Raw genomic sequence first — 72,089 nt, 5'->3', positions numbered from 1 at the left:
CAAGAAAGGATTATTTCACTATAGCCCGTCTGGAAAACACACAGCCTAGCCTACTATTACATAAAAAGATGTTTTACTCACAAGTTTGTTGCACCATTCCTGTCAGATCCTGTGATCCGATGAGTCGGTGGGCGGGGCTACTGAATTACACGTGCTTATTATTCTGTAGAGGTGTGTTTCGTTGCGTGATAACGTAAGGATGAAGCACATGGTCGTTTTCTGGGCCTGGTGCAGAGGTGGACAGTAGTTAAAATACATTTACTTGAGTACTGTACTTAAGTACACTTTTTGAGTATCTGTACTTTACTGGAGTATAATTTTTTCAGGATACTTTTACTTTTACTTCACTACATTTGAAAGACAAATATCGTACTTTTTACTCCACATTTCTATCAAGGTCAAAAGTCCTTTCTGCAGCAGCTCTGAAAGTCGGAGGATGATTTTTTCCTTCTTTAAAAGGTTTTTTGTTGTTGTTGTTTCAGACAGTCTATCAGGAATCACTCTTATAGGGTCATATACATTTCCCCAACTTTTTTTGAACACTGATCTGTTCATAGCAAAATGGAAGAAGATGGTTCTTAGGCACAAGTCTGTGCACCCATAGCCATACTTTGAAAGTATGTTTCAGTTTAAAAAAAATCAAGATTAGTTTAGTTGGCATACACTTGGTGCATGTCTTATAAAATATTAAAAATATAAACATCTGGGAGAAAGAGAAGAGTAAAGTTGCGAGAATATCAGATGTGTATCAGTGTATTGGATCTGTGCATTCGGCCTTAAAGTGACAGCAGCTCTGTAACTTATACAAGTATTTAAATGAGTTTAAGTTAGTCGTATGGTAGTATGACAGATGGAGCATCACTGAATGGCTTAAACCATGATGACAGCGTGCATTTATACAACAATAATAAAATAATGCATTGGCATAAAAAAGGATATTTACTTTTATACTTAAGTACTTTTGAAAACAAATACTTCTGTACTTTTACTTGAGTAAAAATCAGTTTTTACAACTTTCACTTGTAACGGAGTAATATTTGACCAGCAGTACTTTTACTTTTACTCAAGTAATAGAGTTGTGTACTTTGTCCGCCTCTGGCCTGGTGTCTATAAAGCTTTTCTTTGACTAACAAGGACGATTTTAGCTCGGAATCTTACAGGATAATCTTATATTACTATGACCTTTATAGCCCATCAAAAGCTCAAGGGAAAGTTGATTTCTCAATTCATCACCCCTTTAAAATTAATTGACCCCAATAAAAAATACTATAAAAGTCAATGGAGCCCATCAACTTTTTAATAACTGATATTCTTCAAAATATCTTTGTTTTTGTTCAGCAGGAGAAAATATTCATATAGGTTTAGAACTTAAAGGTGAGTAACGGGTGAGAATAATTTTAGGTGAACTATCCCTTTTAAGAGAGGGCTATTGTTAACACTTTGACCTCATTTATTAAAGTTTCAAAATATTTAAACTCTACTGTTATAGTGGAAAATGTATATTTGTTATTCCATTAAAATGATGTCGCTGTTCACCTCCATTCCATTTGGAGGCGCTGTATGTTTGAATGGACAGTTTCTCATCTCGCGCAGGAACTGGCATCCTTGACAACAATCGCCGGTTGACTGATGTTTGTGTGTTGACGCTTTTGTTTACTTTTAGTGCTTTCCCAACCTATTATTTTACTCCTATAGGTTTTTACACATTCAAATAATTGTTTTAAAAACATTTTACCACATTGTAGCAGAAAATTATCTCGGACGCCTCATTTTAGCGCCCCATATCACTCAAGTAAGTGAAAGTTTTATTAGCTTAATGTGTTTGCTATTCATTAAGTAATGAACTAAAAATCTCTGTGTTGTTAAACTTAACAAATGAACTCTTTTGAGTGGATATTGATCTATAACGTTTAATTTCTAACAGCGCTTCTCTGTTATTTACTCTTTGAGCTGAAACGGCTAGCATGCACGTTTAATGTTATTGTCTCTTAGTGATAAATTGCATGTTGCTTTGTGTAAATGTGTTTATTGGATGAATAAATGCTGCTAAAAACAAATATGACCATGAAATGTAGCCGAATAAGTAGCTGCTGCAGAAATATACTAAGGTACCACAACGTCCTGCAGATATATTATTTTGTCATTTGATCTGTTCCAACTCCGTAGACACTTAATTTTACGTTAAAAAGAGAATAGAGGATAAACTAATAGCTGGTTTGGCATTGTTCAAGTAGGAATATCAGAAGCTAAATTCACATGGTTCTTTTTTTTCCACTTTTGTGCGCATATTAGTAGATGTTTTATTTTTATTTTTATCCAAAGTGACTAACAGTGTATTTATTACTGGGATCATTCCCAATGGAAAAGCTGTGGTAAAGTTCCTTTGTTTTGGGGACAATGATCTTAGTTAATGAATCACCACCTATTGTGGATTATAAACCTATGGTTACTGCCATCTAAGATGTGCAACATCATACGTTAGCTTTAAAAAAAATGAATAAATCTACATGAAATGTAAAACCACCCAATATTTAAAAAAATATTTTTCTGTGTTTTGCAGGTTGTGTTTTGTAACGTGACATGCATCTGTAAAGGGGTTGTCAAGCCTAAAACATCTACAGCGGCTCCATGGAACCCAGTAACGATGTGGCGCTTGATATCATCATTACCAATGTAGTATCTGTCTTCAGAACCAGGTGCCATCTGAACCTGCGTACCATCGGCCTAGAGGGGACTAATGTCATCTACAAGCCTGAAGTAGGAGTAAGTCTAAATAAACAGTCAGATGTTTTAGATTACAGTGTCAACCCAAATCAGTAAACCCCTCAATTTAAAAAATAAATAAAAATAAAGTTTAAGCAAGCAGAAGTTCCTGGCTTTTTATTTTTATTTTGTACTCATACATTTATATTGCTCTGAACTTGAAATATGTAAGTAAGCTAACTCATGCATTTAACTAGGGCTGCTCGATTAATCGTATTTTAATCGTGATAACAACAAGTGCACGTACGGATCTCCACCTTGTTTGGAGAATAAACGCACGTTTGCAACCTATGTGACAATTCAATCGGGAAAAGGAACCAAATTTAGAATTATTGGAAATATTACGAGTTTCGCCATTTTATCTTTTGAAGTTCAAGTTAAAGGTTTTAGCAGTTTTCATAATGTGAATCAGTTTGAAATGATATCGCCACTGGTTCCAGAAATGCAACATGAAAATGTGACAAAAGCTTAACGTGGCTTAATTAACGAAGACAGTGTTATTAACAAACCACACGTAGTGAACACCATAATAAAGCATACTATGTACAGAAAAGCAGATGAGCCCTGAATATGAACGCAACGCGCTTAATTGGCATTTTCCTCCCATAAAGAAAACGCCCATTTCCCTCCATTAAGAGACCAAACTTAGTAAACATTAAATAACTAATAAAGCATACTAAAAAGAAAATTTGGTCTGTGCATAATTTGATCTTTTAATATCACTAGTAGGCTACATTAAGTAACGTTAAGCTTTTTCTTTCTAACGTTTTTAATTTTAACGTAATTAAACGCGTGTTCCTATTCTGGGCTTAACTGTTTTGCTGTACAGTAGCCTATGGTTTATGATTTTTACAAAGTTTGGTCTTTTAATATCACTATCAGTAAATTAAGCCACATTAAGCATTTTTCACGTTAAGCGTTTTAGGATGTCCCTAGCCACAGAATTTGCAGGGCAATCTGAATCTGTGGTTTGTCTCATTTGCAAACGAATTGTGTTGCTATAAATATCTAATGTGAATACAGATTACAAATTATTCACCAAAACCATGTGTTTTGTGTTGATTTAACTCCTAACAAAGTTATCATAATTGGTTAAATGAAGTCGGTGTGCCACCTACAGGCTTTTCGGGTGAAGTGTAGGTTGGTAAACAACATTACACTTTTTGACAGAATAATCGTGGTCAATAATCGTGATTATGATTTTTACCATTATCGTGCAGCCCTACATTTAACTTAAAAATATAATGTAATCTCACATTTTTAGCAGTGGAAACGTGACTAATTCAATAAATGCCATCTTGTTAATTGGTAACGTAGTGCTTTGGTACCATAGCACTTGATGAATGCACAGCAATATAAAACATTGAACATATCTGTTCTCAAACTAAGCTCATGCTCTCGTCACCATGATGGTAACCCTACAAGCAAAAACATAACAGAAACTTTTCTAAACTAGCATAACAAAACATTAAACACTACTAAATCTTAACGTTAATCTTGCACAAAAATCCTTAATATAACACTTAATTTTACCATTTACTCTCCCTCTGTCATGGCAAAGCATGCTGGGAAATAGAAATCACAGCACAGTTTCGGTTAAATTTAAGTTAATCGAAATTAAAAGAAACAAGTTTTCTCTGTCTGTTTATGTATATTCAATCTTAATGAACAGTGCATTATGGAACTATTAATAACTGCATTAACGGCCTGAAACTATTTTTTCAATAAATAGTCAGTTACCTTCTTACCAACAGGACTTGTGTGTTTGTCAAATGAAATGGTCATGTTCCCATAAACTAAAGACATAATATTTTTTGATAGTTTTTCTTACAATGGGTAATAGTTGAATTGAGCTTAAATAATTAAATGAATAATTATAAAGCCGTTAAAGTTACAATTTGTGTTTTTTCTTTTTTTTCTTTGAAGACTATCATGTTTGTTCTGTTACATAAAAGTTTTAACTCTTTCCCTGCCAAACGCAAAATTTTCCACTATATGTGAGAAAACGCTTCCCTGCCAAACACAGAATTCAGTGTGTTCACTGCTAGACACTAGGGGGCGCTATTACACATCTTCTGAATTAGTACAGACTTAGAGAAAGACTGTAAATATAATGTTACTAAATTAAATGTCGACCCAGGACAAGCTCTAGGACTGTGAAGCTTTGGGGTGTTGATGGACTCAATCTAAAACATCTGTGTTTGAGCATAGCTCTGAATCTGATCTGGATGAAGTCTTTCACAAAAACATGATTTTCTCAGCTTTTTGTTCAAAATGTTGCTTTTTTTTTAATGGAACTTATGTTCAAGTTTTGATAAAAAAGGAATGCATGAAGCTGAAATAAAATGTTTTTATTTTTGTTTAAAAGAAGAGGGTCTGCTCTATCTTTATATTAATAAAAAAAATATGTTATGGGCTATTACATGTTTGTTAAAATGTACAAAAACCCTGGCTGGCAAAAAGAAGAAAAAAAAGATATAAACGCTGGCAGGGAAAGAGTTAACATGTCTAGTTTTGCATAACTACAAAACATGCATCTTGTACCTCTAGTTGTAATAGAAGTAAAGTTGTAATAGGACACTAGCACACAATTCATGGAAATCAGCAGCGTTGTTTTCCCCCTTGACTGAGATTTTCAGTATCAGCATTATTAATCAGTATATGGCCAATCATTTACGCATGCTGTTGCTTATGTTCTGTGTGTTTTTCCAGAAAGTCCTGATGAAGCTGCGAAAACCACGTATCACTGCCTCTATATGGTCATCAGGGAAAATTATTTGCACTGGAGCAACGAGGTCTCACTCCCTTTCAGTTCTCAGAATTGCTAGAAAAGTTGTTTGTGCTGCTTCTAAAGTTGTTGTCTTCTAAGATACTGTATGTTTGGACAATTGGTCAATTTCTTGCATGTTTATTTTTGTTTAGTGAGGAGGAAGCAAAACTGGGTGCTCGGCGGTTGGCCCGCTGTCTGCAGAAGATTGGATTCAAGGTGTCTAAATGGATTAATAACTACTTGTTAATTTTGTAAACTGCATTGTAGCTGTTCTGAGGCCCTGTCCACACGAACACGGGTATTTTCAAAACCGCAGCTTTTTCTACGCGGTTTGGCTGTTCGTCCACACGCAAACGCTGTATCCGGTTACTAAAACCGGACTTTTTTGAAAACTCCGGCCAGGGTGAAGATTTTTAGAAACTCCGGTTACAGCGTTGTCGTGTAGATGGTGAAACCGGAGATTTCGGCTTTTTAAATTGAAGTGCGCGCCGTTCTTTCCTTTGTTTGATATCAGATTTTCCACGTTATCTCCTTTTGATTTACGTGAGTCGATTCTATGCGGTGGACTCCACTAACAGCGCTTATCACACGTATATCCTACAGATACATGTTCAGTTATTTCATTGTATTGCAGAACAAAGGCGCCAGAATGCAATAATACAAAATAGTAAAGCAAGTGTGTGAAGCAATTACAGTCCACTTCGGCCCTGCACCTGTGTATGTTACCTGTCACTGAGTCCAAAGTAAAGGAACTTGTAGAAGGGTTTCACTTGAGCCCATGGCATCCCTCAGTCAGTGCAATGTGCATCGGTGCAGTGAATGGGACCCATGTGGAAATCAGGCAGCCAATCATAGCGTAGTTTTGCGTTCTCATGTGGACAGAATTTTTTTTAAAAACCGTGCTTGTGTGGACGCGATTGTTTTTTAAAACGGAGGAGGAAAAACTCCGGTAATAAAAATACCCGTGTACGTGTGGACTAGGCCTGAATGTTGAATAAATTGTATTTTCTCATCTGCAGGTGAGGTTCTCAGACTTTAAAGTTGTCAATGTGCTGGCTGTGTGCTCCCTGCCTTTTCAAATCCGTCTCATTGAGTTCACTAAGAATAATCGGCCCATTGCCAGGTAAGACCTTCCACGGTGTTCTACATCTACACATACAATTTATCATACCCATTTTTAATAGTAGGTGCCCTTGTGTTAGACAAACAGACTGGCTTCTTAGACATACATTTTGTGCTTATGCCTGTTGATTTTGTATTAACAAACTCACAAGAGGTCAGTGCAAAATAAAGGTTAAACAGTACTGAACCTCACAGAGTAGTAATGAATGTAGTGATGAAATTGGAGACTTTCCTTTATAAAATTCAGTCACAAGTAGTCACAGGGGATGCATTTAAGATTCATGTTAACACCAGCTGTGAACATTGATGTGCCTCACCTGACCACTTGTGATCCAGATTGCGAGAGATTGATGTTAACACCAGCTCCAAAGGCTCATTAAGAGCCTAAAAAAGGGAACTGTGCTCTCTAGTGGTGAAATGGTGTATGCGGCAGCATCGAGCAATCTCATGCTAGAAACATGTTCTCTTGCAGCTGGATTGCTGGGGCCTCATCACGATATTTGTGTCTGTGTTTATTTTTAGCTATGAACCCGAGATCCATCCTGCTGCGACATACAGAATCAAAAACCTCAGGAGTACAGTGCAGGTGTTTTCCACAGGCAGTATCACTGTTACAGGTAGTTCACTCACACCTTTTGCTCAGTGTCATTTTTTTTTGTGTCTGAAATGTACTGCAAAAAATCCTATGAAATACACCAAAAGATGTAATTTGTAGAGCACCTTTTCAGTACATGCGTCTATACAGATTACTGCATTAAGATTGGGACATACTCTGCAAGAACAAAGACATTTGTTAGTTTTCACAAGATGGAAAGAACAAGAACAAAGTTTGTTCTGGCCAAGAATATCATACTTCACGAGAAAAGCAGGTGTCGAAGAACTCCATTTCAACGCATTAACCACGCCCACTTTAAATTTCTGACCAATCACACAATAGTTCTCGGACACCCAAAAGAAAAAAGTTCTGCTCAGATGATGTGTCAAGAACAAGCTGCAAGACCTCCCAAACCAAGGCTGCATTGGGAGCAAGAACTTTTTTCTCTGTTCTTTCGGAGTATGTAATGGCCTTTAGTCAAGTACTTAAAAGAATTATTCAGCTACATTAATAAATTACAACACAAAAAAGATTTAGCCACATTATATTACTACAATCAGGCTCTTAGGTCTGAGTAAACGTTTTATTCACTAGACTAAGTGTTATATGTGCAGAACAGAAGGTATCATTCAAATTATATTTATATTTTTAGCTACATTTTTTTATCTATCATATTCTTATTGTAGGATTTAGCAATTAATAATATATTATTATAATATACAATATATAAAAACATTTCCGCTTCCATATTCTTAAGAGTTTGTGATTTAATTTAATTAAAAAAAATATATATATATATATCATATTTTTGCATTGTTTGAGTTAAATTGTTCTGTACTGAGTTTTTTTTTTTTTTTTATCAAAACATTTACACATTTTAGAATCTGCTTTTTTTGTGTTTAGCATAAAGAAAAGCTCAACTAATGTTGGATCTTATTGTTAATGACCATTTCTCCCTCTCTCTAGGACCAAATGTTCAGACTGTGGCTTCTGCCGTGGAGCAGATTTATCCTCTGCTGTTTGAGTGTCAGAAAACACTGTCATAAACCACACACACACACACACACACGTAGGCACCGGTTTAAAATTAAAAGCACCTTATCATTGAATGTTTTAAGGCTTGTAACTGTTGTACTGTATGTGTGTCCAAGGCAGCTTTTGCCATTTCACGTCCAAGCGGGTCTAGGTCGTGTGTTTTCAGAGTCATGCCTTTGAACGTTGACTTTGGTGTTCGGACCCCATTGCAATTACGGACGACCTCTTAAAGCTCAGAAGAGGACCATTAGTGCATTGACATTGTGTTGCTGGCATTGTGTAGTTTATAAACACTTGAATTAATTGTATTATAATGCATGGACACCAAAGTAAAAACTGGCAAGCAGTGACGTTTAAAGATCACATTTTACTGAAATATCTTGGAAATTTTAACTAAGTTGATTCTAGTGACGTCTTTACAGCTCATTTAATGATAGCAAGAGGTTAAAGGGCAAACACTTCACATTTAAACAGCAGGTGATGTGTATCTGTTGTGGACAAGAACACTCTGGGTTATTAAAGAGTTTTTGGTCCATATGTATATGTAATATGTGAAAACTTTTGTATTTTATAATAAACAAAATAAAAAAATAACCCCTATATTAAGTCATAATTGTCAGTAATTTGTGTGTGTCTGTCTCTTTAAAGATTAATATACCAGCATTAAGGCCTTTGCACACTGAGTCCGAAATGCGCAGTTTCACGTGTTTAAGATCCAAGTTCAATTCAGTTTAGCCCACGGTCGCATGATCGCATCCAACAAAACTTGTCAAAAGTCATAAAGGCCGTTATGAAAAGTCATGAAACGCGGTTATAAGATAACATTAAATAAAAACATCTCAAAAAAATGTTTGTGCTTTCTGAAGCCTCAGCTTTCAAGTTGTCAAATGTTTTTAAAAAATAAATGTCGTGTTGATGCTTTTGTGTCATGTGTCATGTGTCATGAGTCATGGCACTCCTCAGTAAACTAATAATTTCTAGTAATCTAATACTAGAAATTATTAGTTCTAGTAAACTAATAATCACAAGGTTATTAATTAAACAAACACATTAACGCAGGTAATATAGCATATACCTGCGTTAATGAACCTGCCTAGTCAAATCACAACCTCCAAGCACAAATGCAGGCTGCACGGCGACAGCACATATAAATCAACTCATGGACCTATCAGACCCAAGAGATATATTTCCAATCAAGTAATATGTCTTTCTTACCTTACTGCGGGCCAGAGTGTAAAAAAAAATAAGTTTTTTCGCCGGTTGGACAATTGTTGTTAAAACCATAGGTTAAAACCTTCACTGACGTCACGAGACAATTGTGGTGGCTTTCAAAAGGCCACCACAAAATGTTCAACTTATTTATTTATTAAATGTAACGTTAAATAAAATAAAAATATAAAATAAAAACAACGGGGTGCAACACCCTCTGCTGTACTGAATGAAATGTCGACCCGCATGGGGTTTTAGTTTTGATATCGTTCTAAATCCGATATTCGTAACTTTTTTGACGTGACTTTCTCAGCTTCTTGCTCAAAATGTAACGTTAGCTTTTTTTTAATGAAACGTACCCACATTCAAGTGTTGATTAAAAAAACAAGAAGAATGCATTAACCTATATTTTTTTTTCTCTTTTTGTTGTTGATTGTTCCGAAATTCATACAATATTCTGGGGTCCATAGATTTTTTTTTTTTTTTTTTTACGCAGGCGGAGAAAGACTTAAAAAATGTTTCAACCAGTTTCAACAGCGGAAACATGTAAATAAAAGTTTGTAAACAGCACGTCACATTTACCTCAAGAAAGAATAACTATATTTCGACACTTTTTTTTTTTTACATTTATAATCAGAAAATGTGTTTTAATAAATGTAATTCTTTGAAAAGTGTATTTAATGCATGTTTTGATGGAGGAGGAGATATATAATTTTTTTTTTACTAAAATCACGTGCTTTTTAAATTAATCAAATTCCATTGCGTAATATTACACATGTCGATTTGTGATTGAAATTTAATGGCATGAAGGAATCTTGTATCAGTGACATCTTCAAGTGTTTTCTCTGGTAGTGCTCAGCACACAAATACTGATCTTTGTCTGGGCCGCAGAACTTGGCTTTGACCTGACATGGCATAATTATGGCCATGATTGCACATGCACAACTTCCAAAACATTTCATAACAGTGACTTGTAAAAGCTCTAAGTCCAAAACTACTTAAGAATGCATTTAAAAATGTAATACAAATAAATCAGATTGACATTTTAAATTCATCTCAACTGACCCGTTTGTGCCATGGGAAGGTTTAAGCAAAATTGTTATTACCATGACAAAATTAATTAATCATATGTATTCTACACAGTAGATCAGTGTAGTCACAGATTTGGCTGTCCTGCAAGTTGTCTGACAGCACCAAGAACCGTGTGCAAATATCCTTGTGCTCTTCCACTGGGTAAAAAGTCAAATGGTTGTGAGAGCTTTTTCCTCCGGTGTGGGTTGTGCTGTAGCCTCGTGTTTTCTTCTGTGACACAGCAGTGTGCTGCTCAGGTGATTCCTGCAAAACAGGACATGCGTCTCATCGTTTTGTGATGCACTTTAGAACATAAACTCTAATCCATGCATGCAGAGTGGGGCAAGTGCCAAGCATTTTAAAAACACATAATCCTTGCAAAGAAGTATGTTTCAAAATATTTAGCTGAATGGGGGGTGTGCCTTTTATAGAACAGGTTACTGAAAAAATAGTTCCATACTAAGATATTTTAAATATTCAAGACTCTCCTTCATTGTAACTCTATTGGAATTTTTTATTTAAAAAATAAAATTGTTAGCGTTATCAATCGCTTACATATTTTAACAAATTTATCGCAAATTTTTCTTCACTTTCATATGATTAATTACGATTAATCACACCTATAACAAAAATTGTATTGTAACTTAATACAGCAGTATTTTCACATTTAATCTTCTAACAACATAAAGAAAATATGTTTTAAATAATTATTTAATGACATATTTTCATGAAAGAAGGCCAGTACCACAGATACACCAATACTGCTACTGATGTCTTTATGAAATGTATTTATTTTCTCAATTTTAGGCATTAATTATATCCAGTAAACATTACAGTATAATTAAAAGCTATCAATTTTAACATTTATTAGACTTTAAAAATGTACACAACTTCTAATTTAATTGAACTTAAAACAACCATTGTAATAAATGTCACATTTATCTGTGCCTTTAATATATCAGGGCTCAACCCTAAGGATGTTTCCTATTGGCCCAGTCAGACCGGTTTAGATTTTTACTTGCCCTACCAAAATGCACAACGTTTTTATTTTTCTTGTTTTTTGACCATGTGACTGTTACGAGCACTCCCAAGAACCTTTCTTCCTTTCATTTACACATAAAATGAGGCACCTGTAGTTATACGCACGCATGAATATCTATATCTGCAAAAAAACTTAAGGCGGCGTTAGCTAACTTGACATAAAAAACCTGTGATATTGGTTTAATACATATAAATTAATACACAAACCAAAAACATTCTGATCTGTGAAAGATTATCTCATCAGGAATTTAAAGTGGTGGCGCGATATTGTGGCATCTTGGAAAACAGTGAGAGACAACAGCATCCGAAATGTTGACCGTTGGCGGAAATACAACAAATGGCGAATATGGCATCAACGTATACCGGTAAATATCTATGGCTTACACATTGTTCAGGATAATCATAATAATTTATTTTAATTAATACAATTATCTTACCTGCCAAATTTGATTACATATAATGAGCAATAATAAAAATGGTGCCTTTATGTTGTCGCTAATTAACTACATTTGAAAACAACACAAGGGAAAATGGGACCATTAACACATTTTTGCGTGTGTGTGTGTGTGTGTGTACTCACTTCATGGCAAGTTCCTTAGAGATCTGTTCCAGTGATCGGCCTTTCGTCTCTGGTACAAATACAATCACAAACACCACCAACACAAAGCTCATAGCAGCATAGGAGAAGATCACGGTGGGCAGGCCGATCCTTTCTGAAACCACACAACATTACAGTAAATCACCTCTGCAAAACACTCCTTTAAGCTACAAAAGTTTTTTGTTTTGTTTATTGTTCTGTGCAAAACTTTGTAAGTTTCTTTGTAAGTTTGTGTTTCTTGTGTTTTCATTCCATCGCCGCAGGAACATCCCCACAGGTGGCAAATGAATGTTTGGCAGACTGCCTCTAAACACACAATCCTAACTCAGTCTGCACTTAGTGATTTTTGAGAACAAATTCTATACAGCCCTTAATGAGTAATATAGTAACAGTATTTCATACAAATACAGTCTGATTATATATATTTATACACCGATCAGGCATAGCATTATGATCACTGACAGGTGAAGTGAATAACACTGATTACCTCTTCATCACGGCATCTGTTAGTGTGTGGGATATATTAGGCAGCAAGTGAACATTTTTAGTACATTTTTAGTTAATGCTGGTTCTGACTGAAAGGTGTCACAGTGCATCACAGTTTGTTTGTATATGGCGCTGCATAGCCGTAGACCAGTCAGGGTGCCCATGCTGACCCCCGTCCACCGCCGAAGGTGCCAAAAGTGGGCATGTGAGCATTAGAACTGGACCATGGAGCAATGGAAGTAGGTGGCATGGTCGGATGAATCACATTTTCTTTTACATCACGTGGATGGCCAGGTACATGTGCGTTATTTGCCTGGGGAACACATGGCACCAGGATGCACTATGGGAAAAAGATTAGCCGGCAGCGACAGTGTGATGCTTTGGGTAGTGTTCTGCTGGGAAACCCTGGGTACTGCCATCCATGTAGCTGTTAGTTTGACACCTACCTAAGCATTACTGTAGACCATGTACACCCTTTCATGGAAACTGTATTCCCTGGTGGCTGTGTCCCCTTTCAGCATGGTTCAGGAATGGTTTGAGGAGCACAACAACAAGTTTGAGGTGTTGACTCGGCCTCCAAATTCCCCAGATCTCAATTCAATCGAGCATCTGGGGGATGTGCTGAACAAACAAGTCCAATCCATAGAGGCCCCAAGTCACAACTTACAGGACTTAAAGGATCTGCTGCTGACATCTTTGTGCCAGATATCACCGCACACCTTCAGTGGTCCAGTGGAGTCCATGCCATGATGGGTCAGGGCGAAAAGGGGACCAACACAATACTAGGAACATTTGTCCATATGTTCATAATGTTATGCCTGATTGGTGTGTGTATATTATATATATATATATATATATATATATATATATATATATATATATATATATATATATATATATATATATATATATATATATATATATATATATATATGAGTTTCTTCTGTTGAACACAAAAAAATATATCTATCTAACGTTAGCTAGAGCAATCCTTGAAGGCTATGAAAACACATTCTGGGATAAATTCTAACATTAATAATTAATCCAATGTTTTTCCAGAATAGTATCTCGAATCAAAACAACACATCCGTTAATGATCTATGGCTAAATGAACTCTTACATAATGCCTGTATGGACCCAATCATGGTGTCTTTTTCAGACTCTACTTGGAATTAAATTTACATTTACATTTACATTTAATCATTTAGCAGACACTTTTATCCAAAGCGACTTACAAAAAAGGGGAGAGTAATAGAAGCAACGAAACAGACAAGGCCAACAACCTGTAAGAGCTGTAAGAAATCTCAATTAATTAGCACAATACACAATTTTTAAAAAAAAATTTTTTATAGACATCTACAACAAAAACTCACGTACGCAAAATGCCGAACACTGGATTTTGATAGCTATGATAACAACCCATTAGAACTAAGGCTGTTGCCCCAGCTGTTGTCGTTAATGCAGATTCAGTGGCCCAATGGGTTGGTTTTGTATGGCATTCTAGCTAAACGCGCAGCAATAGCCATCTACAACAAAAACTCACGTACGCAAAATACAGAACACTGGATTTTGATAGTTAAGATAACTATGTAACATACCCGCCTGAAGGCACAAATCCGGATGAGAGACGTAGATATGATCCAGGAGTGTGCGCTTTTTGGTCGTTGCTGTGGTGATCAGTAAGTGCTATTCTGTATTGGTCAAGTGCAATTGGAAAAGATGTGTCTTAAGATGTTTTTTAAAAATGGCTACAGACTCGGCAGCACGGCAGGTCATTCCACCAGGTGGGAACGGTCCAGGAAAATGTCAGTGAGAGCGATTTCATTCCTCTTTGGGATGGAACCACGAGGCGCCGCTCGCTCGCAGAACGCAAGCTTCTGGAGGGTGTGTAAGTCTGAACAAGTGAGTTTAGGTATATTGGTGCAGAGCCAGTGGTTGTTTTGTAGGCGAGAACTAGTGCCTTGAATTTGATGCCAGCAGCCATTGGCAACCAGTGCAGTTTGATGAAGAGAGGCATTTATGACATTTAAATGACAAATAAATGACACTTATGTCTTTAGTCATGTCAATTAGTGACAGGTATTACAATGTAATATTTAGGCTTAGAGATTTGAACAAACCACTAACCACAAGTATGAGGAAAATAATAGTGATGCTCCCTAATTATAATATTTTCCTCCTCATAGTGTCAGAGCAAGGTCCCAGATGAAAAAAGCACCCCATGAGAAAGGACAAATTAACCACTTATCTAAATTGAGAAAAAGAGTCTCAATCTTCATGGTTTTATTGGATGACCTTCAGAAGCCAGATCCTGATAATACACTGACTGCACCCTGCAATATAACTGGGTCACGATGATCTACTGATCTCATAATCTCCTCTCTGTGCTTGTGTGTGTGTGTGTGTGTGTGTGTGTTACCTGTCATGGTAAGGAAGGTCATCGATATGAGTAAATTTGTGGCCCAGTTAAAAGCAGAGATGACAGACACAGCCTTTCCACGGATGCCATTCGGGAAGATCGCACTCAAAACTACATGAACCACTAAAGATGATTACAAGGGCAGAAATAAGTTTGGTTAAAAGTGAGAGAACGAAAGAACAGCTTGAAAAATTAAAAATGCAACATTAAAAGAATCGCTAAAATCCATCATATTGGTTTGGAATGACATGAAGATGATTAAAGGATGACAGAATTTAATTTTTGGCTGAATTATTCTTTTAAAAGGAATGTTTGTTTTTATGTGACAAGTGTGAACAGTGATTTGGCAACTTACTTGGTCCCAAGCTGATGGAGAATCCAGCTACATATACTAGCAGGCTGACCAGCGAGATCCATTTCAGAGAGGGCGACACCTCATTAACATGAAGAGATTGAAGAGCAATTTTTGAACTGTCTTTCTCAGAACCCTCAGCCTGTTTCATCAATGCTGTCCTATGATCATAAGTGTAGTTTAAAATCCAGTGGCCCTTAGTGCCATTAGTGCTAGTGAGGAAAGGGTCTGATTTATGCTTGGTTTGAAGTTCGTAATCAGAAGGCTGGTATAAGCCCAGTGGAGTGTTCGTCTGGATATCAGTCTCATCTCCCATCCCAAGTACTGTGAGGTTTGCTTTATTTATGGGGCTTTTGCATAGACTGGAAACATGTGTGTGGCTCTGCATTGTAACGGCCCCCAGAGTTGCCGTTGACAACATCATAATGACGGCTCCAACACACAGAAGGGCTTTAGGCCCCACTTTGTCCACTAAAAAAACTGCAGGAATGGTCCCGCCCACTTTAACCACACCAAAACCAGTGGACGCAAGAGTCGCTGCCTCGTTCCCATGGAAGCCCACGCTGCTGAGAACAGTTGACGCGTACGCCAAAATGTTGGGCTGCCCCGTAGCCTGCTGCAAGAACACCAGCGCCATCCCAACAAGCAGTCTCTGAAGCATGTTGTCACGGGAACGGAAGAGGTCCAAAAAGCCATGCAGGCGCTCCGCCCCCAGTGCCAAGCGAATCGCCTGAAGTTCGTCCTCCACCGCGTCCACCCCTCTGATCCCCGCGCGGAGACGGAGGAGAGTTGCGTGAGCCTCTTTCTCACGCTGCTGTGCGAGCAAAAAGCGTGGACTCTGCGGCAACAGCGGCATGATGCCGGCTTGCAGCAAAGCAGGAAGCAGTACGCCACCGAATGTAAATCTCCATCCATCCTGGACCCCTGCGAATGCCCAGCTCAGTCCAAAACCCAACAGCATCCCTAAAACTACCATTAACTCATATACACACACGCACCTTCCACGCCAGGTGGCCGGTGACACTTCCGCCGCATACAGGCAAGACGCTGTGCCTGACAGCGCAACCGCCATGCCGACCAACATCCGCCCCACCACTAGCGTCCAAAATGATACCACACACACACTCAGAAGTGTGCCCAAAACACACAGCAGCGCTGTGAGGATGATAGTGAACCGCCGTCCATAACGATCCAGGAGGGTGCCGCCACCCAGGGACAGGAAGAAGGCTCCAAACAGAAGAGACCCAACGACTTGCTCTTGCTCCGGACAGGAGAGAGTCAAAGCATCCCTGAGTTGAAGCAAAGCTCCTGATATCAGACTCATCTCATAACCCATCATCAATCCACTCAGGCAGGCCACAGACACAGAACACAACACCAGTGCTGCACCATTACCTACAGAGAAACAGAGAATATAATATATCATAAAATATACATTATAAAATGAAAAATAAAGACCCTTAAATTTCTAAATAGATTTAACAATGCCCGTATACAATCAAAATAACCCCTGAATATGGAATGTTACGCTATTTAACAAAAATCATCCTCACAGAATCACTTGCTCACATGGCTTTTGTTTTCAAGGTTCAATGCTATTCAACAAACAGTTATACAGTAAGCACTGACAAGCGTATGAATTGCTTTATTGCAGACTCTATAATCATCCCAGATAAAGGCACACTAATCACCTATAATTACCTACAAAATAACTGACTATCAAACTAATTCTTTGACTTTATATGACTGATTGATTACAACATCACAGCTGTTGCAAGAAATGTACAGCAGTATCAATGGGGTTCCATTAGTTATGATTTGGATTACATAACTGTTACACAACTACGGCAACATGTTCTAGATGAGTTTTATAATTTCCACAAATTTTTGTGAAATACTTAAAAATCTAAAAGTTTGAATCATCCGAAAATAAGTAATTCATTTCAATAATTGGCATTTTAACTTTAAAACAAAAGCTTCTGATTGTGAATGCAAAACGAATCAGTAATTATCAAAACAGGACATTTGGAGAAAAATAAATAAATAATAATAATTCAAGCCTATTTTTAACATGACAGTTATAGTAAAGATTTAGATCCGTTTTAGTCATCAAAAACTAAAACTAAAACTGGGATTTTTTTTCCTTTTAAAGGAAGTGTATGTAAGATTGTGGCCAAAACTGGTACTGCAATCACTTTCTAATGACTGTAGATCGGTGTATCCCCTCTCCCCCTCCCCCTGACTCGAGGTTGCCAGATAAGCTGCAGGATCAGCAGGAACGTTTGTAGCTGCAGCTGTGGTAACTACACTGTAAAAAATTATATGTTCAATAAGTTATGACAACATATGTTTTTACATTGTTTTAACTCATCAAAATAAGTTAAGCAATGTTAAACTTGTTTTTATAAGTTATAGAAGATGTAACTAATTTTTTAAAGTCAGTTTAACATAATTTAAGTTGAAATAACTTAAACATTCAAGTCTATTGTACTGCAAAAGTTCAAAATTTGCCTTTTTTTTTTACAGTATAGGGCAGATCTGACAACCCGGATGCCTTAACACTACTGACTTCACGATTGGTAGATAGGTGGAGGGTGGACCTTCAGGCCAAAACACAACATGTCAACATCAACATCAGTTGAGGGCTGCAACAACTTTTAAATGACAATATCTATGATATATATGATATAAGTATTAGAAATTAACACGATTTCCTAAAGTCTAGTGACATATCAGGGCCATTTCATGATTAATTGAAATACATTTCTTACATACAGTTCCTTTAACTATGACCTGGTTTCACAGACAGGGCTTAAATTAACGACACAATGTGTAGTTTTTCGCAGCTAGAGGTTGCCTATTCAAAGCAACGGCGTAGCTTGAGTTGTCGTCTTCACCCCACAGACGTTGGATAAGAATGGGGACGGGACTCATCATGTTAATGGATGAGATTATTAAAGTTACTATAGCATGAAGCAGAGCAGGCCCGAGTGCTGCGGGAGCTGAACGAGGCCGCTGAAGCGATTGCTAATGACAGACGAGCATGACGCATGGCTCAACATCAGCGGAACGTTTATTATCCCACTTCTGGTCATGCGTATGTGGGGTAACACAGCGCTGTTTTATCATATTAGATATATTTGAGTGTGTTGAAAATTATGTTATAACCTTACTCTTTGCATTCCCTCACGACTACTATGAGACACTTGTTGCACACTGCAGTAAGCTAAATCGATATCAGAATATCATATTAATAAATGCTAGATGGCTTGTGTTGCTAAATGGCATGCGATTTATTTTAAAACGTATTGTATGACAGAAGCATATTGTATTACAGTACAATAATTCGTTTTCTGTGTATATATGTCTCCAAACAGTTGTTCCCTTGTCTAACAAAAAATATAATACATTAAAACTAATTAAACTAAATAAAAATGAAAATCAAGGGTAACGCGTGTATGATGTCACTCATAGGCGACGCACGGACATGGTCCGGTCCTGGATAAAATTGATTATTTTTCTGGATTCAAACTTTCTTGGAAACATTTGGAATAACAGAAGTCAATAAAATATATAACACTGTTCCAGTAGTTTTTGGATAGCTTAATCCAAAAATCGTACATTTTGCGCCTTTAGGCCAGGATTAGGTTTAGTTCAGTTAGAGCATTTACAGTCCCTGTAAAGTCAAAATTAAACATGTGTTTTGAGTTTCTAAACGTGCCTTAGGATAAAACAGTGTGCATCTTGAGACAAAACAATAGCAGTGACATATTTTAAGATAAGTCAGTACAAGTTACTTTCAGGTAAAACCGCCCAAACATGAAATTAAGCCTGGGACTAGTTTTAAGTCTTGTCTGTGAAACCAGGGATATTTGAGGGAATACTTACCTGTTTTTGCAGATGGGCTTTTCTCTAGATATGTGTGAGTATCTGGATTCCGTAGAAATGTTTTGCTCTGGGGGTCAGACGTCATTTTTATGGACTCTTCAGACACTTTCATGTTCTTCAATGGTTGTGCAACTACAGTAGGTGGACAGTAAACAATGATTATTTAATAATAGGTTCATACTAAACATTTGATCATGCATTTCATCAGCGATAAAATAAGTATTGAAAGAGGATACTGAGGAAACTAATTTGTAAGGGACCTTCAGAACTCTCCTAGACACCTATAGTCTTTGACCCATTTACAACACTAGAGATATTAATTTGGGATTATTAACCCAATACAAACATCTCATACAAAGTCTGTCTCTTAGTAAGAAGTAAGAAGATCTGCATTGAAATATATCTGTAATCAGCATGCAAATAACCATTGAACTAAAAAACACAAACTGGTTATCAAGTTCATGGAAGCTTATACTGACTAACAAAGCAACCAATGAAAGCAGCACAACACACATCAATACCTTTATGTACTGCTCTTAACACATTTGTAACAGCATGTCCCAATCAGGAATGCACAGCCACTGACCATCTTGGATTTCTCAGTGCCATTGCTCTATGCACAGATCAACAAGTAAAAGCTCAAAATCATTCAACCAGAGCCATCGCGCTTTAATGTCTTTACGTTACCTCTTAAATGTCAATAATGGGGAATGCTGTCCTTGAGTTCATTGCAGCTCTTCTTCGCCTCTCTCCTCCCGGGTGGCAGTAACTTATCTGTCCTTGTTTCTTTCGATACACGTTTCTTGTTTTGGAAGGCACAGTGACTTAAACTCCGCCTACATTAACCAGTGCAAAACAGCGAGACTGAAAGTGTCAAGTAAGCAGAAGTGCATGAAGAAATAAGCGGCTCTTACTGGACTGTGTTCATAAAGCATTCATTATTACAGTATATTATTATGTTTTATTACATATTGGTTCGGAAGTAGCGATGTGGTGGTGACCAACACACACATTATGACCGCATGTTGTTGTCAGCTGTTGCGGTGACCGGTTTGTTTAGGAGTCGGAGTTCAGTTCCTTTTGATTGAATCTTTTCCATGAATCAATGAACCGGTTCACAAAACCTGAACGATGCCGAGTGAGTTTACTTTTTTTTTTACCAATATTTTTACGCAGCATAGCCTTCACGCAGGTGGAATAGGCTCGTTTTTACTTTTAAATTTTTCTTTATTATTTAATTTATCTTTTTATTTTTTCCTCAAACCTGTTTTTTTTATTTTACAGTAATTTTACAGATGCATTTTTGAGAAGAAAAAAAACCCATCATAAATGTAACAAACAAATGCACACTAGAGGGGGCTTAAGGTCTACATAAAGAAATTGAAACGTGTACAAATATATACAAATTTTCTTTACACTTTATTTTAAGGTGTGTTTGTTACACTGTAATTGTACATTTAAATACTAATCTTAAGTCACTTTGTACTTACTATAGGCTATGGTTAGGATTTGGTTTGGTTATGGGTTAGTTGCATGTCACTGTGCATAATTTATACAAATAAAGATTCATAATATAGTGACATATACTATATGTAAGAATAAAATAGAGAGTTACCAAAAGTTTTAACTGCTGTTTGCTTCAATGAAAATCATCAAAATAGCCTGTTCAATTTCTTTCTTGAAAGATATAAACAGATTTTTAACAGATCTTGAAAGATTTTTTTTTTTTTACAGGAACACTTTGTGAACATATAAAATCACAAGCTGCTGTACCCCTAAAGGTACAAATTTGACACCTTTTTTCGTTGTGTGTACCTGGAGTAGAATATTTGCTGTGCAATAGCTGGAACTGCCGTAGGCCTAAAGCCTATAATCCCAGTAAAGTGAACAAACACAGAATGCTCCCATATAGGGTTTTTTTTTCTATCTTTTTTTTTTTTGTAACCAGAAACAAGTTATTACCAGAAAGTTCTAGCCTGTCAACCAACAATTGTTAATTTGATCTAACTAATATGGTGGTCTGCTGTGTCACAGATAAGATGAGTTCAAGTCAACAGACACTGTATAATCTGCTTTGGTGTGTGTGAGTTGCTGAGTAGCAGCTGTGTATTTTCCCTACATAGATTTACATATATGTGCTGCTGTAATGAATTCACGTGCCATGTTTTTGAGAATAATAGCTCCACCCAACGTTTTTTTGTTGTTGTTTTTTTAATTTGTGGAAAAAAGAAAAAAAAATTCCAGAACACCTTCTCTTGATGATATAATGTCATCTACTGGCCAGAGAACTGCAATTACATGACAAGGTCAATGGCACACAAACATTGACTCAATTTGTCAAGTTTGACAGCATCCATATCACCCTGTAGCCGAAGAGTTTCTCACTAAACCGAATCAGGGCTGAGCCTGGTCAATACCTGGATAGGTGACCAAACAAGTCTCCTATCCAGTGAGGCCAAATTAGTGAGGTCAAACTAGGTTGCTGCTGGACAGCTGTTAGTGAGGCCAGCAGGGGGCGCTCACCCTGTGTTCTGTGTGTTGCTCCTAACGCCCCAGTATAATGAGGGGAACACTATACTCCTTCGGATGAGACGTTAAACCGAGGTCCTGACTCTTTGTGGTCATTAAAAATCCCAGGATGTCCTTCGATAAAGAGTAGGGGTGTAACCCCGGCATACTGGTCAAATTTGCCCCCTGGCCTCTGTCCATCATGGCCTCATAATCAGGGCATGATGGACAGAGACGAGGGGTTGGAGTTGGCGTTCTGGCGCAATATGGCCATGGGCTGTCGCATCATCCAGGTGGTAATAAACAAATAATAATTATTATTAGATGAATAATAATTTTAATTATTATTTTTTTTGATTAAGCAGTCAGGTGCATTGCAATCATACAATAAAAAATACGAACTTTCCTACATGAAACCCAAAGCAAATGCAAACTCACTAATGAAACACAAATCTGAAAGTTTACAGAAATAAAATGTTACATACACCATTTGGTGCATAGAATAACTTTATTATGTATATATTTCAGAGCATGCTTAGTTAAAAAAAAAAAAAAGTGGCCACTTTGTAAAAGCAACATTGGGGGGCGCCAGCGGACAAGAGATCTCAGATGGTAAATCTATCTATCTATCTATCTATCTATCTATCTATCTATCTATCTATCTATCTAATTATTATTTTTTTTGATTAAGCAGTCAGGTGCATTGCAATCATACAATAAAAAATACGAACTTTCCTACATGAAACCCAAAGCAAATGCAAACTCACTAATGAAACACAAATCTGAAAGTTTACAGAAATAAAATGTTACATACACCATTTGGTGCATAGAATAACTTTATTATGTATATATTTCAGAGCATGCTTAGTTAAAAAAAAAAAAGTGGCCACTTTGTAAAAGCAACATTGGGGGGCGCCAGCGGACAAGAGATCTCAGATGGTAAATCTATCTATCTATCTATCTATCTATCTATCTATCTATCTATCTATCTATCTATCTATCTATCTATCTATCTATCTATCTATCTATCTATCTATCTATCTATCTATCTATCTATCTATCTATCTATCTATCTATCTATCTATCTATCTATCTATCTATCTATCTATCTATCTATCAATCTATCTATCTATCTATCTATAACAGTTTCTGCTCTTCTGAGAAGCCTTTCCACAAGATTTCGGAGTGTTTTTGTTGGAATATTTATATTTATCCAGTAGAGCGTTTGTGCTGTCAGGCACTGATGTTGGACAAAGCCTGGTTTGCAATCTCTGTTCTAGTTCATCCTAAAGGTTTTTTCCTTAAAGGTCTGGGTTGAGGTCAAGGCTCTGTATGGGCCAGTCATGTTCTTCCACACAAAACTCATCCAAAAATGTTTTAATTGATCTTGCTTTGTGTACTGGGGTGCAGTTCTGCTAGAAAATGGTCTTCCCCAAACTGTTCCCACAAAGTTTGAAGCATAGTATTGTCCAAAATGTCTTGGTATGCTGAAGCATTAGAATTTCCTTTTACTGGAAGTAAAGGATCCAAACTCCTGAAAAACAACCCATGCTATTATCCCTCCTCCACCATGCACAATGCAGCTCACCCATCAGACTGTGTGGTTTGTCTCTCCACATGTTTGCCCTGCAGTCCAGTGGAAACGTTCTTTACACCACATTTCTTCACATTGTACTTTTTGCGAAGTGAGGCCTGCTCGGCCATGGAAACCCATTCCACGTTGCACAGTTTTTATGTTGATATTAATTTCAGCATACGTTTGAAACTTCAGCTATAGAATCAGCAGAGCACTATTACGCACCACGCATCAGAAGCGCTCTGCAACCTTACGTGATTTACCGCTTTGTGACTGAGCTGTTGTTCCTAAATGCTTCTACTTTCCAATAATACCACTTACAAGTTGACTATCTAGCAGAGATGAAATTTCACAAACTGACTTATTGCAAAGGTGGCATCCTAACACAGTTGAACAATTCTTTAATTCATTCTCTTCGGGATGATCTATTTAATTATTTAAGTGCAATGCAATGTTGCTCCATATAAGACATATAAGATTTCATGATACCACATCTCATATTTGCATCTTGTTGTTATGCGTTATATTTAGTAACCTTTCATTATCAGAGTCACATAGCCATGTTGGCCTGTTGAAAGCCAAATTATCTTTATAGCAAATTATTTCCTGTGTATCTCACATAAGATGTCTCTAAAATCTGAGCATTTAAGCAATGCTCAGGGCAGGTTTACCTTTAGCAAACTACCAGTCTTTTCGCTGATGCGTGACCTAGTTTAAGGCCTTAAGTACAGCATTTCTGGTGAACTTCTCAGACCATTACACCAGGTCTCAGAAAAGCAGTTCCAGGAGCTGCAGTTAATATAATGCAAACATTGACAGCTGCCAGAGAAATTAAAATTATGCTTGGTTAAAGACGGAGTTCAATGTGCAGGGGTGGCGTGAGCACTGGGTTGGGCAAGAAAGACAGTGACGCACAACACTGTACTAAAAGAGACCTTTGATCAGCTGAGGCAACCGATGACGTTTCATTTTGGCTTTACACTGTTCCCAGTGTTACAGCTTCATATACTTATTGTCTTCTACAGAAAAACACCAAGATGCAAAGATTGTTTTGGGGAAAAATAACCATAAAGTTTTATTGCGAACCAAACAAGGTCACATGATTCAAACATTTTACAATTTTACAGTACATTTATAGTTACATATAAGCATACATTAGGTTTTTGTTCCATATACATTAAAACTAATACACAGACCTTAAAATATACAAACAAATTTAAATAACCATACAGTCTTATTTTAATGGAATGTGACGTTCAGACAAACTGGCCCATTTCTGAGCTGTACGATTACTGTACATCCTAGGACAGAGACGTCGTATTCCTTAGTCCAGGTGTGTATCTACAAACACCAGCAGCACATTCCCCTAGCACCTTCCGCTCAAGTCAAAAGAACAAGAAAAACACAAAAAAGGAAGTGCTCTTTAAATTAGGAAGATAAATGTGCAATTTGATCCCAGATGCGAAACTGAAAGATCACAGAAATATCAGATGCTGATATATATTAGTGGTTTTAGTGTCATGTTGACTGTATTTATATCTGACACGGACTGACATGCCAGACTACATGATTTAGATTAAACAAACGTGTGAAGGGCTGTTAAAATGAAGGCACATACACATTACACACACACATTCAATCCATCCAAAACAATGACGTCTAGCACAGACAATCCTATAAAAGTAAATAAGCTGGAAATAAATCTCAAGAAAGGAAAAGTACATATCAAACGTCCATCAGCATCTGTCTTCTCGCTTTCTTTTTCCCCATCCGTATGTCTGACACAACCTGGGGTGAAAGCAGAGGAGAAATCGTGCATTTGGCTGCAGACGATGAAGATGACAAGTCTTTTTTTAACGTGTAAAACTCAGGCCTTTTAACAAAGGCCTTTTGAGCTGCCATATGCCATGTGCAAATGCCCCCAATCCGGAGGCAGGGAAATGAGACGGGCTTTCTTTTCTCATAGTGATGCACTACAGGTGTGATTCCATGGGACAGTGTTTCCATGGTAATGAGCTACAGGTAAGAGTCTACAGGATGGCATTTCTGCTTCGATGGGCTACAGGTAGGAATCCATGGCAGGGGCGTAAGAGAATCCCAGGAAAGCCTCGGCCGCCTCAGTGTTGCTGGCTGTGACTAGAGCACTGTCCGGGGAGCAGCCGATTGAATTTGGCACCGGCTCATCTGTGAACTCGGGGTCGAAGTGTCGCAAGTCATTAGGCCCCGTCTGAAACAACAAAATAGCAATAAATTGATTAGAAGTTCCAATATTTGCCTTGCTTGATTTCAACTGTGCATTCTCTTATCACAAATTGTGCCAGCATGACTGGGTTCTTTTTATCTCTAACATCCAGTGCAATGTGGTCATAACCTAAAGTCAACCAAGAAGATCAATGGAACATACCACGTTTGGGTTGAAGGGCGGCGTGAGCTTCTTGGCGTTTAGATCATCCCAGTTTATGGGAGAGAAGAACATGTGGTTCTTGATCTCAGTCTACAGAAATGAAGAAGAATAAATATATTAGATATAAGAGCAACAAACAGATATTTACTATAAGGCATATTAAATTTAAACACACTTACAAAGTCATCAGTGAAGCCCAGTCTCTTGGTTCTGTCTTTTTGCAGCAGGCCTTCCAGCAGGTGTCTGGCAGCGTTGGATATGTTGGGTTTGAGCTGCAGTGGCTTGTTCAAGATGTTATCGTACATTTCCGCTGTGTTACGGCTGTAGAACGGAGGCTGCGGAAAAACATAAAAACAGTCACAAATCATGTAAAAAGGCAAGTCCTCAAGCAACTTCAAATTCAATTAAGCGAATTAGATAAATACATCCAATTTAGGCATGAAATGCATTTATTTTTCTGAAATAACTCACCAGGCCATATAACATTTCATACAGCACTGCGCCTAAACACCACCAGTCCACCGTCCGGTCATACGGCTGCTTGTGTAGCACCTCCGGTGCCAAATACTGCAAGACAAATAGAGAAAAATCAAAACGAGTTTGCATATCAACTGCAGATGCAACGGCATTGTTTAAAAAGTGCACGGTATTTACCTCTGGTGTTCCACAGAACGTCGACGTCGTTCCATTTGGTTCTATGTTCTCTTTGCACAGGCCGAAGTCAGTCAGGATGATGTGTCCTTGTGAATCCAAGAGAATGTTCTCTGGCTTCAGGTCTCGGTACACAATGTTCAGCGAGTGCAGGTACCCCAAGGCGCTTGCGATCTCGGCTGCATAGAACCGTGCACGTGGCTCCAGAAAGCATCGCTCCCTTTGCAAGTGATAGAACAGCTATGGAAAGACAAAGAGAAAGAGGAGACAGTTTAGGCTATGAATTCCATATCCTGAATGGCTTACTTAATCAAGGCTTTCTAGACTCCGCAATTGTGAACAATGGCAGGAAATGAGAATGACCCCCCCCTTCTTTAGAGATGTCTGTGGAGTTAGACCAAGCCTAAACTGCCACAGCTGCTAAATCTGGCTCCCCCACCTCACACACTTTCCCCTCCCAGCCATTTCCTGAGGAGAGTTTCCTATTCAGAGCCCTTTGCTTCTCATGACAGGATATCCTTTTTCTGTCTGCATTTACCTCACTGTCTCCTTCGACTATTCTATTTTCTATTACTCTCTCTCTCTCTCTTCAATATTGTTCTACTAAAATTACACAAAAAGTTGCCATAACACAGCTCCATAAATAGAAATAATAATATATAGCATGTTCTCGTCAAAAGTAGTGTTTCAAATAATATAAATATTCAGTAACACTTTAGTTTAGGGTCCAATTCTAATTGCCTATTAGCATGCATATTACTAGGATATTGGCTGTTTATTAGTACTAATAAAGCACATATCAATGCCTTATTCTGCATGATCATATTCTACATCCCTTGATCCTACCCATTACCTAACTTTAACAGCCACCTTATTAACTATTAATAAGCTGTAATCAGTCAGAATTGGACCCTAATCTAAAGTGTGACCTTTTAAAGAGCATGCAAATTAAATTACGTACCTCTCCGCCATTGATGTAGTCCAGTACAAAGTAGAGTTTATCCGTAGTCTGAAAGGAGTAATGCAGGCCCACCAAGAAAGGATGCTTGACATTCTTCAGTAACACATTGCGCTCTGACATGATGTGTTTCTCCTGAGGTTAGAGGTCATGATAAGAGGTCTAACATACTTCAGGGTGCCTATGCAACCAATGCATTCTACACACTACAGCTCGACAAAAGCCTAAAGCAATTGTCGTGAGAAGGGAATTGGTTTGTGTGATCCCGTACCTCTTTTTTCTTCAGGATGGCTTTCTTTTGCAGCACCTTGACTGCGTAGAACTTCTCATCGCTCCGGTGGCGGGCCAGAAGAACCTTGCCGAAGCTGCCTTTTCCGATGACCTTGAGGAAGTCAAAGTCTGATGGTTTGGCGGTGGGGTTGGAAGAAGGGCCGAGGTTTATCTGCTGAGAAGGACTTGGCTGGAGAGGAGAGAGAGATGATTAGACAAATATGATTCAGACATTGGTTTGTAGAAAGATGCATGAAGCATCTACACATACACATTTTCAGTGGTCAAACAACATACCGGTGGGGAAGGGTTGCTGTTCATCAGTTCAGCATCTTGTGGAGGTGTCAAGTTCAAGATGGACTGGACCTCAGGACTACAAGAAGAAAAGATTAGAGAGTGAGGATCAGAAGCAAATTTTTAACAATTTAGCAAACAAACAAGGAGAAACTTATGCATATGAAAAGAAAAAAAGCAATAGTGATTATTCTTAAAATAATTTTTAAATAATTTCTTTAAAAAAACACATTATTGAATGTATAAGCTATAATTGTATTTTTTTGAAATATATAATTTTAGCAACAGAAAATATAAAATCAGAAAAAACAACATTTATTTACATATTTATATAAAATAAACTTACTGCTTGCATGCATAAGAGTTTGCGGAAAGCTTCTGGATAAAGTCATTGAGTCCCATCTTTCTCTGTTTCATAAAGGCTGCACATAAAAGAGAGAGAGAAAATACATTTAAAAGAAAGATCACTTAATATTCTTCCCTTACTTTACTAAAGTTGGCTCAAGAGATTCCATTCATCTGAAAAACAAAGCCTACCACTGAGATTAGCTACTAGTCCTCTTGTTTTAGAGTAGGTCAAGTCTGGAGCTGGAACGCTCGTCTCCGTTTGGATTGTCATTGCAGTAGTTTTCCACTCCGGGCCAGTAACCAAAAAGACACAAAGCGCTACTGAACTCCTACACTACTGTTCCAACTATTTAAAAGGCAGGAGGAGGAGGCTAGATATCGCGTTCCGTTAAGAGGCGTGGCTATGTGTGTGTGTGTTCTAGGAGAGGAGGCGTGTCCTGACGCAAGTCTCGGCTTGAGGGGGCGTGATCTGGCGCATGCTCCGCAGCTAATTTTGACATATTTGAACCGAGTCAGCTGTGACGTCTATGAGGGGCCAGCTGTGAGTGAAGGGTACACACGAACACGTCACTCCCCCAAATCTGATGTAAACATACAGTTGAAAACGAGATCTTCCCGGATTAAACAAGCTGACCAGGACTACATGTTCTGGTACGCCAAAAAAAGGGTTCCAAACCCAGACAAAACTGGAGCCAATACTGCACCTTTCTTTAAGGGTAAAACGTTTCAATAGCCTACATTTATGAGACCGCGTGTAGGCTAACGTACTTATCCTATGATGAGATAAATAAATAAAAACCTGCCTTAGAGTCCCAGTCTTACACATTTTCAATGTGTTCAGTATAACAGATAAAGAGGAAGCAGGGAATTCCAGAAAGCAAGTTTATCGTTGACCCAAACCTTGCTTACTTGCTTACAAAAAAGGAGTAAAATCAGCTAACACAGGTAGGCTATCGTTCACAGTTAACACACAAAAGACACTCAACACGAATCGCCATGGAAACGGAAGCTAAAAAGCCCGCTATGACTCGTCTAATAAATTTATTCTGTTGTTTTTGGCTATTTATACAAATTGACTCCTATTTGGTGGTTGTGCAATTTGCCCTGAACACCTGTGCAATTTGCCCTGAACACCTAAACTGAACAGCCTGCTCCAAAGCAGGTTATGTTAACATACCCTGAAAGTTACATCCGTTTTTTGGAACCGACAGTTGAGGTTATCCGCTTACTTACCCTTAAACATACCCGGGTATGTCACATAACCTGCTTTATGGAATACCCCACAGGAAAGATTGGGTTGATTCATCAGTCCAAAAGCAACTACTGCCATTCACGAGTGCACAAGTCATATGAATCCTTCTGCAGCTCTATTTCACTTAGGCTAGCCACAAGTTTTCTCTCAAAGACCCATTTTATTCGTTGTGACAGATGACGCATGAATGAAACAAAAGCAAAGGGAATCGAGCCAAACTTCAGTGGAAAACTAGGCTACTAACTGGATTAACGGTGAATGAACTGTTCTTTTGTGTCGGACCTTTCAAATGAATCGTCAAATTTAGTCACGAATCAAACTGAATCAGTCCGAGCCGTCAACTCACAACTCATTAAACGAATAACGAGTTCTGTCGACAAGTCTGAATAATTCAGATAGTGCAGCTGACATGTGGGACGTAATTAGCCTACGGGCACACATACAATTATATTTTATAAATTTTATAAATAGACCGTTATTTTATTTTATTTTTTAAATATGTGCATACGGAATGTTTGAAGTAATAGGCTACTACACAGCGTAGGCCTAATAGTGTCATGACGTGAGCGGCTGAATCTGATGGGTAGCGAATTCGCGGAAATGAGTCGGACTTTTAGTAGTTACTGCATTAACTTGCTTCTAGGAAAATCCAAGCGTTCTTCTGCATGCTTTCCTTATGTCATTTAGGGCCAGCGTGAGTAAATGTACACAAGATCTTGAAATGCCCTAGTTTGCCAGTTACGCAATGTCATACCCCAGCAGAATATTAATTAACTTAGTCACCGATACTCATACAACTCATTAAGTTATAAAAACTCAAAACAATCCTCAAAAATATTTAAACTCATAAATGACTGGATTAATGGTTGGGTTGTGGCAAACACATCTCGGCTTAACCACTTCAAGATGTATCTATAATTATATCTTATTTAGCAATATCTTTATTACAGTAGCTCGTGGCATTGTCCCAAAGCTGTGTTCACGCTATTAGTAGACTAATGACAATTAGGCTATAGGCTATATAGCCTGCACCGAACAATTAAATAAAGATAGCCTATAATCCCAGAAAGATTATTTTATTGTGACCTTTAGATCATGATACAGGTCAAGCATTAAGTAATAGCCTACAACACGAAGGCTATAATGAACATCCACATAATATGCATTTGTACGTTGCTTGTAGCCTAAATAAGAGATACAGGCGACCTGGCTACTGTAATATCGCAGAAAAAGTTTGAACGCTCGTTGCCAACTTCCAGATGTTTGAATAAATCGCTATAATAACGGCATTGACCAATTGGGTAAGATACACACATTACAAAGTTATTATGATTGATATGTCTTGAAAAACGTACAAACCTTTAATTTCCGCTGAAGTTCGCATTGTTGTATAAATGTGCAGACAAGACTCTTATGAGAGCCAAGACTAATATAGCGTTTCATGCATTTGGCAAAGGCAGAGCCAAGTGGCCTTATCAGACTAAATCAATAGGCTATAGATATGAATACAGTGTTAAAACCGGGTCACTGCCCCCAAGGAAACGCACCTATAGAGATGCCTTCAGTACAGCCTCATTATCAGAGGACCGTCATTTAAATTAAAACAGTTGCATTATAGCTACAAACTTTCCGCGATACATTCGGTGAGATACAACTTACATGTGAGCGGTGAAGTTTTGTCTTTCATAGGTTAAGGAAGAGAGTAAAAGCCGCAGACACGATTGATGAGGAAGCTTGGAGGTGAAAGAATTTTCTCTAAACGGCGCATTCCACCAGGTCTGATCTGACACCGGATATCTGCGGGGCGGAGTTTTCTCCAGCCCTCCAACAATGTGCTTCACTATTTTCATGCGGAGCCTGCGTGAGGTAAATGAACTTGGGGGCTGTCTGTCAAAGCCCAGTCCGTTGCTGCCTACCGCAACAGAGTTTTTGTGCATCAATGGCGTTTGCAACACAATTAAAACAAATGAAAAAAACGTAGAGTGCGGGTAATAGAGTGTGTACCTATAGTTTTGCTAAGAGAATTCAGATGAAGCAAACACGATGAAACGCACCTCTCAAACACTGACTACAATTTATTAGAAGAACAAAGAATGACAATAATCACACAATCTTAAAGGATAGTTCACCTAAAAAGGATTTTTTTTGTCATTACTTTGTCATTACTTAATCACCGCGTTTCTTTCTTCTGTTGAACACAAGTGATATATTTTAAAGAATGTTGGTCACCAGACAGGCACCAATTGACTTCCGGGGAAAAAAAATACTATACCAACATTCTTTGAAATATCTTTTGTGTTTAGCAGAATGCAATGTTTAGAAATTCATTTTACATTTCGATACTCTCTATTTTGATTCTCTTCCCCTTCTGGGTCCTTGTGCTCATCTCATCCAGATCCTCATCTTTTTCAATCTCTAATTCTTTGTCTAAATAGGAAGTGTGTGAGTGAATAGAGGTCTGGGAGAGGATAGAGAGACAGAGGGAGCACACAGAGGTCAACAGCGCTTCAGTACCAAGTGTCTAAACACTTTGTTTATTTATGTTGGAGGATGGAGAGATTACATAAAATCTTTTTAAAATGCAGCTAAGAACTCAATACAGAACCCAAACATTATGCATACTAATGCGGACTTGAATTATACGCTGGTTTCAAGAGCATTATGCAATTTCCCTCAGACACACACATTCACATGGATGCATACAAATATGTGCGTACACAAACACACCTGCAATGACTCCATCAGGAGAAAATCTGAAGCTTATGAGATAATATAGACAGATTTAGTGTATGAGCAATGTAATGTGAACACAAACAAATACATGAAAGGTGTATTGTAGTTACAGTGTCTTCATAGGGATTGTACAAAATTACACATTTATGAGAAAATTCCCTCATTTCTGGAGTACTTCATATTCTGTCATGTTTTGTTTAAAAGGGAAGTACATTTAGTCCAGCTGACTGGTCCCAGGACACTCAGACTCCCCAGGACTCTTTGTACCTGTCCTAGGTTCAGTTTTGTGATATAACAAAAAGGGAGAAAGTTCTACCCACAGAAACAAGATAAAGGTAATAAATCAATTATTTTTTTAGTATTTTTCATTTGCCCTTTTTTCAGATAAGCTTATCACCATAACCTTTAAATGACTGGTATTATACAACTATGTCATGGTAAGGGAATTCTTAAAAATCCTCTATTCACAGTGTCAGCCACAGACTGTTTATGAGTGAGCCTTTTATTAGGGGCCTTTTTGACTACTTGATATCATGGAAAATAAAACAAACAGTAAACAACAGCTGTTACTTTTGATTCTCGCTATAATCCAATATAAACTTTTTGGAAAAAATGTACACTACTGTTCAAAAGTTTGGGGTCGGTAAAATGTTTTTATGTTGAAAGAAGTCTCTTATGCTCACCAAGGCTGCATTTATTTAGTAAAAACAGTAATACTGTAAAATATCATTACAATTTAAAATAACTGTTGACATCTGGGGAATTTGGAGGCCAAGTCAACACCTCAAACTTGTTGTGCTCCTCAAACCATTCCTGAACCATTTTTGTTTTGTGGCAGATCGTATTATCCTGCTAACAGAGGACAGCCACCAGGGTATCCTGTTTTAATGAAAGGGTGTACATGGTCTGCAGCAATGCTTAGGTAGGTGGTACAGTAACAGTTCTGATTCTCACATGCCCAGTGTTGGCTCTTTTCGGCAGTAGAAAGGGGTCAGAGCATGGGCACCCTTACTGGTCTGCGGCTATGCAGCCCCATATTCAACAAACTGTGATGCACTGTGTATTCTGACACCTTTCTATCAGAACCAGCATTAACTTCTTGAGAAATCTGAGCTACAGAAGCTCGTCTGTTTGATCGAAGCACACAGGCCAGCCTTCACTCCTCACATGCATCAATGAGCCTTGGCCACCCATGACCCTGTTGCCAGTTCACCACTGTTCCTTCCTTGGACCACTTTTGATAGATACTGACGACTGCAGACCGGGAACACCCCACAAGAGCTGCAGTTTTGGAAATGCTCTGACCCATTGTCATCTACACATAAAAAAATCAAACTCGCTCAAATCCTTAAGCTTGCCCATTATTCCTGGATCTAACAAATCAACCTTGAGGACAACATGTTCACTTGCTGCCTAATATATGCTACCCACTAACAGGTGCCGTGATAAATAGATAATCAGTGTTATTTACTTCACTTCCCATAATGTTATGCCTGGTGTGTGTGTATATATATATCTCCTTTAGAATTAGATTTAGAAAAGTGCAAAGAAAAGTTGCTCATTGAATAATCCCCCTTATATAAAATCATCCTTTGTTATCAGTCAGGAACCGTTTAGCAAATACAATGCATGTTCACAAGCACTTGATAAAAGTGTGTGGTGCATTTGTACCATTATCAGGTGACATTGGGTGTTCGTAATCGAATAGTGTAGGAGTGTTTTATTCACAGAAGTGCTGTTTTGAGCACTTGCCTAAAAATACTTATTAAAGGTTTAACTCTAAGCCTACATGGATCAAGGTGATTACGGGTTATGCTTATACCAGCAAGAGAGAAAAACAGAGAGAAGAAACAAAGCAACTCAAAAAGGAACTCAACTGTACTGACCAACTGAAAAGAGATCCTGAAGGAATTATGAAGATGAATAAGATGATATATAAGAAATAGAGAGAGAGTATGTAAATAAGACGATAAATAAAAGAAAAGACTGGTTGAAAAAAAAGAACTTACTGGTATCAGAGGGGCAACAATAATCAGACTCGGGGTCTCCATGGTAGTAGAGGTCCATTGCCTAGGGGAAAATATAAGTAATGTTGGTCAGTGCAATGTGTCTTCAATGAAAACATTCTTTTGTTGTGTTAATAATATTGCATGTCTCTTTAGACCTAAACACAAGTTTAATGACAGGATGAGCCCCTTGGTCCTTAAGGAAGTGACATCATTGAATATGAATGTTTTTTAAGCTTAACTGCAATTCTAACAATATTGGAAATAGACTTTGCTAAATGAATAAGGTGCTTTAGATTTACTAACTGAGAGACATGAGACAGTGGGAAGATTGAAGCTGACAGTGAAATAATGACTTTCAGATGGATTGTCACATCGGCCTTAATCTACATTTGCAAAAAATGTAATCATGTGACATCTGGCACACAGTTTTCCACCCAAGCAGCAAGCTTTCTGAGTGAAGTGACCGAAAGACGATAATAGAGCTTAAGAGAGAGAGAGAGAAAGAGAACGACAGAAAGCGCAATTACCCATATCCACTTCTTTAATAACCTCCCCGGAGAGCCGGCTAACAGAATGCTGAAATATGTGAGGCATAGTATTAACATTTTTGCACATGCACCTACGCTAAGCTTTCTTGGCCCATGTGTCTCACTGCTCTTTTATCTTGTGTAAACAAATAAGTGACTAAATCAAGCTCAGTCCAGAAGAACGAAGAGAAATGGAAAATAAGCACAACAAATTTCAACAACAAAAAAAGCAAATGCTCCACAAGGTGAAACCAGAACAGACAACCAGAAACCATCCATCAAAAAATGCTGGTTTGTTTCAACCCATGTTGAGATCAGATATTGATGTAAATAAAAATAAATAAACCAAAGGTAGGGTTTGTCCAAAGGTGACACATTTTTAGAGTGTTATATTAAGAGAGGTTTCTTTAGAGTGTTTTATTTTTATTTATTTTTTATTTTTTACAATTTATCTAATGCATTGATTATACATTTTGCATGAGACACTGTTGGTTTATGTGCATGTGTGAGTGTTTATGTGCTGACCTGTGTGCGCTGACGTGGTTGCCATGCCTCCTCATGCCCGTAAGTGATGAAGGGCCCGTTACAGATGCAACATTCCAGTAGTACGGGGCTTCCCAGCAAGGGTGACATCGCCCAGGGACAGATCACATTCCCCTCTGACTCTGCTTCCCTCACCTTACTATCATTGTGATGTCGACTGAGCATCTTCCATTTTCTCACCTGTTGAAAAACACAAACGAGGAGGTAAGCCATTGTACTGACGATAGCGTAAAGCGAGTAAACAGTCAATCATTTAGTTCAGCGGTTTTCCAACAATTTGATGCCAAAGAGCCCCAGATATGATGAAAATATCCCCTTGCAAGGAAGCCTCTTCTTAAAATCTATTTTCGTGTATAAAGACCTGTGAATACTGCTGGTCACAGTGCTTTAGCCAAATAAGACATGATCCTGGAAAATATGATTTATCATAATAATAATTTTAAAATAATATTGTTATTTTACCAAAGCCAAAATAAATGATTATATATTACAAAAGTTTGGGGTCAGCAAGTAAGCATTAAATTGATCAAAAGAGACTTCTTAACCCTAGGATACTTCTTTCAAAAAAATAAATAAACGACTTACCCTCCACAAAACTATGTAATTTTTCCACGGACACCCTAAATTAGATGATGCTTTAACCAAAAGTGACTCACAGTACATTTAGCAGAGAAACATTCTCTCTGAAGAAATCTGAGGTTAAATCTTGTTCAAGCCCACAATGATAATAGTTCATGGATTGACTATTGTGGGGTTCAACCAAACTATGACTTTAACCACTATGTCACACCACCCCATAAGTAAGCATTATAAACACTGCTGTAACCCTTGTCATGTGATTTTCTCACTAAATAAATAACCAAATAAATCAAGACATAAATCATCTCGGTTCAAACCATAAAGGGAGGATTCACTAAGAATATATTATGTTGATAGTTCATAATAGCACTGTTTATTTGCATAGCCTTCCTGCGTTGCTTTAACACCCGATTCATTATCGCATAAAATACTGATTCAAAAGATCCTTTTAGCACATTCACCCAAAGGTCAGTCATGACTTGATCTAAATTTGACTGTAATTGTGTTGCTAAAAGATCAAGGGTCATTGAAAGACGTCACTGCCGCGACTCAATCTTATTCTATAATCCACAATAATCAAAAGGACACACACACTTTGCTCTTTTGAAGCACAGATTCCAGGGAAAGGTGATCCTGGAACTGAAGCTAGCCTTTCTTAAGGGCCTAGTCCAGTGCACACACACTCAGCCTGGCCCAAATATTTCAACATCAAAAGCTGCCGATTATGTAAGTGCACTTACAGGAAAATTCTAAGATAAAAAATAGTTAATCAGCAACTCTTCCCTCCCTTCGCTCCTCTCCTCCAAACAGTGTGTGAGTTGGCAGTTTCTTATGCAAGGCTTTGCACTGCTATTGTTATCTAAAGTCTCTCAGACAGTATTTAACAGGCAGAGATTTTCTAGTCAATACAATGTCATTATATTTTTGAAGACCTGGGGTGTGTTTATGACTGTTTATGTGTGGACATGTTACCATGGAGGGTAAATCTCACATTGTAGCCCTGTTTGAGGAGATTAGACCCAAACCCTTGTATGGAAACAGCCTACATTGAATTCCCAAAAGTCTTCTCCTCTCTCTCCACCCCACCATGAAACCCAGCTGGGAGCAAAAGCTTCTGAAAGTCCTCAGAAATATATATATATATATATATATATATTTCTTCCCCTTCTCAGCAAGAAATACTTTTGGGAAGTTGTCCTGTGGTGTATAAAATGTTCCTGGCAAAGGTATAATTTAAACAAATGACATTTATTTAAATATATTTATCTGAAGCATAAATGCATTGAATTTAACCAAAACTTCTAGTTCATAATTTATTCTAAATTCATAATATGTATGAACATTTAGATACTTAAATTAATCCTACAATATATTTTTATACACTGGGCTATACCGTTGAAAAAACTTTTGAGTTTTTGAGAAAAGCATTTCCTTAATGGAAAATACAGTAAAATAATGAAATATTATTACAATTTAAAATAACTGTTCTCTGTTTTTAATATATTTTATAATGTAATTTATTCCTGTTATGGCAAAGCTGTATTTTCAGCATCATTACTCCAGTCTTCAGTGTCACATGATCCTTCCGAAATCATTCTAATATGCTGATTAGCTGCCTATCATTATCAATGTTGAAAACATTTGTGCTCCTTAATACTATTCCACACACACACACACACACACACACACACACACACACACACACACACACACACACACACACACACACACACACACACACACACACACACACACACACACACACATGTTGGTCTATGTGGTTTACAGGGACTCTCCATAGGCGTAATGGTTTTTATACTGTACAAACCGTACTTTCTATCCCCTTACACTGCCCCTACCCCTAAACCTACCCATCACAGGAAACATGCTGCATTTTTACTTTCTCAAAAAAACATCATTTAGTATGTTTTTAAGGCCATTTGAATTATGGGGACATTTGATATGTCCTCATAAACCACATTTATAGAGTAATACCAGTGTAATACCCATGTAGTTATACAAATTTGTGTCCTCATAAACCACATAAACAGGCTCACACACACACACACACACACACACACACACACACACACACACACACACACACACACAAAAATAATAATAAAATAAATAAATAAATTATATTATATATATACATATATATATATATATATATATATAATTTATTTATTTTATTTTTGGGGGGTGGGGATGGGTTTTTTTTACGTATTCATGTTGATTTATGCCCATATTCACTGAAAAAAATGAAACTTTCACAATAAATTCTCCAAAAATGTACTTGCCATACCACAGGAACATTTAAAATAAACTATTGGAGGTAAAATGTGATTAAAAACAGCAGCAACCAAGATTTAGATGTTCCTTTATCCATTCATATAACATTTAACGTAATATTTTGATAACAAATATTTCATGGACATGTCATGTGTCAACTACCATTTATCAGTTTCCGTAAAGGCTAAAAATATTTTATGAGTGTTTTAGCGTGCGAGTCTGAATAATGATCATAAACCTCTGTTGTTTTTATGTACAGACAAACCCAGTAATTAAAGAAGAAACAATTCTCATGAATCATTTTATCTTAGTAGAGAACATCTTCAGATGTTCCCAAAGGCAGGTTTTGTGAGATTTAGCTCAATTGTGGGGCCGTTTTTGTCCCTGAAGAATAGCTAAGTAAAGCCCTACACAGTAAATCCTGTAAGCATAATTAAACCCGCTCTGTATAGGAAAGTATTCCATTCCTACTAAATAAATATTACTTTCCTCTAAAATCTATTAGCCCGCTATGCTTCATTGTAGCAGGATTGCAGAATGATTCAGGCCTTCGCTGCACCAGTACAAAGCTCTCTAAATATACAGTAATAGCTCCTTCAGCTTGATAGCAGGAAATATATAAAGTAGGTGAAGGTCACAAACTTCCTTAGAAGAACTTCTACCCAGCTGACACCACTAGCCCACACTTGGAAGGTGAGAGGGAATTTGGCCCAGAGCCACCCTCGGCTGGCACAGCACCAGAGAGTTAGCATGCAACGGCGTATTAAGGCTGTTGGAGAAAGACATGGGGCCCAAAACAGAGATAAAGAATCACCAGGAGGTCTGACTGGAACTGACACTGATGTTGTCACTTTAACGGCTCTGGTGAAAGCACTTCGGTGTGGTGTGTTTTCCCTGAAACCCACTAACTATTAGCCTCATTAACCCCAACCAGAGATTCATACGGGACAAAGGGTTACGAGATGAGACGCGTGAACAAACAGATAAAAATAGTACTTTGCTAATTGGCCTCCAGAAGCCATGGTTGTGTAATCCAGCTTATACAACAGAAATCTTGTTTTGTACAAAAAAATTAAACATGCTAATCAATGCAAATAATTATTAAAGTTAACTAAAACTACCCACCCAAACTCCTGAAAAACACTTTGTTGTTACTTGAAATTTGTTTTAGTTCAGAAAGTTGCCAAAGCAAGATTTGTCATTTTCCTTTAGTTTAACCGATATGCTGAAATAACTAAAACTGAAATAAAATTCAATAAAAAAATTAAAAACATATTAAAAAAACTAAAAACAGAAAATACATAAAATACTATCGGGGTTCAATCGCTTTAAGGCATTTAAGGACATACACATACAACGATATTATGTTTTATTTAGAAACAATGTAAATCATAGAAGTAAAATACCATTTACACAGCCAATACATGCAATTTAGCATATGAAATATAAGTTTTTTAAAAAGCTTTTTAGGTTTTAGTCCCACCTATGGGGCGATCTCCATAAAAGTATGCATGCTTCTTTAGAATCATGTGCCACGTGCTCCCATAATGAAGCAAAAATCTGAGTTTTCATTTAAGAACGTTTTCATTTTGGTTAGACTTGGCCATGGCGGTTTTTTAAATGGCCCTGCATAGCTATCCAAAGGCCAAAGTAAATTTTGTTTTTTGATAATTATTGACCTAAAGAATCCCGAGGATTGTGCAGCAGTGGTTTTATCGAAATTGAGCCAAAAATCTGCCTAATGAGCCGGCATTCCTGGAGACAGAGTTGATTGTCGTGGCCATGTGCGAAAATCGCATGATACACAACAATCCTTTACGCATGTGAAAAACATAAAGGAATTTCTCACAGGCTTCTAGGGCCATGAGTCAAACAGGCCGTTCCGACCGGCCTCTATTAACCTTGTCTGATAGCTGCTCAAACTTCATTGGCTGATGGCGGACATGTTTTTTGAGATACGTTTTTCAGTGTCCGGATAGACAATCATGACACCTCGGACAAAGACACTGCATGCTGATTTTCAGATTAAGATGAAGATGATGAAGTAGTTTTAGCCATTTTCCTGTTTTTTTCCCCTGTTATAGCGCCACCAAGTGGCCAGTCCCTGCATCCTTTTTCACACGGCCACAGAGTAAAGCTCTTACATACAGTAGATGTGCAGAGTTTGGTGAAACTATCTCATTCTGTTATAGCCATTTTAGTAAAAGTGGTTACATACTCCCCTGATCAGGGCGTGCCTTTGTGGCATTGTAGGCGGTGTGACTACTTCCAGCCCTCTACCTCCCCCAAGTTTTGTTGAAGCCAGTATGCTTCCATTCCAACTTAAACTGCAATTCCTCGACTGGCCACTAGGACCACAGAAAGGAGCAGAATCTCATTGAGCCCCATGGTAAAATTCCTAACTTTACAGCAGAAAAAACATATTTACAGCCCCCCCCCCCCACCCCCCACACTATAATAGTCTCCCAAAAATACTAAGACAAGTCCACTTGTACTAAAACTAAAGTCCACAATATCTCAGCAGGGTGAAGAAAATTGTTGTTTGATCCGTTTAAAAGCTGAGTCAAAGCTCTGGAATTTCAGTGACTGACATCAAAACAGCTTTGAATTTACGGGAAATAATGACACATGCTCTGGATTGTGGACAGACGATGGCAAAAGTGTGTTTTTGTGGTTGTGTTTGCACAAAGGAACATTTTATTGTGCAGAGGTTGCTCTTTCATGTGTCAGGAGCCTTTTTGTTGAAGCATCAATGTTGTCTGAGATCTTTCTCTTTATGAAAAATAAAAACAGAAAAGTATAAACCGATAAATCTATAACGTGGTTAGCATGTCAGATCATTTGTTCCTGGGAGAACTTGAATTGAGAAATGTTTGAGTTCATTTTGACTTTTGATTGTATCTGAGCTTTAGAAGAGAAGACACACGTCAGATTATTGGGATCTTGTCAACAAGTCAAATTCCTTATCTGTGTAAACATTCGCAATAAAGATCATTCCAATCTGATTAGTTTTCTTAGGAGACAAATCTAAGAATGAGACATGAGCAAGTGCTCCATTTGACCTCATTGCCATTTATATTGGTTTTGAACCCCATTTACTTTTATTGTATGGACAAAAAAAAACAATTGGCACATTGTTAAAAATATACTTTTTTGTTTTCTGCAGAAGAAAGAAAGTCCTACAGGTTTGGAACAAGTAAATGATGCTATAAGCATCTCCATTTAATTATGTTACTGAGAAGGTATAATTTTGTCGGTTTACTTTAAACACTCTACAGTGAATAATTTAATAACCAATTATACAGTAATTATTTAGCAGAGACTTCACATAAAACACATAAGATCTCATCCCAGGCTCACAGCAGCCTCCTCCATCTGAAGGCCAGTGCAATGTGGTCAATCAAACTTTATGCTCATTTCAGCCCGGTGCTACTATAAAAACTCGCCCTGCGTGTGTGCGTTTGTGTGATCCACAGACCTCATGAGCGATGAGTCATCGACGCAACCGCCCGCTTCTCCCATCTTTCTGCCACATTAATTCCACAAACACAAACAAGCGCACAAACCCTCATGCAGAGCGAGAAGGAGCCCCACTGCTCTCCATATTTTCACAGGGCAAGAAATAAACATCCTTCCAGGCAACATCTACTGTAAAACACGATCATATTCCTCCTAAAGAGTCAATAAAGCAAAATGAATGAAACAGAATACAGATCCATCACATACCCGGGTTACTGCATGGGGAGAGTTTGGAAGGACTTTAACTACAAAATTAAAATGAGCTGTAGCTTTAGAATAATAATTAAAGCAATGGCCGATTAGCGAAAGGTCCAAGCTGACAGTGATGATGAAGGCAGGTTATGTGTATGAACAGAATTAGATATTACTCTCAGGTTGCTAAATGAATTCAGTTATGTATAGACACTGCTACTGTGGCTCTTGTAATTCCGTCATTCTCACCCTGATATGCGTTACATAACTTCCCCCTCAGGACCAACCGGACACAAAATGATGTGTCATCTCTCTCGCTGTTTTTCTTTCTCCTATAATATTTCCTCTTCTCCTCTTCCATTCTCCCTGTCAGGACACATATATTTTTAACCCAACCTAACCTTGATATACAGTGCAAGCCACTCAGTGTAGCTCCTACACAAAATTCATGAATAAAACAGCTCAGGCATCAGTTCTGTGGTTATTTGAGAACTGTTTGTGGCAAAGCAGAGGAGAAGTAGGCAAGAGGTTATCAAATCTATCATATACAAAATCCAACCAACCTCAGGCGGCTAGAGGTTTAACCATTGTTATGTAATTGACACCGTCTGTCTGTCTATATATATATCTGCCTATACAGGTGCTGGTCATATAAATAGAAAATGATCAAAAAGTTTATTTATTTCACTAATTCTATTCAAAAAGTGAAACTTGTATATTATATTCATTCATTAAACACTGAGTGATATATTTCAAATGTTTATTTCTTTTCATTTTGATTATTATAACTGACAACTAAGGAAAATGCCAAATTCAGTATCTCAGAAAATTTGAATATTACATAATATCAATACAAAGGAAAGGATTTTTAGAAATCTTGGCCAACTGAAATGTATGAACATGAAAAGTATAAATATGTACATCACTCAATACTTAGTTGGGGCTCCTTTTGCCTGAATTACTGCAGCAATGCGGCGTGGCGTCGATCAGTTTGTGGCACTGCTCAGGTGTTTTGAGAGCCCAGGTTGCTCTGATAGTGGCCTTCAGCTCTTCTGCATAGTTGTGTCTGGCATATCACATCTTCTTCTTCACAATACCCCATAAATTTTCTATGAGGTTAAGGTCAGGCGAGTTTGCTGGCCAATTAAGAACAGGGATACCATGGTCCTTAAACCAGGCCAGGGGCGTAGGTTTAAGGACACCCCCCCCCCCCCCACACACACACACACACACACACACACACATCCTCTCTAGATCAGTCAGATTCTCTAGATTCTTGCCTGTCGCTGAGAAACTGAGTTTGAGCTCCCTCCAAAGATTCTATATTGGGTTTAGGTCTGGAGACTGGCTAGGCCACGCCAGAACCTTGATATACTTCTTACAGAGCCACTACTTGGTTATCATGGCTGTGTGCTTCGGGTCATTGTCATGTTGGAAGACCCAGCCTCGACCCATCTTCAATGCTCTAACTGATGGAAGAAGGTTGTTGCGCCAAATCTTGCAATACATTACCCCAGTCATCCTCTCCTTAATAGTGCAGTCACTCTGTCCCATGTGCAGAAAAAACCCCCAAAGCATGATGCTACCAGAGGTGAGACCCCACGAGGTGAGATCTTCCATAGAGCCCCAGTCCGAAGGAGACTGCCAGTCATGTTTATCTTCTTACATTTTCTAATGATTGCTCCAACAGTGGATCTTTTTCACCAAGCTGCTTGGCAATTTCCTAGTAGCCCTTTTCCAGCCTTGTGGAGGTGTACAATTTTGTCTCTAGTGTCTTTGGACAGTTCTTTGGTCTTGGCCATGTTAGTAGTTCGTACTACTAAAGATTCTTACTGATTGCATGGGGTGGACAGGTGTCTTTAGGCAGCTAATGACCTCAAACAGGTGCATCTAATTTAGGATAATAAATGGAGTGGAGGTGGACATTTTAAAGGCAGACTAACAGGTCTTTGAGGGTCAGAATTCTAGCTGATAGACAGGTGTTCAAATACTTATTTGCAGCTGTATCATACAAATAAATAGTTAAAAAACTATACATTGTGATTTCTGGATTTTATTTTTTTGTGAGAGATTGTGTTTCTCACAGTGGACATGCTCCTACGGTGACAATTTCAGACCCCTCCATGATTTCAAAATGGGAGAACTTTCAAACTAGCATGGTGTTCATTCAAATACTTATTTTCCTCACTATATATATATATATATATATATATATATATATATATATATATATATATATATATATATATATATATATATATATATATATATGTGTGTGTGTGTGTGTGTGTGTGTGTGTGTGTTATTTGGTTTGTCTCACTGTAAAACATCTCATTATGTTTAATAAAATCACAGAAATCGGTATGACATCAACATTTTTCTCACTGAGCAATGGCTAACTAGCACTTAATTTCTATCCTGTTGGGTTCCATACTATTAATTTTTAATGCCATTGTATAAATAATCAAATGATACACCAATACAGTTAATGTGCCAGAGCTGGACCACAGCACTTTTGCCATTCTGAAAATTTGCTATACAAATAAATTCTTAAATAACAACAACACAACAGAATGTCTTTCATACTGTCTGTCTGTAACAAACCATAACAGCACTAAGGCTACTTCTAGCAAACTGAGATGCTGTCATGTGTGATCCCTCTCTCTGCAGGGATGACTGAGATACAGACTCTCTCTGAGCTATGTGTCATCTTTCTAGTACTCATTGTGACTGAGAGCCAGTCAAACAGTCAGAATAGCAACTGTGGAAGAAAGTAAGAGACTGCTCAACTCATCTAACCTAGGCCAACCCAGAAAAGCTGTTTAGCATTGCTAAATGGAAAGACAACATGCTCAGCCTCTTATGCATCCCTACAGTACGCTAAGATTAAAAGCTTGTGCCGCAAGGGATCGGAATAAACAAGCGGGAGAAATTACATAAAGAGTTTTGTAGGTTCTGCAGTATAGATGGCATAGCCATTACTAGAGCCTATTTATAATGGTGTTCATGTTTGCTGATGCTTTTGATTATTGCTGCTGCCGAGCAAGTACGAGACTTGCTAATGCCAATACATATACAATACAATAAATACACAACATGTTGCTGCTGTACAATATATGGTACATGAATTACCCGTAGCAGATCTATACAGGTGGAGCTGGGGAGGGTGGAGGGTTTCTGAAATTGCGCTGCACTGCTACAGCAAATGCTGAACAAGTATTTGAAGGTTGAGCACAGAAGCTCATTGGCTACTGATACAGCAGAAACCAGTCAGCTATGTCCCATAGAGAATTATGTGATTAAAAGCAGATTGAGTTAAGGACCTTGAGTTAAGTGAACCATCTAGAGTTTCATGATAGAACTTTGTATTAATAAAAATATATGATATCAAGTGAACACAAGTGCATTTTTTTAGGGATTTTTTCATATACTTAGAAAAAAAAGGAAAAATAAATAAATATTTTTCTGGTATTTCTTCATGTTTCCCTCTGATTAAAATGTTTCTTGGTAAGAATTGGTCAAAAACTTTCCTTAGTTTTTATCTGAAAGCTCTTAGTTCCAATAAAAAAATCAAAATAAAATGTAACCAATTACAAGACAAAAAAAGTGCCATTTAATTTTTTTAAATAAAAGTTGCCAGTCAAGCAAGACTTAAGATGCCCAAAATCTCAAGAATCACTCCAGAAGAATGAATAGATACAAAAATAAACAATTAACAGATAACTGAAAAGTTAATAAACAGACAGTTTCCTGACCTTGCACGTCTTGCTCTTGTCTGGCTGGCAGGGTGTGCAGGGGCCACAGGGCTGACAGAGAGGGCTGGGGGGGTGTGGGAGGTAATATCTTCCAGGACTGTAGTGGCAGCAACCGTAAGGTGCTGGGAAGTGTGTGTACCACAGGTCCTGTCCCTCCTGACATTTCGGACATGGAGACAGGAAGCCCTTAGCCTGGACCTTTTCCACATTCACCTTCGGATTCCTCATCCACCTGCGCACCTGAGGCCAAAACACGACAGAGTTTTGCATCTCTATATTATATAATGGTAATTCAAGGCTCAGGGTTGGTAACCAGTAGCTTAATGAATTTAAACAAATTCCACTGGTCATGCAGTGATAAATAAAGATCAACTGATTTCCTTGGGATGATTATAAAACCATGAGTTCAACTGAAAACATCTAGGAAGAGTGGATTTGGATATAAAGTCCCGGAGGAAAGTGTTATAATACGATTTTGCTCTTTCATGGCTCAGGATATGGCATTCTCAGCATTGTTTCATAAGGAATCAGATTTTTCTGATATTTCTAATAAAACCCACTAAAAATAGAAACAAATGAGATTGATGACATTTATTTCTAAGAGTATTGAGTTAAAATTAAATCATGTAAAATATAAGAAATAATATGAAAAATGGGGTAAAATATAAAAATAAATAAAATATAAACAAGATTATTGAAAATAACATGTACAAAATAAATAATGTCCAATAAAATAATGTGAATTAAAAAAAATATATTAGAAAATAAAGTTAAAATAAAGTAAAATATAAAAATTATATGAAATAAAATAAAATATAAATTAAATGTAATGTAATAAAATACATGGTGATGAGAAATGTTTGACTTTTGATTGTAGGCAGTTTGTGACATTGAGATCTGATACTGTAGAAAAGAAAAGTTTGAAAGAAAAGAAAAGAAAACTTTAGAAAAGTTTCCAACTACAACCCATCTAATCTCATCTGGGAGTAACAATTGAGATACAGAAGAGATTTGGAGCATTTTGTTGCAAAAGACTCTCGTGAAATCCAGTTGTTAAATACCACGTTTTTCAAAGTAACTAAAAAAAACAATATTTTGTCATGTCAAAATATCTTGATTTGTTTATTGTTTAAGGAAAACTGTGAAAATGAATTTTGGATTGGTGTATTTGCTCCTGTACAAGCAGATTAAACAGAACACGGGATCTCAGGGCCGTACCCGTGTATGTCTTTACAAGCTAAACAATGAAATCTGAAAGGCGCCCTCCAAATCACCAGCAGTGACGGACTAAAAGAGGCAGGGCACGGGGTCGTATGTCTTCTTTGTAGTTTACAATGCATTTAATGACTTCAATCCCTTGAGTGAAAAGCAATTTTCTAGGCCCCAGGAAATCCTGGAGCTCACGGCAAGCACTGGCTGGGAGATTTCCACTTCTAACTTCATTTCATACAGCTTCCAAACAACCCGACAAAAAAAAAAGAAAAAAAAAGAAAAACATCTTGAAGCTCTGTGATCAAACGTTCGTCTTTTTTCAGAATGAAGAAAACAATAGGAAAAATCATGAAATTAATGAAAACAATGCTTCTCAATGTCCTACATACATAAACAATCAAACTGTGCAGTCAAGATTCCCAACAATTCACTGCTCTTTTCCTTTCCCTTCCCCCCTCTCTCTCCTTTGATCGGATTTTCAAAGTTATGTCACCGTGTGTTGTCACTGTGGCTGTACATAAGCACTCAGGAGTCTTTTTGCTTTGGGCTTCAAAGACCTTCCTCCATTTCTTTGCTATTTTTTTTTCTCTTTTCTATTTCTTCTCAATAATATATAAAATATTTTAAATGTTAAGAAAATATATTTTTTAGTTATATTACATTTTAATTTATTATTTCGTCATGCCATGTTCATTCAGTCAACATAAAATGTTTAATTGTAAAGCATGTAATTTTATGTAATGCACGTAATGTAACTTATAACGAAAATAATATTTTGGTTGGTAAGAAAATGCAAAATTAAACTACATTTTTTAAATAGGGTTTAATATGGAGTTGGTCCACCCTTTGCAGTTATAACAGCTTTAACTCTTATGGGAAGGCTTTTCACAAGGTTTAGGTTCATGGGATTTTTTTTGTGGCCATTCTTCTAGAAGCGCATTTGAGAGGTCAGGCACTGATGTTGGATGAGAAGGCCTGGCTCACAGTCTCCGCTCTAATTCATCCCAAAGGTTTTCTATTAGTCAAGGCAGTCAAGTTTCTCCACACCAAACTCACTCATTCATGTTTTTATGGACCTTGCTTTGTGCACTGTTGCAGAGTCATGTTGGTACAGGAAGGGGTTATCCCCAAACTGTTCCCACAAAGTTGGGAGCATGAACTTATCCAAAATGTCTTGATATGCTGAAGCATTAAGAGTTCCTTTCACTGGAACTAAGGGGCCCAGTCCAACCCCTGAAAATTTTTGAATAATTTTGCACTTTCTTGCCAACTAAAATACTATTTTCGTGAACTAAAATCTTGTCTTATCTCATCTTTGACATGCTGCTTTTTCTGTGAATTAGCCATATGAATGTTATTGTTATGAACTGGACTATTAGGCACACAAATCATTCCTTACAGGAATCAAACGCTGAACAGCAACTCAATAAACTACTGCAAGCATAGGCTAAATGATGACTCAGCAACCATAAAACTTTTATTCACTAGAGAAAAACATCAGTGCGTGCATGTGTATGTGTGTGTGCTGCTCAGTGCAAAGACTGCACAATTAACAAACCCACAACAGTCAAAATACACAGCACACTCCGGTTGTGTTAATGCTAAACACGTACGAGACAACGCTGCATGCTGACCTACAAAAGACAAACATCAACCTTGGCACTCCAGAAGATTCTTTCTCTCTCTGTCTCGGTGTACACATAAATACATAATAATCCAACAAAACCATCTCACTGAGTCACTCTCTGACACTCCATCTGGTGTGTGTGTGTCTGTGTGTGTGTATGTAGGAGTCTGAACTCAATCCCAAACCACAGACACACATACTTTTTCGTCTATAACCAAAACAAATACATTATATTTAAAAAAATATTTCAAAACATGTTCATATTGGCCATTGCAACAATCACAAATCAAATCTGAATAGTAGTTTCATTTTTTGTTTCTTAAAATGTATTTAAATGTAAAAAATAAATAAAAAATGATCTCAATATGAATAGCAAAAAATGACATGGCAATATTACTTGCATATTCACAAATAGTGTCAATGCACATTCATGACACAAATAGCCCATTGTGTATATACACATCTCACAAAATAAGAATATAGCACTACATTGTTATTGGCTGATGTTAGACATTTTTTAATTTACTGTATTGGTTGATATTGAATATTTAATTGTGCATGCTCATTTCACCAAACTTTTACATTTAGATAACAAAAATTAAAATTTGTACATTTAGAATTTTTACATTTAGATGACACTGTTAAATTTAATATATAGAATATAACAAAATTAATATCCATGTTTTTAGACAAAATTGTATATCCTTTTATTATCCGCAATAGCATGAAAATTTAGTAGACTTATCGGTTATGAACAGAATATTAATGTTGTTGCGTCCCTATCCAAAAATCAACACAATGTTTAGAAATAACCTCATACATGCACATATTTTCAATCAGTGTTATTTTAGTTTCATAATATTTGGAATTAGCTGTTATTTTTAGATTTCATGCTCATTTTAGGTAATTTCCTTATGTGCTTTTGTCATTTTATTAGTTTTTTATTTATATTATTGCTATTTAGGTTTAATTTATTTTTATTTCAGTTTTAATTTATTTCAAGTTAATCATTTTCAGTACTTATTTCACTGTATTGCCAAAGCAACATTTAATTTTGTTAAAATTTTCCAACTAATATTTACATTTTATAAACTTTATAAAACAATTAAACGCTTTAAACGCTCAAGTTGTTCCAGACCTGTGTAAGTTTCTTTTTCCTGCTGAACACAAAGGAAGATATTTTGAAGAATGTTGGTAACCAAACAGTTCCATTGACTTCCATAAGTCCATCAACTGTTTGTTTACCAATATTCTTCAAAATATCCACACAAAAAATTCATGAGTGAACTTGAGGGTAAGTAAATTATGACAAAATTTTAATTTTGGGGTGAACTATCCCTTTAACAGAAATGTTTTTAATAGTTATAGCTAACAATATTGACCCTATTTTGAATCTTCATTCATAGAGAAAAATACTTTAAAAACCTTAAGGCATCCACCTTTCTGAGCTTCTGATGTTAAAATTCAGTGGAGCTGATAGAAAAAAAAAGCAAGGGTCAGGGAAACGACTTGAGCCTGATTCAAACTAAGTTTGTCCACATAAGCACCAGCATGTGCACTATATCCACCAGGCCAAGTCACTGATTGAACAGCACTGACTTCACCAGCCAAAACACACACATGCTCACACACTCACCTTCCTCTTGACAAACTGGAAGGCAGAGCACTTCTTAAAGGAGAAAGACTGTTTCTCTGCATTATGGACCAGCCTCATGGCCTCTGGCCGGCCCGCGCACTCTGCAGACCCCAGCGTGATGCCTTTGAGAGGGACGAGAAGGTTAAAACAAGATTATGAGATATTTGTGTTGCCTGATGTATGTCAACAAAAATCTATTGCCTGATATATAAGATATCTTATATAAGATATCTGTTGCCTGACAAGCATGATGTGTGTCTGCGGTCATACCTGTGTAGTTGTCCTCCCTGCTCCTAATTCTGTCAGTGCTGACCGATGATCTCAGCGCTGTGCTGATGTCGTGAGTCCGTCCCGATGATGCTGCTGGATTTCACAGAATGTCTCTGCAGCGCCACTGCTGTATGTGTCTGTGCGTGAGAGAGACAGACAGAACGAGATGAAGCTGAACACACACCTTGTCAGTGTGACAGAGAAAGAGTCTTGTAATCAGAGAGAAGCGCACCTTCTTCCCTGCCCTCCCTCTCTCTTTCTGTAGCTCTTCGTTCTTCTCCGGCAGCACTGATACACTCTCTCTCTCCTCCTCCGCTCCTTTCCCCCCTCGGTTTTCTGCAGCAGTGGATGCTCTCTCTATCGCAGCATCTCTCTCTCCATCCCTCCCTCCCTCCCTCTCCACTGCTTTGATTGTGTGAATGGAAGGATGGGCGAAGGATGAATGAAGGCTGATGGATTGGATGGGTGTGTTTAGCCTGACCACTGCTGTTATAGGAACCGCTGCAGTGCTGCAAGCCTCTTCTGACTCACACACACACACACACACACACACCTCTCATGCTCCCTTTCTCACCTACCTGTCTGTTTTTGTTCTGGAATTCTCTTGGTCAAGAATCATTTATGAATGAGCAGGGGTGAAATGAGTCAACAGGTTCGTCATCCTGCGAGCAGCGGATGTCATACATCTGCAGAGAGAGAGAACGGAAGATAATGAGGGGAGAATCGATATACGGAGTTAAAGATATAATGATGGAGAGATCCATCAACTCGTTGTCCTTCTCTGTAAGTCAGTAGTACATCAGGAGGTTGACAACATTCAAAGAAAGATACAAGATGGATGTATTTGTGGTAAATACGTTAATCTGCTTTAACAAAATAAACTAAATGATGTCTGAATGGACATTTTCCCCCAATTGATAAATAAATAAATATATATTTGAAACCAACCCACCTAATAAACTTGATAAGATATACTATTATAAACTGTTATAATGAATTACTATTATTTAATTATTATTGCAATTAACAATTAATACAATAAATCAACACAAAATAATAAAAAATATAAATACAATATAATAATTAAATAAATAAAAAATCTGTATATCCTAAATACATATATTGTGTACTTTACTGTATTAAAAATGTATCCAATAAAAAAATGCACTCTGAACAGGAATGCTTCATGAGTTTGTTTCCCAGGCAATTCCAAATGCATAAATATTAAATGCATTATTAAAATAAATGTAATATAATTAGCCATAAAGACCATAAAATAGTTAATAAACAGACAAGAAAAAAAAAGTGGCACTGTAGTGGCTAATTTTTTTTCATCGTGCAAACACAGCGGGCAAAATAATTTACTAAAATCTCAGTGGTCATTTACTTGATTAGTGTGGATGGCAAACCTTGTGTAGACTACATGACTCATACCACTAAACCCAAGATCAAAGATATCTGAATCACACACTCTCAAAATTTGAAAAAATATTTTCTTCTTTTTAGAGATGACTGAAAGATAAAATCCCATATAGAGGCAATTTCACAAATTACATATAAGGAGAAAATGCATTTCCCCATCTTCACTGTGAGAGCTGTCTGATTCACAATAACAGACTGGATCCTTTTATTTGAGAGCCAACCTGAGAAGAAAAAAAACGTCTTTCATCCTGGACAAAAGAGGTATTCATTTTATGCATATCACTGATCTTGCTGTCTGCTCTGCCCAATCAATCCCAAAATACCTCGCAAAGAGCAAGAAACCACCAAAGAATGAACTGCCGTTGGAAAAATAAGATTATTACATGCGTTTCATGGCTCACTCTCTTCATTTTTCATAGTAAGACTGGTGTTGCATCAGTTTGAGCATTGAAAGGAGTCTCATATAATCTGTCTGATATAATCAGTCGCTCTGTGAAATATGAAATATGCAAAAGACGAGCGATTTCAAATATCTACAAGTCAGATATATGTTAGTTCCTAATGTGTTGTTTTGCAGAACAGCTGCTCCACATTGTACAACAATGACCTATAGTATATCACTGGACAACAACATCTTCCCGGTTATTTTTTTTTTTAAGGGGACAATAATATGAATAAGATGATTGCACGTACATTCTGGGTCGACCCATCAAAATGCAGATAAAGTTTTTGCATGAAGCAAATATCATTGCTTTTGATACATTACTCATTGCACTGTACCTTTAATCAATCGATATCTGTATGCATATATTTAGTAATCAAAGCACAGAGCACATCTATTATTTATAGAGACGTTTATTCATCAGCACACTGGCCAACTGTCAGGCACACAGCATACAACCCAAGCTATGTTTTTCTTCCAGCAAGTATGCAAGATAAGACATTAAAACTCATCATTCTGACATAAATTGACACAGAACCTCTATCTCTCTCTCTCTCTCTTGTGCCTTTGGATGTCTTTGAAGTTGGCTTCTCACTAGACTCAAGTTGTAAGTCAAAGGATACAAATCTGAAGATCAAAACTATACAGAGCAACAGGAAAGAGAATATTGCAATTCATTTAGAGGGCATTTCAGTTAGGTCTCATTTACTACTGTTTAAAAGTTTGGGGTCGTTCAAAAAATAATTTGAGTTGTGTTTTGTGGAAAAGATGAGATCGCTGTCGGAGCATTTTGGCCCTTGGTACCTCAGTCCAAAAAATCCACAGGCACCACGATACCAACAACATCATCTGCCCTCTTCTCTTCTCTCATTCCAAACGCTCAGCTTCTTTTCAAAGTTACACTCTCTCACTCACAAACACACACACATAAAAGAGAGTGTGTGAGCCTTATAAAATAAACATGATTCTCTCTCTATGCTACAGGGAAGGCAAGATATCTTCGGGGACACAGTGTCTCTCTCTCTCTCTCTCTCTCTCACTTCTTTTTTCTCTCTCAGAATAGCTTCTTTCCCCTCACGTGCTGATGATGTTTCAGAGCCAAACAGAATAAGTTACACGTGAGAACGGGAAATCTTACATTTTACCAAAGCTGAGATGTAAAATTCATAACATGAATTCAGGCCAGACAAATGGGATGTTTTGTGTTAGACAGATAGATTGACACAATTATGGATACAAACTGAAAGATGTACAAATTTGCTCTAGTTTTCCCTTTAAAAAGTTTATAGTGGTATGCCAATATACCACTGAAGCTGAGAGAGATGGAGAGATGTCATGGATGGAAGGTTGACAGGTGGAGTGGGAGGAGTAGCTATGACTGATGCATTGCTAAATCTTGGTACTAAGTGTGTGTGTGTGAGAGAGAGAGAGAGAGGGTGTGTGTAAATATAGGATAAAATCAGGGATGTAGGATAAAAAAAGGCTGCAATGAGTGACATTCAAGGTCAATGAGAGGAGGTAAAAAAAGAAATGTAATTTCTGAGCCACAATACGCATATTTTTGTTCAAGCATTTGCATTTTTTCATAGAAGACAATTGCAGAATGTGGTTTAGGGCAACTAGCGAGAAAACCGATGCCACTAACATCTTTAGCTGAACAGTGTGTATGTGTCAGCGTGTCAGATTTTCAAACATGATGAGTCATTAGGATTCTGAATCTCCCAGGATTCAGCGTTCCTCAGACTTCTGCGGCAAGATGGGTGTGGGAGTGAAAGAGTAGGGACATATTCATGATGCTTTGACAGTGGCATCTGTGAAAACTGTGATTGTGTGTGAATTGAGAGACGTTCGGGAGAACTGACTCTCACACATTTTAAGCTCATACCATCTTTAAGGTGGTAAAGATAAAGTTGCTTAATGGGGCAATATGTTTTTACAAAAAAAAAAAAAAAGTATCCAATGATGTAATTTACTATTTAATAAGAGAAAAAAAATTTGGTATAAGAATGAATGAACAACATAAATGATTCTGTAATTACAATAATTACATTACAATAAATCAGACTTTCAATAAAGGACTGACCAAACACACAGATCCGTTAGACTTAAAAGGACTTTTGAAAGACATCGATTTAATTTTTGGAGTCAAAAGTAACAGTAAAGACATATTTAATGTTACAAAAGATTTCTATTTCAAATCACTCCTGAACCTTCTATTCATAGTTTTCACATGACTTCACAACATTATAGGAACACCCACCTGGAGGGCAAAACAAGGCTTTCCTCCTTTGTCCGTCACTCATTTTTACTAGGTTTGTTGAGAGTTCTAAGGTAGTAAGACAGTGACATTAAATACCAAATTCGGTATAAACCTTACTGATTATGCATACTTTGTACAGGCAACCAAACAAACACAGAATATTAATGCAACACAAAATTACCTGTTAAAGAATTGATTCATTGCTAAATTACCTTTTGATAAAATGTTATTATAACAGATAACATAAGAATTTCCTAGTTTAAGAGCTAAAAACTTCCTTGTTAGTCAAAGAAAAGCTTTTATAGACACCAGGCCCAGCAAACAACAGGTTGGGGCTCTATGATGTCAAAGGGAGGTAAGCACCACCACAGAAAAAGAAGATCAACGCCTACTTCAAGATCAACGCCGTTTTATCCCAGCACACCGATTTGAGCATGTTACATAGACCTAGTGTTAAACCACTGAGGTACAAAGCAATAAACATGCTGTTGAGGATTACAAAATATTGTGCAGTGATTGGGTTCAACAGTAATGCAACCTGATCTGAAATGTGATGATTCATGTAGCCAGATGTTTGTGTCAGTAAATCAAATCAGTGACTAAACATCAACTTGCATTGTCTCTCTTAGTAGGATGAAAATAATCTGTTATTTAACGGTAATACAATTTTATAAAGCAAGCGATCAACGAAAGTTCCCTTTGCAATTGTGTGAGCAGCGCGTGCTGCAGCTGTCATTCAAACAGGGAGTTTTTTTAGTGACTCCCGTTTATTCAATGAATCTCTTAACTATATCACATTTGCACTGAAAGTGAAGATGAAAACATTCGTTAGTGTAAAGAAACTGAGTTGCAATGACAAGATCTTGCTTTCATGCTCTCAGCATGTGTGTGATCAGCTACAGTGATTATCACTGCAACCTTTCATGCAACGATCTTAATATAATGCCATAGATCTAAATGTCGTGCAACACTTTTCACGATTAGTTAACTTTAAGAGCTTGAATTGTAAAAACAAGCTAAAAGAGGGAATAATACTATTTCATATGCAAAGACGTTAGCTAATCACAGCAGTGGGCGGCGTTTAGACTCATAGCAGATACGCCCCTTAAAACAGAGCGTTCAGAGCAGAGGCTAAAATCAAGGTAGGAAAAAATGCCTTTTATTTATAAATGATGACTTTTTTATGTAAAAAAGCATTCTAACATTAAAAATACACCCCAGCAAACATCGTAAATCAATTTAAAAAACACAGTTCATGAGCCCTTGTGTTTTTTCCAACAAAAAACATTATAAAGAAAACAGGTTGCGTTCATATTCTTGGATCATCTTCTCGCCTGTATATAGTTAGTATGCATCATCAAAAACGTTTAAACTGAATTTGATATTTCAATATCACTGTTTTAATACATTAAGGCACTTTAAGGGTGGGTTGAACTCACGGTTGCGCTAATAAGGATTTACACTCTGCTACTTGATCTACCTTTTAATTCTAACATCTAGTCTAGTCTTTATGCATAGTTAGTTTATGTTTAAAACTAACTTGATTTAAAATAAAACTCAGATCAACAAATCCTTATTCCTTATTGGTGCAAGTGTTTTTCACGCTGAAAAAAACGTCCCGCTGTTTTTAGTGATTGAAATACTGCAGCAGGTGCTGTATGTAGATCACAAGTGCCCAAAACTTGCATCTTGATCACATATATTGATAATAATAAGAAATGTTTCTTCAGCACCAAATAAAGAAGAATCATATGACACTGAAGACTGGAGTAATGGCTGCTAAAAATTCAGCTTTGCCATCACAGTAAATTACATTAAAAAATATATATTCAAGTAGAAAACAGTTAAACTTCAATAAATATTTCACAATATTACTGCTTTTACTGTGTTTTTGATCAAACAAATGCAGCCTTGGTGAGCAGAAAAGACTTCTTAAAAAAACATTTAAAAAAATTCTTACCGACCCCAAACAGTAGTGTATTAAAAACTGGACTATCCAAATGAAACGATTCACGGCATTACATAGTTCTAGAAGTGGCACCTGGTTTGATGAATTGTTATCTAAAGCAATTACATAGGCATTTCTAAGCTAGTCTTAATATTTATTGTGAAAACTGTATAATATACACTTGTATAACATGCAAGACTAGATGCTCCTCCTAAACATAAATTTACAACCTCATTCCATTTACACTCATTAAAACCCATTTTGAACAGTACTGGCTTAAATGACAGCATATGTGCGCAACATCTGTTTTATCTTAGTGAGCAGTGGGAGGATTGTATATGCGCTTTCACATTCTCTGCACGTGGAGAGAATGATTGAGGGACAGATTGAAAATGCCCTGACTGACACAGCAACAGACTGGATGCACAGCATTAGTGTGCTAGTGTGTTTGAATGCATTTCATGCCTAAGACCGTGAAAGTGACCGTGTCAAATATGACATGAGGTTAAGCTATAGACATATGATGTTCTCTCTCTCACACACACACACACACACACACACACACACACACACACACACACACACACACACACACACACACACACACACACACACACACACACACAGAGAGAGAGAGCACTCAGGGCATGTGTGTATCATGTGTGTCCCTAAACTGCTCTGCATTTCTGGAAAGGTCAAAGCATAGCTAGACAGAAAGGAGGAAGGAAAGACACTATGAATGATTTAAGCAGCAGAGATATGGTGAGGAGAATCCCATTATTTTCGTAGTCTATATTAAGCTCTCTCACAGTTTATGCATTTCGAATTTTCTATATTTGCACAACTGTCTTGTTCCTGTTCTCATCAGATAATAAAGTTGACATTTAAACGTAATTTAAGGCCAAGTCAATACAAAGATTTTATAAAAAATGATATACTATACACTAAAACAAAAACAATTAATCAAAAAATTATAATAATAAAATTAAGTTACTGATCAAGACTTCTGAACATTGACTGAGTAGATATTATATACATGTTCATTCCATATAAATAGATAGAAATTATTTTATAAACCTAATATATGATGAAAACGTTTGCAGTGATGGTGTTAACTATATTTAGGGAGATTTATGCATAAAGCAAGTAGAAACAATAGGAGAGAACAGTTCCCTGTTTTTCCTCTACTTTTATTGTATTGAGAAAAGGTAGCTTGGACATTTTTGGGTGAACTATTCCTTTAATATCTTATCCAATTTTGATTCTCATGATTTTGCAATGTGATATTGAGGGTACTCTGTATGCAGTGAATGTGAAACTTGTAAACTAAATAACAACAGTTGACTATAAGAGGACCAGAGCTGGACAAGCATGTTTCATCGCTCATTTTTGAAAATGTATCCACTTACTTACAGCTAATGACAAGGAGTCACTCACAACACAGACAAGACCATACAAAGAGAATATTTAACCATGATAGAAAGGAAAAGAGAAGGAGAGAGAGATGAGTCAGAGATGAAAACAATAAATTTGAGACAGAGCAGAAAGGACGGCTTGTGTTAAAGTGAATTGGATATGAGCAGAGAGATCCCAAAGGACTTGGCCTGGATTCTCACTGTTGGAAAAAAAGAGAAACACACCTTATTCTCAAAGCTGATTGGTCCAAAGTCACCCCCAATTCAGCCGTTCCACAGGCAGCTTCGTCCGAAATGCTAAACCGCTCAATAATGAGAATAGTTAATGAGAACGTTAATGACACAAAGAATGATAGAAGTGAACATCTTCTCAACAACTCTCTCGCTTCCACACAAAGGCACAGGCATGCACGACAAACCTGTCAGATCTGTAGATTTTGCAGACAGCCTGAAGTGGCATCTTAACCTAGTTTCACTTCACTGCTGCAGTTTTGTGGCATCAGGTTAAGAATGTAGAGGATATCACACATGCATACACAGCACACACACACCCACCCACCCTTCATTGTTTCCTGGAGCCATAGTGGTCAATTGATTGTCCAGTGTGTGGAATGCCATTGTACCGTTACATAACTCAAGAAAGTCTTCCTGGCATTAGAACCAACGCTGATAACATTCCACTGCCCTTCAAAATGACCTTCAACACACACATTTACAGACCTTTACTCTTTTCTGATCTAAATTCCTTCTTGCTTGAGCACGGTCTGGATGTGCGTTTGAATTTGAATTTGTGTGAATGTGTGCATGAGTTTTTTTATACACTATGCATTGTTACATTTGATTGGTATGCGCACAACTGAGTATTTCCAAAGACACTTCAAAATGACTAATACAGGTACGCAACAAGAAACATAAAGCAAAATCAAAACATGATGTTGCTCAAAAATATTTAGCCACTCTTTCACCAAACAGACAATGTTTCAGGCCACATGCTCTTCATCAGACTCTGGCTTGAAATTTAGTGTGAAAAGTGGGAAAAAAATTGTTGGCAGAAACAATTTACCAACATCATGTTTCATTCAAACGGTTATGAATCAGTTAATAGATCAATGATTCGGATCGCCAATGTCACGTGATTTCAGCTGTTTGACATCCAAACTGCTGAAATCATGTGACATTGGCAATCCGAATCATTGATCAATTCACTGATTCATAACCGTTTGAATCTTTATTTGAGGAACACGGAAGAGAAGACAATGCTGAATAAAGTTGTAGTTTTTGATATTTTTGGACCAAAATGTATTTTCAATGTTTCAAGAGATTCTAATCAACTAACTGATGTCACATATGGATATACATATATGCAGCTCTGGAAAAAAGGAAAAGACCAATTAAGATTGAGAAATGTTAAGTGGTCTCTTTTTATATATATATATTCAAGCTTGAGTTCAGTAAGATGAAAAATCCTTAAAAATCTTACTGACCCCAAACTTTTGAATGGTAGTGTATCTTGAATTATTCACAGTGTGTGCAAAACACGGTTTACCTACTTCATAAAAATCATCTTCTATCACTCTGTCCATCAGTCAAGGATGTCAGCTGCTATAGAGTTCCAGCAGGATGACTCATGAATTTCCTTTGGCATTACTGAAGATCCGGCACAGTTGACTCCTTGATCCCACCTGGAGTTCCAGCTTCAGGCTGCATAGAACTTGATCAGGTCCCTCTTCTATAGAACAAGCAGTGAGAAAACAACATTTTGACCCCCTCAAATGTGGTTTGAGTGATAAATCACAATTTACACCTGTAAAATGTAATTCACTTCTAATCAGATCACCCAAAACAGATGCTATAAAAATCTCTTTGGGCTCTTTTTGGATCACTATGACAGCTAAAATGAAAGCAGGTAGTGATGTCGGGAGTGTTGTCAGCCAAATATTTTCAAGGGTTTTGGGGGATGGGAAGTGCCTTGTATATTTTCCAAGACAGCAAGGCTTTGAACTGAGTTGTTTGTTTTCAGTGAGAGACTGAAACATGTTAAAGGCTTGAATGGTTATTCATGTGCTAATGAAGATGTGAGTAAAAATTCTCTCATCCCCACACACATAATTAGAAGTAAAAGTTTGTATGAATGAAAATTAATTAGTTAATTTCATTGTGTTGTTACAGCTGAAATTTCTAATTCAGTGCAGCACTGTTGTGTGTGCCAACATATCAGTATTCAGACAGTGTGTGTACACTAAATTCATTTGTATGCGCTCTGTATGTTCTTATCTCTTGCGTAAGCACCCCTTAACTCATCCTGCATGCTGATTGGCTGAAACTTTACGTCACAAGTGTAGGAGTCTCATCTGACCACAGAAAGATACAGGACACACATGGAAACAATGGTATCCAGGCAACAATATCCCAGCAACAGCATCCGCCTCTCATGGGACAGAGTAAAACAGTCAACTTTTCTAAAGTGGAGGATTACATTGAAGTTCATTCAACAATTATTGGGGATTGTTCAGGCAAAAATGAAAGTTATGTCATTATTTACTAAAATGAAATTTTGAATGACCATCATTTATTCAGATGGAAAGCTATGCATATCATTTATAAAAATAGCCCTGTGTAATGTGCTTTCTTAATTCTTAGACCGGCTTTTCAACAGCAATTGTATGCATATGCGTTTGGGGTCTCTTGGAATTAAATAAATCAATTTGATCCGCTGTGCACATTTATGGAATATATTTCAACACAGCAGCACAAACAATATACAACTCTGAAACAACATGCAACATTGCACAATTTCCTCTATATTGCATTGATTATGTTCGCAAGTCATAATGATTACTTCAATTAGCTCATTGCTTCTGCCTCAAATTAATGCATTGTTAGCTAATTGTATGATTTGAATATTTAAGTTTCTGAAATGCATTACTTTAACATATTCACCTCTGATAACAGATCACTCTAAACTGTATTGTAGACATGCATTTTCTGTAAAGGTGCTTTGAAACGATATGTATTCATGTAAAAATCACTATAGAAATAAATGTGAATTTAATTTAATTTAGCATTGATCACATTGTGTCTAATGCTAAAGAGTTGGATTCTCATGCTAAACATGGCCAACATTTAGTATTTAGAGTATTTCTGTGCCAAACACACTCCTTCAGGATTCTAATATATGTTTCAGAAAAGTTTTTTTTAGTTTGACCCTATATAATGTTCCTTGTATGTGCACTTCTCCCAGTTGAGCGCAGGGACACATCAACCGCAGCGAGAGCAAGAGCAAGCGCGCGCCTATCAACGAACTTTGTTTGGGTAACAGTCATTTTGTTTTTAGACCAACAATGTCACTAAAAATGTTTTGGTTGTGAGGGAAAGAAAAGCTTGTTTAGCTTCCCATATAACCCAGCGTTAGGTAAACAGTGGATGCAGTTTGTTTTTGCAGAGCAGCAACGGAGTTCTGCAAGTGTGTTTGTTTGTTCCCAGTCACGAGTTGAAACCGCAGGCGGTGATTGACACTGCATCATGTCTTGGCTGTTTTCAGAAAGAATCGGTACAGTGTATCTGTCTTTTATAAATACGATAAAACTAAAGACTCTTTGGAGATATTAAGGATGCATTACTTCTCTATTTACTTCACAGAAACTGTGTGTTATGTACCCATTAAAAATGTATTCATCGCTGGTTACAGCATCATTTAATTATTTCCCATCTTCAGTGTTTAGTATGCATATTCAGAAAATATTACAGAAAATACTTAAATGACCAGGTGTCTAATATTTGGTCTAGTTCTCTGCCATCTTTTCTTTTATTTCTCTCTTTCTCTTCTGTTTTTCTTTTTCTACAGCCTTTAATCTGCAGAATGTCATCTGTATAAACAAAATAAGCTAAAATAAATAAAAATGATGGTAAGACAATTAAATTCTAATATCACATCAAGTACCAGACATTCAGGGCTTAAGGGTGATTCTAAAACCAGAAGAATTACCGCTGTGAATCATTGCTGGTAAAGATCCTCACATAACCTGTGTTTGGGCTGTGCTTGTTAAGGGGGCTGAAGAGACGGTAAGTCAGCCGGTTCCCTCCACCCTGAGGGCTGTGAGGCAGGAGGAGACAGGCTGTCCTCACTATCTCTCGGCCTGGCTTATGTAAGACTGACAATCAGCATCGCCTTTATCTAATGCAGTAGAATGTGGCATATGTGCGAGTATCTCAGTTCAATCTTAGAGATTCTGCCCTAATTAATCTTCCCAAAATTAATCGTTGTGCTATTCTTTAACTTAAGCTTTCCCTTGTACTTACCCTTGACATTTCTGATTCGAGCATCACTTTTATGCACTCTATGCACAGTAGTGCCTATGATTTCTGTTGCATTTAGTCCACATTGACGGTCAATGGCCTCTTAGACCACTAGAAAAGCAATCCTCTCTCCACAACCATATTACACAACAGCAAGGTCACTGTCTCTCGTGTCAAAACATTTGTATGTGTCAACATTGAGGTAGAAAGTGTTTGACATGATGATATGTCTATTGTTCATGTGTGTTTGCTTTAGGGTTATAATTCGTATTTGTATATATATTTTGCTTTGCTGCTGCTTATTTTTCTGGGGGAAAAAAAGTCTTGTTTTAATTTTAGGGAGATTTTTCTTGGTGGTCTTTTTGCGGTCTCAATGAGAGTTTGTAGGGTACCATTACACTCTCTGTAAAATAGTTTTATACTAAAATATTATTTTTTAAAATGTAATATGGGCGCCAACATTTTTTCTAAGTAATTATCCATTATCCATCATGTTGAATATTTCACTTCATAATCAAACAACATAATGTCTCCTAAAACAGAAAGTAATTTTTGACGGCAGTTAACCCTGACAGCAGTTTCGAATATCTTGCAATGTTTCCTTTTCAAAAAGATCTACAATGCACTGCCCTTCCCTTTGCATTCATTGTGAAATCACGGTGATACTGTGTCGTTTATCTCACTTGATCATCATTTCTCCATTCTGTACATTCTTTTCTGACTGATCTTTCTAAAAGATCATGTGACGCATGAATGTGATTGTTCTGTTAGTGTGCGAAGCATGATTTCTACAAAGCCTTAGTAAACAAAATAAACCCACTTTACCTCAAACTACTAGGAAGAGAACAAAATCTGTATGAACTGAATGAATTTCTGTATGAACACTTACCTTGAAATCTTTTTTTTTTTAAAATAATTGGACATTTTCAACATCATTGCCTAGGACAAAAGATAAAGATAATTTTACAGAAACTTTGTGACAATACTGGGGCATGTTAACCCAAAATACTTAAAGGGTTAGTTCACCCAAAAATTAAAAATTGATGTCATTAATGACACACCCTAATGTTGTTCCACACCCTTAAGACCTCCGTTCATCTTCAGATGTTAAAGATATATTTAGTCAGAGAGCGTATGCAAGTGTAGGCACACTTTACTGTCCATGTCCAGAAAGGGAATAAAAACATCATCAAAGTAGTCCATATGTGACATCAGTTGGTTAATTAGAATCTCTTGAAGCATCGAAAATACAATTGGGTCCAAAAATAACAAAAACTACAACTTTATTTAGCATGATCTTCTCTTCCGCATTTGTTTTTACTATCCTTAATGTATGCCAGTGTGACTTATTGTGTCCACAATGTTTGTTGTCTCTGATGCTTCTGTGGAATGACAGTTTTCTTTTTAAAGCATAAAAATAGTTTAAAACATTTTATTATCAATTTTGTAGGCAAAAAAGACTATTAGACTTTTTTATTTGTCTCTATAAAATTGATAATAAAATGTGATCAAATATATATTTTTATATTTTTTTTAAATAAAACTAGGTTAATCTCTATATTTGGCTCTTTTAGGACTTTGTCTTTGTAATCAACTCTTTCATATCAACACATTTTTTTTAAATCATTTAAAAAAAGCTGTCATTTCCTTATTAGAAGAGGATTGAGGAAGAACAGTGAGATCATTGTTCTTGTCTTCTCCTGATTTCCTCAATCATAACAGCCATAAAGCTGATGGAATCCTTCCTCCCCCTCTCTCTCTCTCTCTCTCTCTCTCTCACACACACACACACACACACACACACACACACACACACACACACACACACACACACACACACACACACACACACACACACACACACACACACACACACACACACACACACACACACACACACACACACACACACACACACACACACACACACACAGTCAGCAGTCAGTGTGTCTCCACTCTTGGCTTCTTTTATGCCCGTCCAGGCCTTCACTTGCTTTAAAATAGCTCCACTCTATGGACAGGAAGAGGGGTGTGTGTGGACAGGAAGAAGCTGAGAAGCGCTGGAGACGGTCGTCTGCACTGCACAGCTCAGGGTCAAAAGTCACACACAACTCTACTCACAATGCACAGCTCCACAGGAAAGATACATACAGTGGGGTCTAAAAGTCTGATACCACCAGTGGAAATGCTTCTCTTTGTCCCTTTGTCTTTTTTTTCTTACATTACAAATCAGCAGAATAATTTTTACTATTGAAACTTTTACATCATAACATTTATTTAGGTTCAATCCAAGATTTTATTTTTCAATCCAAGTGTGCTCTGCAAATTTCGACCCCACTGTACACACACACACACACACACACACAATTTGTAAATTACAAACACAACAGCTCAAACAAAGACTTCAGTAGCATAATATATACAATAGTAAGCATAAAACACAAACATAGACACTAACAAATGGAGTGTCATCTCTCTTTCCGGTCTCTTTGACTTACAGTTTGTTATTATTTTTAGTGCCTTCTTATTATTAGACGCAGAGAGAGAATGACAGTATAATGTGCAATTCTGATATCTCTTTTGTGGGAATATCTTGGGAATTATCCCGGAAAGCAGCCTCTGACAGCTCAATGTCTGTTAGCAGATTTATGAGAGCTCTGATGACCCAATATATGCAAGGTCAAGAGTCAAAGACCATTATGGGTCATGAGGTGATGGGGTGAATCTTAAAAAGAAATGTCCTGAAAGGTCATGACTCACCTTTTTCCATTCAAAAAGTGGGAGTTGTATATGCATTCATTACACACAGACTGATATATTTCAAATGTTTATTTATTTTAATTTTGCTTATTATAACTGACAACTAAGGAAAATCCCCAATTCAGTATCTCAGAAAATTTTAACATTACTTAAGACCAATACAAAGAAAGGATTTTTAGAAATCTTGGCCAACTGAAAAGTATGAACATAAAAAGGATGAGCATGTACAACATCAATGATTAGGATCGCTAGTGTCACGATTTCAACAGTTTGGCAGTTTGAAACGCGATCCGAATCACTGATCGATTCACTGGTTCACAACCGTTTGAATCTTTATTTGAGGATTAAACACAAATGTGGAAGAGAATACAATGCTGAATAAAGTCGTAGTTTTTGGACCCAAATGTATTTTCGATGCTTCGAGATTCTAATTAACCAACTGATGTCACATATGGACTACTTTGATGATGTTTTTATTCCCTTTCTGGACATGAACAGTAAAGTGTGTATACACTTGGATACACCCTCAGACTAAATATAAAATATCTTAAACTGTGTTCTGAAGATGAACGGAGGTCTTACGGGTGTGGAACGACATTAGGGTGAGTCATTAATGACATCAATTTCATTTTTGGGTGAACTAACCCTTTAAGAACAGGGATACCATGGCACTGGTTGCTTTGGCACTGTGTGCAGGTTCCAAGTCCTGTTGGAAAATTAAATCTGCATCTAAAGTTGGTCAGCAGCAGGAAGCATTAAGTGCTCTAAAACTTCCTGGTATATGGCTGCATTGACCTTGGACCTCAGAAAACACAGTGAATCAACACCAGCAGATGACATGGCACCCCAAACCATCACTGACTATGCAAACATTACACTGGACCTCAAGAAACGTGGATTGTGTTCCCCTCCTCTCCTCTCTTCCTCCAGACTCTGGGATCCTGATTTCCAAAGGAAATGCAAAATTTACTTTCATCAGAGAACATAACTTTGGATCAGTCAGCAGTCATTTTTGTCTTTAGCCCAGACGAGACCCTTCTGACGCCTTCTGTTGTTCAAGAGTGGCCTGACACAAGGAATGTAAAAGCTAAACCCATCTCTTGCATATGTCTGTGCGTAGTGGTTCTTGAAGCACTGACTCCAGCTGTAGTCCACTCTTTGTGAATCTCCCCCACATTTTTTAATGGGTTTTGCTTCACAATCCTGTCCAGGGTGCGGCTATCACTATTGCTTGTACACTTTTGTACATCTTTTCCTTCCCTTCGCCTCTCTATTAATGTGCTTGGACACAGAGCTCTATGAACAGCCAGCCTTTTTGCAATGAGCTTTTGTGTCTTGCCCTCCTTGTGCAAGGTGTCAATGGTCGTCTTTCGGACAACTGTCAAGTCAACAGTCTTTCCCATGATTGTGTAGCCAACAGAACTAGACTGAGAGGCCATTTAAAGGTTAATTAGCTGAATAGTGTCTTCAATATTAAACCTTTTAACAATATTCTAATTTTCTGAGATACTGAAATTTGGGATTTTCCTTAGTTGTCAGTTATAATCATCAAAAGTAAAATAAATAAACATTTGAAATATATCAGTCTGTGTGTAATAAATGAATATAATATACAAATTTCACTTTTTGAATGGAATTAGTGTAATAAATAAACTTTTTGATGATATTCTAATTTTATATGACCAGCACTTGTGTGTGTATATACATATTATATATTATATATATATATATATATATATATATATATATATATATATATATATATATATATATATATATATATATATATATAGCTCTGAAAAAAATTATGAGACCACATAACATTGAGAAATTCATGTTAAGTGGTCTTTTAACTTTTTTCAGAGCTGTACATATATATATATAGCATAAAGACAATGAAGTCTATTTTAGGACCATTAAGCTTTTGTATTATAGTTTGTATTTTTATGGCCTTATAGTCAATACAAATAAGCATATTTATCCCTAAAGTTCTCATTGCTTTAAAGCAAAAAAATAAATAAAATAAAAATAATAATACAGTAATGAAAACAATCCTATTGTAAGGATTATGTTTTGTTTAGTTGTCTTTTCATTCCTATGTGTTTGTTTATTATGCTTCAATTCAATTTAGCCTTGAGTGTTTCCTAATTTGTCTCCTTAGTTAATGATTAGATTCACCCGTCATCTAATTAGTTCCCTTGTTACGACCTCCGTGTATAATACTGCCTTCACGTGATATCATAAATTTCCTAATTCCCACTTCAGAAGTCGTGATTAGGAGCTTGATGCATTCAAGTGCTTTGTTGTCGGACTGAACAGGAAAACATGTAGGACACCAGGTTTATTCTTGCCTATTTATTGGGAAAATAATAATAATAATACAATAATTTACAGTAATGTATTTATTCTATTTTTTGCATTTATTGATTATTTGCATAATGAAAATAAGTTATCTTTAATGTACAGACATTTTTGTGGAGAAAGTGTCAAAATGCAAAAAACTAATCTTAAAATAGGTGTTTTGCATACTAATTATATTTTCATATTTTTCTTTTGATGTTGGGGAGAAATGTTTTTCTAACCGGGAAATAGTGACCTCATTAGCAAATAAAGAAACCGTCAGAATCTTGTTTTCTTCCAACCAACAAAACATCTGTCTCTGCACATCATATGTGATTGGTTACCTATGTTTCTAACCTCTAATAACCTTCAAAACACTTGACAAGCATGTGCTTACCTGTAAAATGTGTGTAGGGGGGAGTATTTGCATTTACTCACAAGATAAACCAAAACAAGTTCTTGATGGAGATGACATCTCAGTGAGGTCCAATGACGAACAGAATTCACAATACACCCAAGCACTGAAAGTCAACACAAACAGAAAGACTGAATTAATGATTACTAGAGGATCAATGAGCAATTTTGGAAGAGGACCGTGTAAACTAAGATATGGGGATGGAGAGGGTTAGTTTCAAAACAAATGTAAAAATTCTTGTGTCATGCTGATATGGCTTGCTAAAGAAAAGGAAAGAACAGGAAACACACCCGTAAGACCTCCGTTCATCTTCAGAACACAGTTTAAGATATTTTATATTTAGTCAGACAGCGTATCTAAGTGTAGGCACACTATACTGTCCATGTCCAAAAAGGGAATAAAAACATAATCAAAGTAGTCCATATGTGACATCAGTTAGTTAGAATCTCTTGAAGCATCGAAAATACATTCGGGTCCAAAAATAGCAAAAACTACGACTTTATTTAGCATTTCTCTGTGCATTTGTTTTCAAACCTCAAATAAAGATTTAAACAGTCATGAATCAGTGTATTGATTCATGATTCGGATTGCCAATGTCACGTGATTTCAGCAGTTTGGCACACGATCGAAATCATGAATCAATACGCTGATTCATGACCGTTTGAATCTTTATTTGAGGTTTGAAAACAAAGGCAGAAGAGAAGACAATGCTAAACAAAGATGTAGTTTTTGTTACTTTTGGACCAAAGTATATTTTCGATGCTTCAAGAGATTCTAATTAACCAACTGATGTCACATGTGGGCTACTTTGATGTTTTTATTCCCTTTCTGGACATGGACAGTAAAGTGTACATACACTTAGATACGCTTTTGGAATAAATATAAAATATCTTAAACTGTGTTGTGAAGATGAACGGAGGTCTTGGAACAACATTAGGGTCATTAATGACATAAATTTCATTTTTGGGTGAACTAACCCTTTAAAGCATATATAGACCACAAATATAAAGAATAAATCCATCACAGGGCAGCATTTGAGAGCTTTAAAGCGCTTGTGCCAGTCTAAATTGACGTTTGCTTGTAGGAGGCCCTATGAGATGCCCACTCATGCTCATGGGTCAGCTGACTATGGTGGAACAGAGTGCCTTTTGTTCAGTGGTGTCTTTTGTTCACTCAAACCACCTCCGTTTACAGAGGAAACTAATGCCAAAAAGGCCATGACCAGTGTTGGTGATGGGTACACTTTGTACTCTGTGTAGTTTCCGGAGAAAGAGTTTCGGAGGCGAACTTTTTTTTTCGGTCTTCACTGTCAAATTGAACTGGTTTGCCATACTTCAAAGTGTGCATAAAAGTAAGTATAGGCCAATTTATTTGAAAAACATTGTCTCACTAACACTTCGTAGTGTACTTACTAGTGAAGTTTAGTTTACTACAACTAGACACGACCGGTCGCTTTGGCGTAAGCATGGGCGTAAGTTCCGTCGTATTTTTACCTGTCAAGCAGAACCAAAGCAAGTTTGGCATCTGTTTTCACGTCCCATTTTTGTTCTTTTTAAATTGATTTTCTCTTTCCTTTACTGTCTTTATACTCCCTTCAGTACGTTTGACTGTGCAGGCCTTTGTTGACCGATCTCACCCTCGCCCTGGTCTCTGCGCTCTGTTCCCGGATGACCATATATGGACCTCCTGCTGTGTAGGAAAATACGGAGCCATGTGACATGAGGGAAGCTATCCAACGACTTATTAAAACGTAAGTAAGTTTAAATAATTGGTTATTTTAACTAAAAAAAAATAGAGAATCAATAAAACATGTACATGAATTTACGGTCCTGGGCAAATTCTTTGTTCAATTCAATATATTCTTTCCCACGTGTCATAGTAAGAAAGTGCGCATTAGAGGTTTTCTGATTGGCTAAACGAAAATTACCGCGGCCCGCGCCAGTTTTTTTTACGTTCAAAGTGCAGTCAAGGAGATCGCCGTTCGTCTGACAAGCCAGACGGAGCCAGACCATAGACCGTAAAAAAAGCCAGACCCACATCAAGATGTGATTCAGATTACATTTGTTGCCGCTAGGGTGCGTCTAGATTACTAGTCAGAGGTCCTCCAGAAGGTTCTAAGGGGTCCCCAGAAACTTTCAGAGAATAAAAAGACAGAGAAAAACTGAATAAAGTCTACTGAACATTTTAAATGTTTCTCTGCTGTATAGGCTACATTCCAGAATTGTACATGTTTGCTCTGTGTCTTTTACTCACCATAGTCCCCTTTATCTCACTCACTGAGGTTGTAAGGCATTCTTATGCAAGCTGCTTACATACATTTATCGTGAAAGTTGCTTATTCTTCTTTGGGTTTTGGAAACAATATGTTGTATTTATAATGTCACACTTACTATTTAACACTTATAATATTTATTTTTTAAGGGGGTCCCTCATAAATGTTCATCATATTTGGGGGTCCTTGGCATCATAAAGTTTGAAACCCCCTGTTTTAGGCTATACCGTTCACCATGAATGTCTCAGATAAGTAATTTCAGTCATAATATAATAGTATGCTAATTTCCTGTAGGACCTATACCATTATACAATAAATCAATCATAACACATTTAAATAATGCAAATAATGAGAATTGTATTGTTTACAGTGTGACTTAACTTGACAGAAATAAAGTTTACATTGAGTTTCAAAATGCTCATTTCAGTTGACTGTTTTTAGTAGACGAGTTACCGGTGGCTCTACTAAAAGAACAAAAGTAGATTTGTTTCTAGTTTGGAGCGAAGCATGGTGTAAATGCATCCTTTGATTTGTCCTTTTTCATGAGAATAATAGAAAAACATTTTTTTTTTTTTGTATAAATTGCTAGTCTTATTGGCAGCAAAAGAAAAAACAAAAAGTTGTTTCATCAAAAAGTCAAACTTATCTCCCTTCTTGTCTGTGGTGTTTCAGAATGCTTAAAAAAAATCTTCCCTGTATAGTGTCTGCGTCATATTCTTTTACCTGCTATCATTGTGTGTGTGTGTGTGTGTGTGTGTGTGTGTGTGTGTGTGTATGCTGAAGGGACAATGTGGGCCGAAAAGAATCAAAGGAAATGCTGCTTTCTCCACACGCTTTGTTCATGTCAGGAAATCAGCTGTTCCATGCTTATTGAACACAATAATACAGATACACAGACACAGTAATAATGATACACAGACATATGGACTCACACACTCTTTATACACTCTTGAATGGCTGACAGAGACGCCTGTCTGAGGCGGAAGGAGTATAATAGACTGAAAGACACAGTAACACAATATATACACACGTACAGGGGAAACACAGCTGTAGTCTTCCCCGTCAAGACGTCTCCTTTGTGTCTTATGAACACACCTAAACACACCCTTCCAGCAATGGAGTCAAGATGTCTGCCTCTCTCAGGGTCCTTTATCAGACATATCTTCAAAACGAACATGCCTTCAATCAATCAGCCAGACACATAATCCGCACATCAATTGCAGGTACCGACTTTTTGGAGATTGAACTTCTAACATTTGTGTTTTCAGCCCAAATCACAAATAGATCTCCAGAACATCTGATATCTCCATGGATTTGTGTGTCATCCTGTCCCTGGGCCACACTAATCTTCTCTGTGCAGATTAAATATTGGTACATGTGACGCCAAGGCAAGCACAATGCTCTAAGATTTTTTTTTCTTCATCCAGCACAAAACATGTATTTCAGTTCTATGGAAATTATAACTGACAATGTGTAAGAAAGGCCTTTCACAATGCGAAACAATAAAGAAACATTATACGTGAGATCTTTTTAATATCTCAAATTTTGAGCAAAATAAACAATGTTTTTCAAAATTCAGTATAACTCAGACATGTCATTTAATGCCAAATGATCAAAGCTATATCATCCACAATATTCTTACTATATCTAGAAGTATCTTATTAATTTCTGTTTAATGGAATGAAACATGCCTAAACTGACACTAAGAATTCATATGAATTATATAAAAGAAGTATTTTCCCTATACAGAGATTATGACTTCCGCTGATAGACATAGATCAATGTGCTTACACATTTATTCTACATTCTTGTTTAGCCACCTAATAATCATATTCTTATCATTTGATCATCCGCAATGGTCAGTTACCAAACTAGCGAGTTTATGAAGTGAATAATTCATTAAATCATTTAAATGTCAAATTAAAATAAATAAACCATTATAGAATGAAAAAAATATCTATTTTATTTGTTTATCATATAAAAATGAACCAACGTCAGAGAACTGTGAGCATG

General features: G+C 37.1%; 3 protein-coding genes and 1 long non-coding RNA gene across 11 annotated transcripts; 1 reads left to right on the top strand and 3 right to left on the bottom strand.

Annotated features, from left to right (window-relative positions):
• The first annotated feature begins 1,590 nt into the window (after positions 1-1,590).
• On the top strand, positions 1,591-9,503 carry tbpl1 (TBP-like 1). Of its 2 annotated transcripts, none has more exons than XM_067445866.1 (7): positions 1,591-1,792; positions 2,561-2,757; positions 5,476-5,558; positions 5,686-5,749; positions 6,553-6,656; positions 7,178-7,272; positions 8,217-9,503. In XM_067445866.1, the coding sequence occupies exons 2-7, from the start codon at positions 2,629-2,631 to the stop codon at positions 8,294-8,296; spliced, it is 555 nt and encodes a 184-aa protein (XP_067301967.1). In that variant the 5' UTR covers positions 1,591-1,792; positions 2,561-2,628; the 3' UTR covers positions 8,297-9,503. The 2 variants fall into 2 exon arrangements, with proteins under 2 accessions (XP_067301967.1, XP_067301966.1); XM_067445865.1 differs by having other exon boundaries at positions 2,561-2,763.
• A 769-nt stretch (positions 9,504-10,272) lies between these two features.
• On the bottom strand, positions 10,273-20,282 carry slc2a12 (solute carrier family 2 member 12). Of its 2 annotated transcripts, XM_067445853.1 has the most exons (7): positions 20,037-20,282; positions 19,871-19,962; positions 19,350-19,481; positions 15,465-16,856; positions 15,110-15,232; positions 12,187-12,319; positions 10,273-10,829 (listed from the first exon to the last, which is right to left on the bottom strand). In XM_067445853.1, exons 3-7 carry the CDS (start codon positions 19,459-19,461, stop codon positions 10,736-10,738), a joined length of 1,854 nt encoding a protein of 617 aa, XP_067301954.1. In that variant the 5' UTR covers positions 19,462-19,481; positions 19,871-19,962; positions 20,037-20,282; the 3' UTR covers positions 10,273-10,735. The 2 variants fall into 2 exon arrangements, with proteins under 2 accessions (XP_067301954.1, XP_067301953.1); XM_067445852.1 differs by lacking the exon at positions 19,871-19,962 and having other exon boundaries at positions 20,037-20,280.
• A 4,197-nt stretch (positions 20,283-24,479) lies between these two features.
• On the bottom strand, positions 24,480-50,753 carry sgk1 (serum/glucocorticoid regulated kinase 1). 4 transcript variants are annotated; one of them, XM_067445846.1, is made up of 14 exons: positions 50,508-50,753; positions 50,238-50,359; positions 45,763-46,002; positions 35,405-35,602; positions 34,353-34,413; positions 28,357-28,432; positions 28,014-28,089; positions 27,718-27,906; positions 27,450-27,581; positions 26,492-26,728; positions 26,309-26,404; positions 26,017-26,172; positions 25,838-25,927; positions 24,480-25,660 (listed from the first exon to the last, which is right to left on the bottom strand). In XM_067445846.1, the coding sequence occupies exons 2-14, from the start codon at positions 50,313-50,315 to the stop codon at positions 25,493-25,495; spliced, it is 1,797 nt and encodes a 598-aa protein (XP_067301947.1). In that variant the 5' UTR covers positions 50,316-50,359; positions 50,508-50,753; the 3' UTR covers positions 24,480-25,492. The 4 variants fall into 4 exon arrangements, with proteins under 4 accessions (XP_067301947.1, XP_067301948.1, XP_067301950.1 ...); XM_067445847.1 differs by lacking the exon at positions 45,763-46,002 and having other exon boundaries at positions 50,508-50,748; XM_067445849.1 differs by lacking the exons at positions 34,353-34,413; positions 35,405-35,602; positions 45,763-46,002; positions 50,238-50,359; positions 50,508-50,753 and adding an exon at positions 31,270-31,414.
• A 123-nt stretch (positions 50,754-50,876) lies between these two features.
• LOC137078517 (uncharacterized) lies at positions 50,877-69,501 on the bottom strand. Of its 3 annotated transcripts, XR_010905310.1 has the most exons (6): positions 69,299-69,424; positions 67,829-67,911; positions 59,545-59,723; positions 58,220-58,291; positions 51,086-51,193; positions 50,905-50,956 (listed from the first exon to the last, which is right to left on the bottom strand). It is a non-coding gene; the product is annotated as an uncharacterized lncRNA (long non-coding RNA). The 3 variants fall into 3 exon arrangements; XR_010905309.1 differs by having other exon boundaries at positions 50,877-51,193; XR_010905308.1 differs by lacking the exon at positions 58,220-58,291 and having other exon boundaries at positions 69,299-69,501.
• Positions 69,502-72,089: the final 2,588 nt, after the last annotated feature.

The sequence above is a fragment of the Pseudorasbora parva genome, chromosome 6 (genome assembly GCF_024679245.1).
Source record: "Pseudorasbora parva isolate DD20220531a chromosome 6, ASM2467924v1, whole genome shotgun sequence".
NCBI lineage: Eukaryota > Metazoa > Chordata > Actinopteri > Cypriniformes > Gobionidae > Pseudorasbora > Pseudorasbora parva.
This window is presented reverse-complemented; position numbering and strand designations above follow the sequence as displayed.

What these genes read in the sequence shown, in the direction of transcription:
- tbpl1 (XM_067445865.1), top strand. Translation starts at nt 2,629, where the DNA reads ATGGAACCCAGTAACGATGTGGCGCTTGATATCATCATTACCAATGTA. An exon ending in ATTTGCACTGGAGCAACGAG is followed by an intron (nt 5,559 to 5,685) that starts GTCTCACTCCCT and finishes ATTTTTGTTTAG; the next exon opens with TGAGGAGGAAGCAAAACTGG. An exon ending in AGGCAGTATCACTGTTACAG is followed by an intron (nt 7,273 to 8,216) that starts GTAGTTCACTCA and finishes CCCTCTCTCTAG; the next exon opens with GACCAAATGTTCAGACTGTG.
- slc2a12 (XM_067445853.1), bottom strand. Translation starts at nt 19,461, where the DNA reads ATGAAAGTGTCTGAAGAGTCCATAAAAATGACGTCTGACCCCCAGAGC. An exon ending in GACCTTCCTTACCATGACAG is followed by an intron (nt 12,320 to 15,109) that starts GTAACACACACA and finishes GTGTGGTTTCAG; the next exon opens with AAAGGATCGGCCTGCCCACC. An exon ending in TCTAAGGAACTTGCCATGAA is followed by an intron (nt 10,830 to 12,186) that starts GTGAGTACACAC and finishes CCTGTTTTGCAG; the next exon opens with GAATCACCTGAGCAGCACAC.
- sgk1 (XM_067445846.1), bottom strand. Translation starts at nt 50,315, where the DNA reads ATGAGGCTGGTCCATAATGCAGAGAAACAGTCTTTCTCCTTTAAGAAG. An exon ending in AACCACGTCAGCGCACACAG is followed by an intron (nt 34,414 to 35,404) that starts GTCAGCACATAA and finishes ATTTTCCCCTAG; the next exon opens with GCAATGGACCTCTACTACCA. An exon ending in ACAGCAACCCTTCCCCACCG is followed by an intron (nt 27,907 to 28,013) that starts GTATGTTGTTTG and finishes TCTCCTCTCCAG; the next exon opens with CCAAGTCCTTCTCAGCAGAT.